The sequence below is a fragment of the Elephas maximus genome, chromosome 11 (genome assembly GCF_024166365.1).
Source record: "Elephas maximus indicus isolate mEleMax1 chromosome 11, mEleMax1 primary haplotype, whole genome shotgun sequence".
NCBI lineage: Eukaryota > Metazoa > Chordata > Mammalia > Proboscidea > Elephantidae > Elephas > Elephas maximus.
Window position 1 is genome coordinate 14,488,136 of NC_064829.1, and position 72,089 is coordinate 14,560,224.

Below are 72,089 nucleotides of genomic sequence, written 5' to 3' on the forward strand. Positions count from 1 at the left end.
ACTGAGTGCTCTGACAAGGATCACAATAGAGGGTCATGGACAGAGCTGGAGAAAAATGTAGAACAAAATTCCAACTCAAAAAGAGAGACCAGACTTGCTGGTCTGACAGGGACTGGAGAAACCCTGAGAGTATGGCCCTCAGACACCCTTTCAGCTCAGTAATGAAGTTACTCCTGAGGTTCACCCTTCGGCCAAAGACTGAACGGACCCATGGAACAAAACAAGAGTAAAGGGGGGCACTGGCCCTGGGGCAGGGACTAGAAGGCAGGAGGGAACGAGAGAGCTGGTAATAGGGAACTCAGGGTTGAGAAGTGAGAGTGTTGACATGTCTTGGAGTTGTTAACCAATGTCATACAATAATGTGTGTATTAACTGTTTGACGAGAAACTAGTTTGTTCTGTAAACCTTCATCTAAATTTCATTTTTTAAAAAAAGTATTTAATTTGTATGATGTCCCATTTATATATTTTGTCTTTGTTGCTCATGCTTTTCTTGTCATAGCTGATAGCCCATCGCCAAAAACTACGTCCCACAGCTTTGCCCCTTCATTTTCTTCTAAGAATTTTAGGATTTTAGTTTTCCCGTTTAGGCCCTTGAGCCATTTTGAATTGGTTTTTGTGTATGATGTGAAGGCTGGCTCCTGATTCATTTTTCTGCACATGGAAATCCAATTTTTCCAGCACCATTTATTGAAGACAATCTTCCCTTCCCATTGGGTAGACTTAGCACTCTTGTCAAAAATCAGTTGACTGTAGGTGCATGGATTTATTTCTGGATTCTCAATTCTACTCCATTGATCTATATGTCTATTATTATATCAGTACCATGCTGTTTTAACTACTGTAGCTTTATAGTATGTTTTGAAATCAAGAAGCATAAGTCCTCCTATTTTATTCTTCAAGATTGCTTTAGCTTTTCATGGGCACTTGTCCTTCCATATAAATTTGAGGTTTGGCTTTTCCATTTCTGTAAAGACAGCTGCTGGAATTTTGATGGGGATTGCATTGAGTGGTTAATTATTTTTAAATTAATCCTTTATAAAACTCTCTGCTCACATATTTGAATCAGATGCTAATTGTCAGTCTCTGAGTAATGAAGAACTGAGAGAAATTAAACTGGTTCAATAGTAACTGATTTTGGCCAAAATTAGTAAAAGATTGATGTTTCTATGTGGTTCAAAAACTACTTTTTAAGTTATTTTTAGTGAATGGCATTTAAAAACAAAATATTAAACCAGACGATAAGAAAATGCTATTTCTTAATTTCGACATCAATAAATGAATATTTGTGTGTCGAGACTGTTCTTATTTTTAATTGTTTTAAAATAGTGAAATAATTCTAAAGTTGCTTATCAAATTACTAATTCATAGATTGCAGCTGCTTTATGGTATGAACTAGCTAAAACAATTTTAAATTCAATTTGAATTCTTCATATTTAACTTAATAAATTTTAAATTTGGCATAGTTCTGTGGGGTACAGGTAGTATTTGAAATGTAAAAACCATAGGTAGGCTGTGGGTGCAGTGTGGTGTTGAAATCTGGGGACGGGGTGTGGCTGAGGCAGGTGGGATGGGAGGAGACACAGGGCAGACAGCAGAGGAGAGGACACTGACCTGGGTCCTGAAGAATGAACAGAATCCTTGCTTTTCTTTCCATCCCAGTGGAGGTAGGAAACCCCGGTGGTGTAGTGGTTAGGTGCTACAGCTGCTAACCAAGAGGCTGGCAGTTCAAATCCACCAGGTGCTCCTTGGAAGCTCTATGGGGCAGTTCCACTCTGTCCCGCAGGGTTGCTATGAGTCGGGATTGACTTGATGGCAGTGGGTTTTTTCAGTGGAGACAGTAGAGAATAAAATCCAGGATTTTGGCTTTTGGTCCCCTTTAAAAAAAAAAAAACCAAATCAGTTCGGATTCTGACTCATGGAACCACAGGGAACTCAAGAGTAGAACTGTGCTCCACAGGGTTTTTAATGGCTGACTGTTCAGAAGTAAATCACCTGGCCTTTATTCAGAGCTGCCTCTGGGTAGACTGGAACCTTCAACCCTTGGTTGGCAGCTAAGTGCATTAACCGTTCGCCCCACCCAGGAACTCCTGGTCCCTTTACTGACCTCCAAACTGAACAAGAAAAAGTGACTTATAAAACTGTAAAAGCACGCCTGGTATTCCTCTAAAAAATGTACTCTTTTCTAGATTTTTTTTTCCGTCTAAATAGGGCAGATCTGCAAAGATGGAAAGAGAAGGAGATTCTAAAAATAACTTTCCCCAGTTAGTGATAGCCAAACATACGGGAAGATGGAAATAGTTTTAAATGGCCCAAAGTAAAACTGTGATACAAAATGCCCTCCCTAAGTGCAGGGAATAATTAGAAACAGCCACACACACAAAAATAAAACGTACTGACGGTATTACGGCAACGACTGTTGGAGGTGATATTAAGGACATGTGAGGGCTCTGGAAACCCTGGTGTCGTAGTGGTTAAGTGCTACGGCTGCTAACCAAAGGGTCGGCAGTTCGAATCCGCCAGGTGCTCCTTGGAAACTCTATGGGGCAGTTCTACTGTGTCCTGTAGGGTCGCTATGAGTTGGAATCGACTCGACGGCCCTGGGTTTTTGGGTTTTGGGTGAGGGCTCTGAAGAGGTGATGATATTCGCTCAGCTTTCTGGAGCCTGTAGAAATTGAGAGACCCGCTCTTAAAACTTCCACATCTGTAATTTCTTACGAAGGTATCGGTGAGTGCCTTCTTGGAAAGTCAGAAATTCTGGCTTTTTTAGTAGAAATTTTAGGGAGGGGAGTGGGATCAGAACGCCATGTTTCGTGGAACCCAGAGGCTCAGCTGGTTCTCCTCGGCTGGCAGGGACTTTGTTTTTTACTCCGCCTTGTGAAGAACGACCTGTGGGCTTGTGGGGTGGTGAGAGGGCACAAGAGCCCGCCCGATCGGGTTGCGGGGTCTCACTAGCCCGGCTCGGGTCCCTCTGGCCCAAGAGCCAGGCCTGGAGCCACTCCATTACCGACTACTGGGGGCGCCAGACCGGTCCTCTCGTCGTCCGCCAGCCTCCGTGTCGTCTTCATCTCAAATAGCAAGCTTCTCTCCCCTGCGCTGTACACAGTGCTGATTCCCAGGGCGTAGGCACCCTTTGCAAAATAGTGTGTCATGCTGAGCCGCCCACCAGCTGCCACCGCCCCAGGCCCTGAGGAGGCTCAGAGGGAAGGCGGCAGGGACCACCGCCCCGCTGCCCGACTGCCTGCATCCTAGCTCCGCCTCACCTCTGCCTACGCCTGTTATCCTGTCTTTCCTTCCCTCCACTGAGCCTTACTGTCTTACCGCCTCACCCCACGTTCTGCTTTTGGCCTGTCCGTTTACCCCATACTCGCCTCAAGCAGCCTCCCGGCTAGGCCATCTCTCCCTCAGACCCCTGTGCAGGGGCTTCTCCTTTCGCACCCCTTCCCAGCCCTTCCCACCCTTTCCCACCCCTTCCCACCCCTTCCGAGTTAATCAAAGGGAGATTATCCAGGTAGACCTGACATAATCAGGTGAGCTCTTTGCCTTATTGTCTTACCTCCTCACCCCACATTCTGCTTTTGGCCTCTCCCTTTACCCCCTACTTGCCTCAAGCAGCCTCTGGGCTAGGCCGTCTCTTCCTCAGACCCCTGCACAGGGGCTTCTCCCTCCCAACCCCTTCCCTTTCCCTCAATCAGGCATCATGCTGTGGTCACACAGTGTCCTCTGCCCTGTAAGGAATTCTGGTGAGGAGGGGTAACCCTGGTAGACATCACGCAGAGACAGCCTGTCACACCTACGCCACTGCCGGGCTCCCAAGGTTGTCTGAGAATCAATAAACAAGTGACATCGTTTTCTCTGATTCCTCTGGTCAGCCTGCTCAAGGACGGAGCGCCCGGACTGACCTCTCTGGTCCCTGCCTGCTAACCAGTTTACCATAATACAATGTAAACCAAGACTCCCTGCTCTCAGATGCAGCTCTCAGACTGTCTACAGCTCTCTCCTCCCCCTCTTGCTTTGCCTTTGTTTCCTGCCTCCTACTCAGCCGCCTACCTCATCTGTGAGCACGGCTGTGTGCATGTAAGTAGATGAAGGTCAGTTATTCTGTGACACCAGGCATCCTCAGATTCCCACCTTGGTAGACACCAATTTAGAACCAAAAACGTTTTGGTAATTGAAGCAGTTGCCATTTGGTGACTTAAATGAATGGATGAACAAATCTTTATTGAGTGATCACCACATGTAGGATTGTGAGTATGCCAAGATACCACAGCCAAGGACAATGCCCCTCATGAAGTTTTTGGCTTACGGAAAGGCAAAGTAATCTGAGGGGGAAAGTGAAAAATGGGACTAATGGCATAGAAACAAAACGCTGGCAAAAGTTAGAGCTACCATTTCGCCTGGGGGAGTTGAGTGATGAGAAGCAGGTTTACAGTGCAGCCTTAGGTGCGGGGAGGAGGCCAAGCGGGGTTGAACCCCAGCCTTGTCAAGTACTAGTTGTGTGACCTCACTGTGCCTGGGCTCCTTAGCTGTAGAATGGAAACACTCATCCGTGCCCCATAGGGTTGTCATGAGAATTACATGCTCATGAAGCACCGGCATGTGATGAATGTGGACTAAACAGGGTGACCGTTTGGGAAGCCTCATGAAGGAGACACAGCACGCGACCTAGGCCTTACAGAAAGGTGGGAAATGGACATGCAGGTATGGAGAACACAGCCTAACTGAGAGATCATAAGGGTATTTTCTTACCCAAAAGGAGCTTCTAAAGTGACAAATCCCACTCTTTTGGGCTGAGAAGACTTGAGTGATATCAACCCTCTGTGATATCAAAATCTTATATTTCTCTTTACATACAGTAAACCTTGGAGACAACTACCAAAGAAAGCTGCTAATAGAAAAGACAAGCACACAGGCACGCCCTGTGGGAAACACTGCAGGGCCTCAAGGAATCCACCGGTCTCTGAGCAAATAGTACTCGGTGGACGAAGAGAGGCATTTCCACAGATGACCGCTAGGTGGCAATAGAAGCATGCTTAAAGCAGGGGGAACGTTCTGTCCACGACCTCTCTGTAGCAGAGCATCCTCATTCCACCAAACACCCCATGTGGCATCCTCTCTTCCCTTTCTGCCTTGCTCTCTTCAGACATTTCTTGGATATCTAATCACCTCTTAGGCCTATACAGGTACTTAAGAACAGAAATGTCATGTAAAATTCAGTACAAATAGCAAGTCACAAATAATATTAATCTGTTAGGTTGTCACTCTTGAGAAGTGCATATCTGTTAACAAGAAGTCCCCTGAAGGCTCCCTTACATCTCATACCTATCTAAACGCTGTCCAAAGTTTGAGACCATACTGGACTTGAGAGAGAAAAAAAATTCAATAATGCAATACAGAAATCAAATGGCTTTGCCATCAGACAGTTCTGGGTTCAAGTCCTGCAACACCTAATAGCTGCATGAGCTCAGGCATATTATCTAATCTCTCTGAGCCTCAGGCTGTACAACTATAAAGAAATATATATATATAAAGGGTGATAATTGTGTTTAGTAGGCGTTCAACAGGTGTTAGTTCCTTACACTTTGCTCTGCAGCATAGGAAGAGCATCTTGCTACCTGTGTAGAGAAGGGAGGTAAGTGCCTGAGCCTGTGTGTGGCAGCATGTTCTGAATGCTCTGCTGGGAGGTGACTAGTGGACTGAAAGCACTGTCTGCCTACGAGAGGGGCTCCCAGGGGAATCTTGAGCTGGATTTGTCAGCGAGCACTTTAGGCAGGTGTCCCTGATGAGCTCAGTGTTTTGGGACCCTGAGGTTTGTTGTGAAAACAGGGGTGTGGTGTGTGAGAAGCGGCTTGGGCTCAAAACTCTCACACACCTGATTGCAAGTCCGGCTTTACTTCTTACTGCCTGTGACCTAAGACTTCTAACACAGGCCTTACAGGAGGCAAAATTCTCAGATGGTCCCCAGGATCCCCACTCTCTAGGACACATGACCTATGTAATCATCTCTCCCTCTGAAGTGTGGGTGGGACCTACGGATAGGATAGGGTACCACCCCTGTTTATGTGGCGAAGGGGAAAACATTTTGCAGATGTAATTAAGGTACCAGGTCAGTTGATTCTGAGTTAATCAAAGGGAGATTATTCAGGTAGACCTGACATAATCAGGTGAGCCCTTTAAAAGAAGGTCTAGAGATCAGAGACAGCATCGGAAAGATTCTCCTGAAGGCCATGAAGAGCAAACCGCTACGCTGTGAAGAAGACCACAGGTTAGAGAACAATAGCTGGCCTCTAGGAGCTGATAACAGCCCCCAGCTGACAGCCAGCAAGAAGTAGTCCTGAGCCCAACCACCTTCTGCAAGGAGGGAACCCTTACTTTCGGGGATCAGGACACCTTAGGGGCCAATAACCAGTGAGCTTAGAAGACGTCAAGCCCGTCAAGCCTTAGATGAGATCGTAGCTCTGGCTGACACCTTGATTGCAGCTTTGGAGAATTTTTTATTTCACCTCCACCTCCACCTATTTCGTCTTGTCTTTCCTTCCATCCACTGAGCCTTACTGTCTTACCTCCTAACCTCACATTCTGTTTTTGGCCTCTCTGTTTACCCCCTACTTGCTTCAAGCAGCCTCTGGGCTAGGCCGTCTCTTCCTCAGACCCCTGCACAGGGGCTTCTCCCTCCCAACCCCTCCCCTCTCCCTCTATTGGGCATCGTCCTGTGGTCACACAGTGTCCTCTCCCCTGTAAGGAGTTCTGATGTCGAGGGGTGACCCTGGCAGACATCACTCAGAGACAGCCTGTCACACCTACGCCACCGCCGGGCTCCCGAAGTTGTCTGAGCAGAGGACCCAGCTAAGCTGTGCCAGACTCCTGACCACAGAAACTGAGATCATAAATGAGCGTTGCTTTGAGCCACTAAGTTGTGTTCATTTTGTATGCAGCAATGGAAAACGAATACTTATAATCATACTACCTACTTTGCTGGGTTGTGAGGATTAGGGAAAAAGTATGTAAAGTACCTGGTATGTAGGAGACCCCCAATACATGGTAGCTTTTAGTCATATAGTCATAGATCACGAGGATGGCGCAGGACCGGGCAGTGTATCGTTCTGTTGTACATGGGATTGCTCTGAGTGGGAACCAACTCGACAGCACCTAAAGACAATTTAGTAATAATCCTATCCTTTTTGGGGGGACTATAAATCTCTTTCTGAATGAATTCAGGGGAATGCTAAGACTTGTCAAAAGAACTGAATGAATGATGTGGATAACATGACCCAGTGCAGAGACTGGCACACAGCAAACAGTTAGAAAATAGTAGGACGAGGACGATGACGGTAATGGCGATGATGACTGGCAATGATGATGTTTTTTTTCCTCAGTGGAATGTAGACCTTTTTTTTTTCCTTAAAAGACTTTTGACTTGCAGGAGTACCAGAGACCATTATATAATCATACACTGAGTAGAAATGAACCATAGATGTATAGATGTAATCTGGTCCAACTTCAATTTACAAATGAAAAAAAAATTGACTCTAAAGTAGGCTTATTCAATGCTACCAGCAAATTAAAAGCAAAATCAGGACTAAAATTTAGGTGTGTTGATGCCCAGGTCATTTTCATGAGGTTTGATGTAGTACTTATTTCTCAACTACCAAAGGTGAATCACTAAACACTTGTGACTTTTTTCCTTTATTTCCATGAAGTATCAGGATTCTCTTGTTAAACTCACCCTGCACAACATTTATCAGTCATGAACATTTTTTTCCAGCTATCTCTCCAAAGAATTTATTAGTGGTGTTCATTCATGCAATTAATATTTGAGGGCCTGTTTTGTGCTACATTTGGGGCTTATTAAACTGAAGACCTGAATCACTCTAAAATAGTCCCCAAGTTCATTGCAGACCTATTTGTCATAATAAACAATAAGTAAGTGAGTATGACTACCACTACCAGACCTGTGTGCACATCCCAAATGGCTCACTTGCTTGTTTGATCCAGTAAGCCCCTGAGCCTCTTTATGTCCCAAGGAACCAAGTAACAGAAGCTGAAAAGAGACAAGGATCTTCCCCCAGAACCAACAGAGACGGCCTTCCCCTAGAGCCGGTACCTTGAATTCAGACTTCTAGCCTCCTTAACTGTGAGAAAATAAATTTCTGTTCATTAAAGCCACTCACTTGTGGTATTTCTGTTATAGCGGCATCAAGAAACTGAGACAGGGTCCATCCCAGGAAGGCATTCAGGAGCCATCTGAGGAGGGGTCTTGTGGGGGAGGCACCTCCTGCAAATCCTGGGTTCCTGGATCTGGACCAGTAGGAACAGGAAGAGAACAGTGAGAATGAGAGAAATGCTCTGTTAATTTGGGGTGGAAATCTGTGCTTTAAGAACTGAACTTCGAGAAATGCAAAAAGACTGAGTGTTCTCTGCAGTGAGCACATCAGCATTTATGTTCATTTGTGTGGTGCCATAAGAGACAGCAGGAGATGGTTCACATTAGAGACAAAAAGAAGCCAGAAATAGAAGGGAAGGCCCAGGTCAGTACCAGGACAAGGCTAGCGTCACAACCTAATCACAGCTGAATCTGATCTCAGTTTCCCATGTATACTGGTTTAAATTAATTGTTGGCAAATGGTAGTTCGTTCATGCCATTGACTCTTTCTAAATATTCCTCATGTTGTTCTAACAAGCTCTCCTTCTGAAGAACAAATTGAGGCTGTGCTTGTCCTGTTACGTGCTCACTGAGCACTGTCTATGGTCTGGGTTGTATGGAGTGTGGGTGGACGCGGCATGGCTGCTAATGTGAGCACAAAAGTAACTTTAAAATGTTACCAAATTTATTTGTTTAGGTTCTTGTAAATAGGTTTTTTTTTTTTTTTTTTTTTGATAAATGATGTAAGGACTATTAACATCTTAGGGTTCTCTAAAGAGAGAGGATAGATAGAGATTTACTTCAAGGGATTGGTTCATGTGATTGTGGGGGGCTGGCAATTCCAAAATCCATAGGTCAGTAAACAGACTGGAAACTCCTGCTGGCTCATGGGATTGTGGGGATACGAAAAGCCTAAAATCTGTAGGTCAGGTGACAACCCGAAGACTCTCTCCGGCTCATGGAGTTGTAAGGACTGCCAAGTTCAAAATCTATAAGTCAGGTGGCAGTCCAGAGACTTCTGTAGGCTTTTGTCCCATGATCTATAGGTGAGGTAATGGAAAAAGTGCCAAGCAGAGAGAGAATGAGTTCTGCCAAATATCTATTTATAGTCTGGAAGCATAACACATGATAAGGAAATTTCCTTTTCAATGGTTTGATTGATTATATTACACTGGATTACATTATGGCAAGTGATTACATTACATTATAGAACAGCAACTAGTCTAGTATTTAGCCAAACCACTGGGAACCATATCCTAGCCAAACTGACATATAAAATTAACTATCACAGGGACCTCTGAAGTTTTCTGATGTTTAATGGCATCCTTACACTCAAATTGGTTGGGAACCGTTGTCTTTAAAGGCCTAGTTGAGGAGGCAGCTCCACCTGAACTGGGTGAAGTTGCCCTGTAAGCAGTCACCATCACCAGAAACCTATTGTTAGGACAAGGCCAGCCACTTCCTGAATTTTCATGCATATCAAATAGTCCCTTAGCAACAAGCACAACCATAGAGTAGGCCTCTCACATGGTTTCTGATGTATCTGATCTCCTGCGCTGCCTCTGACCTAGGAGTTACCTGACCTAGGAGTTACCAATGCAAGCTAGAAAAAGTATAACTTTTAAAGACACAATTTGACTGGTTTTATAAAATTTATTATACAAATAAAGAGAAATATATTTCTATGCTAATGCTTGATTAATTAATTCCCTATGATACTTGTGAGAAGTAAACAGCTAGTAAAAACAAACAAACAAAAAATATTAACGTTGAACCTAAATAGCCACTGGAACTAAAACTAATACTAGCCTGCAGCAGGTGGAATTTTGTGAGGCATAAACTTGCCTGGATAGGAAATAGTTGAGGCCACTGATAAATCATGTTTCCTGCCACCACAGAGGAATTATGAATGATTGATTCCTTATTATTTCCGCTTCTTAGGCTGTAGCTGGAGACCCAGGGTGGTGCAAACGGTTGCATACTTGGCTACTAACAGAAAGGTTGGAGGCTTGAGTCCACGCAGAGGTTCCTTGGTGATCTACTTCCAAAAACTCAGTCACTGAAACTCTGTGGAGCACAGTTCTGCTCTGAAACACATGGCTTCACCATGAGTCGGAGTCGGCTTGATGGCAACTGGTGCTACTAGGCTGCGGCTCCTACCTGTAATGCCAGCTGTTTCTCTTACTCCCATATAGTCCATGAGATGAAGCAGGCCCTTAGCATAACTGAAGTCATCTCAGTTCCGCCCTGTCCTTGATGTATGTTTGTTGTGCGGACAATCCTGTGCTGAGCTCCTATTGGGCACGGCGCTGGGATATAAAGCCTGGAAGCCAGCTGATGCGTTGGGTCTTTTCTTTTCATCTTTCCTCTTCCTGTTAGTAACCTCCTCCTCTTGCCCTCAGGCCCCTATGCTCTCTCTGCTGCTTCTTATCTTGGCGTTAACCTCCTCCACCAACACAGTGTGACTACGGGTAAGAGAACTGAAAGTTAAATCACTATGCTTTCTATCTCAAGAGTATTTGCTTTTAAAACCTTTTCTATTGCTGTGGATCAAAATCACCTTAGGTCCTTGTTAAAGTGTGTTCAGGCTGAGTGGTGCTGGGGGAGAGATGGCGTCAGCTCCACAATCACGCTGCACTGAACTCTCTTTCTATGTGCACAGGGGTCTGGTGTACAAAACTCCAGTGAATGATCATGGTGATGATAACCTCTTGGTTATTACTCTGAACAGGCATTATACTGAGTACATGAAAAACTTTATCTTGATTTATCATGGCTGCGACCCTATTAGGCAGATGGAAGTTAAGGAACAAGCTCAAGATGACCGCAACGTTGAAGATTGCAGCTGCCCCACCCTGCACGTCTGACCCCTTCAAGTTGTTCTTTCCTCTTCTCTGTAGCATTCATCACTTTCTCATTTCTTCTCTAAGTTCCTTATTTATCAGGTTTGTTGCATATAGCCTGTCTCCAGCCTCTCCCACACCCGACAATGAGAATCTACCTGCTCTACAAAGGCAGAGATTTTTGTCAGCTATTTTTTTTTTTTTATGTTCACTGGAGCATTCCAATGGCATAGGACAGTGCCTGACACACAGTAGGTGCTGAATAAACATCTGTTAAATGAGTGAGCAAAAGTAGCCAAGGTAGGACTTTACATGAGGTATTTTATTCCTGCTTTAGCACCAACTTAGATACAAAGCCCGTATTTTATTATTATTATTATTAACAGACGCTCAGCACATCTCTTTTATGTCCTGTGAGGAAAGCTAGTAGTAGGTTTTATGCAGATGAGGCAAGCTGTGCGGCCTTTTTCGAACCCGCTCACGGGCAGCTCTGGATTCCTCGCCTTCTTAGCTCTAGGAGCTTCAATTGCTTACTGCTGCAGAGACCCATGTTCCCGGCAGGAGCCGAGCGGCTTGAACACCATTAGGGAACACATTAGTGCTACCTAGGGAATCACATCACTGTAATTTTCAAGATACACTTACAGACATTCCTCCTTACTGTCAGTGGGTTTTTCTGTATGAACAGAGACTTAAATACATTTCTGCTCCCAATCACAATTGTCAATAACAAATGCATCCTCTTCTCCAGCCATCCCTGACAACTGCCTTCCAAAATGAACTTGCCTGTGATTTGGACGTGTTGCAGGTGTGCCGGTCTTGTGCCATTTTTCTGGATGGCCTTTACATGCAGTCGTTCCAGATTTCTTCTAGATCTCTGTACGTGGGATTCTATATGTCTGCCTCAGCACTGCCTCACAGCATTATTCCCTATGTTCGCATAACAGTTGGTGGTTTCGAAAGATTCCACATGCATTCTTTCATACGATCCTTCCACCTGCCTGTGAGGTTGGCAAGACTAGCAGTGTTTTACTGATGAGCAGTCTAAGGCTCAGAGAGGCTACGTCTTTCTAAGGTCACAAAGCTAGTAGAGGGTATGGGGGCCAGAACACAGGTCTGCTGAGGCCCAACACCAGGGTTTTCCCACTCTGCCTCCTCAAAGGCCTGTCCTCCCCTTGGCTGTATTTCAAGTGTGCTGGCAAGTTTTAGGTACTTAATAAATGCTTTGTAGGGCTGCAGTTCCCTGAAGCTGAGGTAATGGTCTATGTGAACAATCCAAGGCAATCAGAGAGACTTGAGGGCCTCATGGAAGACAGGAGGAATAGACAGCAGGTTGAGGGAAGTGAAGATAAATTCAGGGACATTCTGAGCAGAAGACGGAAAGAAAAAGCCAGTATAGTGTTTCTCACTTTCAGATAAAGCATCTCCTTTATTCCTCAGACCAAACTTGCTGGATAAGTGTTATTAGAGTCTGAATTTAATCGGTGAAGATAGTGTAGATGAGAGAGTTTAGTGCTTTTTCACCCCAACATGCTCAACTAGTATTGGTCAAGCTGGGATTTAAACCAGCTCTTCTGGCTCTAAGGACTGAATTCTTTCAAGAGCAGAGTATAGATCAGTTTCCTGGGAGTACTAAGTAAGTCTGGGCCCTTGAGTCACATCAAAGTTGTTTTTCTATGGTGAAAATGGTCACTGTCTTGGTTTCTCCCTTTTTCTTGTCAGTTCTAGAGGGAGGTAGTGGTACGCAGGAGTTCACTTATGAGTTCAAATCCCTGCTCTGCCACTTACCAGCTGTGGGACTTCCAGCAAGTCCCTTCCCTTCTCTGAGCCTCAGCTTCACCGTCTGAGAAATGGGGTCAATAATGTTTCCAGTACATAGGATTGTTGGGAGGATCAAATGAGATGTAGCTAAAGTGCTTAACATGAAGCCTGGCCCATAGAAAACCCTCAGTAAGCGTCAGTTGTCATTGTTACCATCAGATGAGACATTGTCTGACTGGCACAAGAACTAGGCTTTTACAGAAAAAGAAACTTCCCCGAGGACCACGTTCTAGGTTGTTGGGGCAGGAAAAATAGGCCATGATTCACTCAGAAGCTCAAATGCCACAGCATCAAGTCCTCAGTCTTCTTTGAACTATAAAAGAGGGCCAATTTTGAATGTTTTCATGAATGGAGGTAAGAGGGTGGGAGAGAGGTAAGGACAATAAATTTAGAACTATATCCCAATTTAATTTTCCATCTTTGTATTTTGATCAAGGTAACGTTGACATATTCTGAGGACATTTCAGGTTTTTTCTATAATAATAATAATAAAGCATTCCAGATAATACGCAGGCACTCTCATCTCAAGGGCAGATCCTGCTATGACGACAACCTCCATCTCCTTGACCCCTCTGAGTGCTTTGCTTGTGTTTCCCAGTGCTGTAGAGACTTGCTCCTGCTCAAGTCCACGTGAATTTGTCTGACTCAGGAGGAACCGCACGCGGGCCCTGTCTTTCTCCTCACACGGTGTCCTTCTCCCTCCTTTTACAGAGGGTCAGACCTGCTGTCTGTAGGGTTCTGACATCCTTCACAGAGTTCCTCCATGTGGAAAAAGCCTTCCGCAGCTCCGTGCCAAGCGCTCTGCCTTTCCTCCAAATCCTGCCTAAACACGCACACCTCCTCTGAGGTCTTTTATGGAGATTTTCTCCCCAGAACGTTGGCATGATTTGTAGCAACTGAGCAGTTGTTTCCCCTTCCAGATTTATCTTTGGGGACAAGGAGCAGCGTATGAGCCTGTAAAGGAGCACAAATCACAGCCCAATGGTAGCATTTATCTTTGCAGCTCTCAAATAAAAACGAGGTGCTCCTCAAAGACAAGGTTGTTAAAAACTGACAAAATGCATATTCTGAAGCTGGTCCAAGTTCCCTAACGGGCTGTAGCCGAGGGGGGCTGGGCTGGGGCTGGTGGAGAAGAGAGCCACAGTGGAGCAAAGGGGCCAGACGGCCCGCGTGCTGGTCAAGAGCTTCCTACTCCCAGGTGCACACACTTCTGCCTGCTGTGTGGCCTGAGCCTGCTTAGCTTAGATTACCAAACCCCTTCTGACCTGTTTGAGAGCAGCAAAAACCAGAGGCATGGCCGAGTCTCAAGGGGACTTTACAGTCCTCTTGTCAAACAACCAATAATGCCTTCAGAATCCCACCTTATCTGAGCAAAGCCTTTTCTTTTAACTCTGCACCCAGCCTTTCACTCTAACTTTGGAGACTTGCTGACACACCTTTGAGTGGATGAAGCAGCTTTCCCTTGCCTGGCAAGCAATAAACTTGGCTTTAGTTTCCTGGCTCCGGCTGTCTTTGTACATTTTAGAATCTGTCTCGGCTACTGAACTAGGGACGTGACCCGAGGTAACCTCACCAAAACTCAGTTCTCTCAGGTGGGCGTAATAATAGCACTTTCCTCATGGAATGATTTGAGGGCTAAATGGGATGACCTGCATAAAGCACCTGCCACAGAGCCTGGCACACAGGCAGTGCTGTATAAATGTCAGGGAAAGTGGGATGGCAGCTACACAGGCAGAGGGCCCTGAAGGGTCTGTTTGGTCTCTGCACCTTTTTAGCCCTAATACTCTGTGTGGTTTGATCCTAATTATGCCTTTCAGGAAATTCAGAGTGGGTGGTACCGCCATCATCTTACAGATGAGGAAACAAGGGTACTGCACCTTAGAGGTCCTTGCCTGAGGTGGCATGACTAGTTAGGAACAGAGATGGGCTGGCCCTGGCCCCCTGGTTCCCTCCCAAGTGTTCCTCTGTCTAGACATAGGACTGCCCCTCAGACTCCATGTTGGACATGTGAGAAATTTGTGGGCTCACAGTGAATGGCTGACTCAGCAGGTCTGGGGTTCTCACACCCTGCACACGCCAAAGAAAGGCCCTTGACCACTCCTGGCAGGTAGCCTCTAAGCCCTTGGAGTGCCCTGCCTGAGAAGAGTGTTGTTGTTTATGTGTCACCTTGGGCCAGCCAGATAGCTATGGGAACAAGGTGGTTTATGGGAGAGGCCTTGGCTGCGCAGTATCGGTTTGATCTCTGGAGAGGCGGGAGTCTGAGCGACTAAGGTCGGCCACACAGGCACTCCATGCGTATATAACAACCCCCAATTTATAAAAACCATGGACACCAACGTTTGGGGGAGCTTCCCTGGTTGGCAATGCCCTGTGCATGTTGTCACACATCGATGCTGGAGGAATTAAGTTCTGTCAATACGAATCCACTGGGAGAGGACCACTGGAAGCTCACACCTGCACCTTTTTATTTGCTGATTTTAATCTATATCCTTTTGTTGTAATAAACCATAACTGTGAGTGTAAGAGCTTTTCACAGTTCTGTGAATGCTTCTAGCAAATCATTAAACCGTGGGTGGTCTTGGGGGCCCTAGTGACACAAGGATCTGCTGCTCATGGTGGGGAAGGAGGACCTGCCACCTGGGACTCAGTGTTTCTGTTTGGAGTCTCTGTCCCTTCCACAGCATAGGCCCCTTTCACTCCCCTCTTGCCACCATATGTAGGCTACCACTGCTGCCCATGTTGGCTGGAAGCAGCCAGTCTGAGGTGTAGCCCTGTTAGGGTGGCTTTCCTGAGAGGGATCACTTTTTCAAGAATGTTCTCTCTGGAGAAGCTGAGAAGCAGCAGCTTTTCTCAGGCTTTGCACTGGGTTGGGGGAGACATGAAGCTGCCTTTCTTCTAGTGGGTTTGATTTCACTTCAGGAAATGGACTAAATTGAATCTGGGGATGTGTTTTCTTCCCTGCTCTTTGCTGGGATGGGGCACCTGGCTCTGACTGCACGGATGTAAAAGGGGTTCGGGCTCTTCCTGTGATAATATAAGAACCTGCCTGCAGCCCCAAGCTGCAGGGTTTCTACCCTATGACTGACCTCACTCCTGGGTAAGGCCTAAGAAAACAAGCTGAGGTATCTGTGTGACTGGGATCTCAGCCTGCCATTTCCTTGCCAATGAGGAGAAGGGAAATGAGGTTTGGGAGGGTTTGGAAGGCAAGTAAGAAACATGGAAGGGAGGAAATTTGGAATCAAACAAACACTCAGGTTTGGAGAGTAGCTTTTGAACCAGTTTGTGACTTCAACTCACGTAAGTACTCAATAAATGGGCCATATTCTTGTTTCGGAACAACTTCCTTCTTTGGGGACACGACTTTTCCCTTTTTATTCCCATTTCCTTTTAAAAATACAAAGACTTTCCACACAGCAAACCATAGCTGCTGTGTTTTCCCGTGACACTGCCCTGGTGGGAAACCTTCCCTCACTTCTCCTGGGCCTCAGCTCACAGGTCACTTCCTCCTGGTTGCTTCTCTTAGCTCCCAGGCCCAGACCAGGTTGCTGTCCGTGGTGGCTTTAAGATGTGTTCATGAAGCTGGGTTGAACTACATTTCCTAGGACTCCCCTCCCTGTATGTTTCCAGTCAGGGTGAGCCACAGAGGAGACCCTGGTCAGAGGCCTAGAAGGTGGGAACAGAAGCGGCAGCTGTTGGCAGTTGACACACGCTGTCCCTCGTCTGCCGGCTCACCTCAGTGGCATGGGGCAGTGGCCGGCCCACCCTGCTCCCTGTCCCTGGATTCTCCTCTGACTTCTCCAGCCCTGGGCTGGGTGTGTGTGTTGAACTCCGTGATGGAGGGCCCTGGCTTCTGCAGGACTTCTATTCCACCAAGGACAGAGGCCACAAGGACTGACACAGGTTTCATTCCATCCTCTGGACTCCAGCTTGGTTTTTTTTTTTTTTAATTGTCGTAAACATGTATGTAACAAAACACTTGCCATTTCCACAACCTTCATGTGTACAATTTAGTGACATTAATTTTATTCATCGTGTTGTACAACCATCACCACCATCCTCTTCCAATTTACTTTTTCCATCGCCTTTAATGAAGCTCAGCATCTCCTAGGCAGTGAGTCCCTTTTTGCCCTCCCTACCACCTACCCATCCACCCTGGGTAGTCACTAATAACCTCAGGCCTGTATACATTTGCCTATTCCGAATATTTAATGTACGTGGAATCATACACTATTTGTCCTTTTGTGACTGACTTGCTTCACTCAGCATAATGTTTCCAAGGTTCCTCCGTGTTGTAGCGCGTGTCAGGACTTCACTTCTCTCTATGGCTGAGTAGAACTCCATTCTATGTATATACCACATTTTGTTTATCCACTTATCTCTTGCCAGACATTAGGGTTGTTTCTACCTTTTGGCTATTGTGAAGAGTGCTGCAATGAACATTGGTCCCAGCTTATTTTTGATCTCCCCACTTAAAAGCCATCTTCCCTTCCTAACTGCCTGCCCCGTGGCCTGAAGCTCCAGCATCAGAGATGAAAACAAGCTTCCAGAAACTGCTGGTGACACAGAGATTGCTGGCTACATGGAGACTGCTTAACTGGCTCTGGCAATTGCCTAAGTCCAAATCCTTGTAACAAATTCTCTCTCTCTCTCTCACACACACACCTACCTACCTGTCTACTTACCTACCTCTCTTTCTATCTCCTGTGGTTCTATTCTGTTTCTCTGATTGAGCCCTGATACACCATTCTAGGTGCTCCCTTAGCTATTCAGACTTCCCCACCACAGGCTTTATGACACTAGGATGTAATTTCCTGTGAGTCCCAAAGTATTCCCTTAGCCCACTAGATTGTGGGTCTCAGAAGGGCAGGGGCTATGGATGAACTGTTCTCAGCTACATTCCCTAGGCTAATATAGTGTCTTGCACATAACAGGAGCTCAACAAAGATTTGTTTGATGCATGAACAAATGAATGAGATTTGTTTCCACTAAATCTTTTTTCCCTGTTCAAGAGGAACAGCTATTTTCTAGTTTTTACACTGAACAACTAGGAAATAGGCTCATTCCTTGTGTGCACCATGGGAGTGAAATAGTCAATGGCAATGACTGTGGGAAGCAGTAAGCATTTAGTTGTGGGATCCTTTGGCAAATTGAAATGATTTAAGTAATTTTGTTGTACTAGAGTCTCTTTTTTTTTTTTTTTTTTTAGAGTCTCAGGCATATAGTCATTGCCATGCTCTTCTGGGTCAGTAAATGTGCACACACACTGTTCCATAAATGGTCATTTTCTCCAGTTCTCAAGTGTATTATAGAGAGAAATAAATCTAGGCAGAGAAGCCAAAGCCTAAGGAGGTGTCATGGGCCACTGAGAACGGACTTCCCTTCCTGTGAGATCTTGGCCAGGTTATTTCACATCTTTGGGGCTCTCAGTTTCCCCTTCTGTAAAATTATTAGGCAGAATCAGGAGATTTATAAAATGCCTTAACATTTTATAATTACAAACAAACCAACAAACTCTTCAACTTAGGTTCTAAAAGGGATCTTTCACCAGACCCCTCTCCCTGGGGTCTTCTATGAGAAAGTTTACGTTTCTTTCATCAGGCTGGCTAGCTGCTTCTACCTGCCAACCTTGCCATCTCATGACTACCTAGCAAAATAGTAAAATGTGGAAAAAATGCCTGTGACTTATGAATAAAAGAGGGTATTTAAGGACAAAGTCTAAATCCTGCCCATGTAAGGTTTTTTGTTTGTTTTTATCCTGCCCATGTAAGGTTTTTTGTTTGTTTTTATATATTCTGATATTCCTACATTTCCAGAGACACAAGCAAAGAAAGCTGGGGTTGGGCAAACCACCAGGTTAGACTCTCCTTACACTGATTTCTGAGTGCTGAACTGTCTGGTTTTCATCCTTGCTAGAACAGCTGTCTTAGTGACATTCGCCTGTTCCTGAACTGTTGATCATTGGTTCAGCCATAACTACTTTCAGCTGTTCACACAGCTGATCTCTGATAAAAGCTGGATGCTTTAATCTCTGAAAATGCATTTGGAAATTGAATTCACTTATATTCGTATTTCATTAGAACCAGTGGTAGCAACCCCACCACTTTGGAGACTTACGGTTGGTCTTTGTCCCCTTGACAAGAGTACATGCTTGCCCACCACCGTATCTTACTAGATTTGGTTTCAAATCTAAGACATGTGGAATGCCTACTTTGGGCCATGCACTATGCTTAATGCTGTCTTGTGTGTTATCTCAGTTAATTCTCCCAATAAAGAATGGTTATTCTCATTTATGAAGAAGGAGAATGAGATTCCAATTTCTTGTTTCTCAAAACAGAATCACACTTGTTTTGAAGATGTCAGCCCCAGGACCCCCTGCAGAGATTTTTTACAATTGCACCGGCTGATTCTTACATACTCTAGAGTTTAAGAACCACTGCTCAAGTGGCCAAGTGGGCTGCTGCAAGTCATGCAGCCAGCAGGTGGGGCCGGGTGGAGCCGTATTCCATTCCTGGTTCTTGCCTCCTGACTGGGGGCACTGTGAGCAGCACTTGATGGGAGAAGAGGCTGCTGGGAGGCTTTCAGGAAGGCGGAGCCTCTAGGAGGAAGGAGGATACTGTAGAGAGGGGAGGCAGCTAGGAGGAGGCCCTGAGCAGCCTGCTCTGGAAAAAGCAGCCTAGCTAGTAGGGCTGATATCTGAGATCAAGTATGGAGGGGAGATGTGTTGCCTGGGGCCCAGCTTTGTAACAGCTGTCACAGTCATGTTGAGGAACATCAACAGCTAGGTCTGGGGGTGAGTGTTCTAGTGGAGCTGCCCAGCCACACTGCTTTGGGCAAGTGGCCATCAGAGGACGCTGCTGTTCCAGCCATTACAAACCTCCATGCAGAGAGCGCTTATCTCCTACAGGCCGTAATTCACCCTCCATGGGTGAATGTGTGAGGACGTTTCTATTTCTAATTTAATGCTGCTTTGATACATAATGCTCAGGGTACTTGCCAGTGCTCAGTAGGGTACGCTTTTCAGGTTTCTGGGAAGAGTTTAACCCAAATAGGCTGGGCTGGCTCTTTACAAATCAATCTAGGCCCATGTGCCAGACTCTCCAAGAGCTGCATATGGTTCCATGATGACTGTCTGAAAACTCTGGGCCTGGAATTTACGACGACGCCAGAAGGAACTGTAGCATTGGCCATGATAGTCACAGAAGCTTACGATCTTAATGCTTTAAACTCCTCCATCTCACAGCCTGGACCAATAAAGCCTGGTCACAGAGGTTGTTAGGCTACCACTAAAATTGGCTTTGAGGCCCAGGGCAGTCTAGAGAGTGGGGCGAGTAAGTGCCTTAGAAGTAGACTCTCAGACTCAGGACACAGCTCCGTTCTATCCTGGCTGTATGATCCCGGGGAATCCATTAGCCACCTCAGATGGTGCTTTCCTCATCTGTAAATGAGCATAATGCCTTACTAACCAGGGTCGTTGAGAAAATTAAAGCCAATACTAATATACATAAAGCAATTGGCCTAGTCCCTGCCATAGAGTAAGGGCTCCACACACCCATTCCATTTGAAAGTCCTTTGTCCCTGCCCCACTCCGGCACCCCCACGACCTTGTCCTCCTCTACTCTCTTCTCTAGAAACCAATCCGCCTTGGCCCATCTCCATACTTCCTGGGCTCACTTTCAATAGATGCCCTTTGAAAGGAGCTCATGGACATGCTCAGGCAGAGGAGTTAGCAGCCCAACGTTTAAGGTACAGGGACCCCTGGGGTGCTGGTTTTGAACAGGACACAAACTTCCAACCTGAGGAAGTATCTTCAATGACTGTGCCTCAGACACTTGGGGCAGACCTGGGGGTGGTGGTTGAGGAGTTGACCTTCACAGTGCAATTTAGATCCTGCTGTGGGCCCCACCACCTACCCTTTCAGGCTGAGAGTGGGGCTGGAGTAGAGGGAACAATTAGCATGAGAAACTGAACACCCTGAGTCTGGTCAATTGGTGAAAACACAGATGTAGCACACATCGTGGATCAAACTTGTGCACAGAGGCTAAGTGACATATCCAGGCTTGAAACCTATGTCTCACAAAATACGTGGCATGTGTTCACTGGAGGCAGCTGGGCCACAACCTTTCTGCTAAAGAATGATGACACCACGGGTAAGCCAGTAAGATCATGTTCTGAGATCAATCCTTCGATCAATAGGACTCAATATGCTGCTACTTTGGCCAGAATTTTCTGGCAGCAATAAACCTTACCATCATAGAGTTTGTTGGTATCTGAAGCTGAAGGATACTTCTTTCAACCAAAAACTGAGCCACGTGCTGACAAGATGAAATTTTGTATTGCTTCCTAGTGTGACAAGTTGTCTGGTAGATGTAGTTTGTATATGAAAACATTGGAATCTGGGACATTTTGATGGATTACAGATAGAGGCAAAATATTAGAAACTGGGATGGTTTCAGAAACACTAGAACATATGGTACCCATCCTACTGAAAGTCACCGCCAACGCCAGAATGGAAAACAGTGGGAATTTTGGGGGAGGTGGATGTGGAGACACGGCCCACAAGTGGACTCTTCCTGCCCTGCCCTGCTGCCTGTAGCCTTGGGCCAAACACTACTCGCGGAGAAAAAGGGAAGTGTGCCAGGAGGTTGCTAAGTAGATGGCATCCTGTAACGTGGCTAGGTATGCCCACTGAGCAAGCTGCAGACTTGACAAGGCTCATATGGTACTCATTTCTGCAAATGTCAACCACTTGTTTATAAACCTAAAAATGAAATCAAGTGCATTTTAAACATTTATGCACAGATCAATCGAGAATATGGTTCTAAGGCTGTGCACATGATGCCGTGACGCTGTTTTTCATGGTGTGTCTTGCACATTCCCTTGATACTCTGTTTTAACCTGTAGGGCAGCAGAGGAATGAACTCACTGTTACTGAAGCTTTCAGTTCTCACGCAAATGAGTCTCTGCAGATCGGGTATCCTTCTTCAAGTGATGTTTAACCTTTAGATCCTGCCTGACTAATGAGAGTTAGGTCACACAATAACCGAAGTTTGGGCAAGAATCTATTCTCAGGAGCATTTACAAATTTTTTTTTGTTTTTTTTCTTTGCCTTAGCCTTTAAATGGTTACTAGTCAGGATAGGCTAGGTTATGCTGCAGAACAAAGAAGTCCTGGACCCTTCCACAGACGTATATATCCCACACAGTTCAGCAGGTGTGGGGAGTAATCTGCTCCACGCAGACACTCCAGAAACCACCTATTTTCTGGCAGCCTATGCAAGATAAGATCCTGCTTGGACAGGTCTCATCTACAGTTCAGACCAGGAGTAACACACATCACTTCTGCTTGCACTCCATTGGCCAGAACAAGTCACATGGCCCCATTTAATGGCAGGGAGGTTTGGCATATAGCCTCTTTTGTCCCCAGAGAGAACTGGAGGTAAGCATTAGTAATGTCTACCAGATTCTAAAATTCATTCATTCATTCAGTGAACCTGTACTAACTGTAATTCTAGGACCTTTGGGGGGTATAGACACATATACAGTATTCTTGTGCCCTAAAAATCAGGAGAGGCCATATCTCAGACTGGGAAAGGTGAGGCTGCAACTTTGACCACTCATGCTCAAATCACATCATTTAGAATTTCTCCCTCTTAAAGAATGGAGAAGAATTGCCCAGAGGAAGAGCAGCCAGATAGTCCCTGACATGCAAATGCCATCAAATGACATGACCCTACCATCAAAGGACCTAGAAGGAAAGGAAGAAGCTGAGCAAAGCAAAAATTCTCTGATAGCTGATTCCTAGCTGGCTCTGAGGCATGGCTGCCTCTGCCCATCATAATGGCTTGTCTTAACACTGCTTCCAACCTTTGTTTAGATTTTGTTATCTTGCCTTTAATATTTCAGATTCATCTGGGTTTTTGAGCACTTTTTAAAAAAGATATACATACTTCTTGGAGGATTCTGACACTATGAGCCATTGAACATGAACTCATTCAATCAGGTATTTTTCTTCTCTAACACCTAGCTCAACTAGGGGGTAGAGAATTGATTAAGGACCAGGGGATTGTAGCAGGACTAGTTGGGGTGACCCAGTGAAGGGCTTAGGACACCACTAGTATTGGGGACCTAGAGGAAAAACACACTGTTACAGGTTGAATTGTGTCCCCCCAAAAGACATGTCGAAGTCTTAACTCCTGGTACCTGTGAATGTGATACTGTTTGGAAATAGGGTCTTCGAAGATGTTATTAGTTAAGTTAGCATGAGGTCAGAATAGAGTAAGGTGGGTTCTAATCTTATATGACCACTGTCCTTACAAAAGAAGAGAAGATACACAAAGACAGGAAAACAGAGGAAGGATGTGATGTGATGTTACAGCTGTAAACCAAAGGACTGCTGGAGCTACCAGAAGCTAGGAGAATGGGATGGAACAGATTCCCCTCAAAGCCTCAGAGGTATCAATGCGGGGACACCCTGATCTCAGAGGCTCAGTCTCCACAACTGTGAGACAGTAAATTTCTGTTTTTATAAGCCACCCAATTTGTGGTTGCTCTAGGAAACTAACACACACCCTGATAGAGGGAAAAAAGCGACAGAATCTTTACCTAGGGCTGACTCTACACCTAGGAAGGTAAGGTCAGAGAACAAATTCATGGAATACCTGCTAAGGGCAGAAACAAAGCTGGGAGATTCACAGACTCTTAGTTCATCTTTTCCTTACAACAGCCTGTGGGTCGGTTCTTATTATCTCTATTCTATGGGAGAAGAAACTGAGTTTCAAAGGCAATAAGGAAATTGTTCAAAGGTCATGGGGCTGGTAAGGGTTAGAGTAGGAATGGAAGTCTCTTTCCTTCCTGTCAGTGACCTCCTCGCTCCTACAGTCATGGCTTCCTGCAATGCAGAAAGGATTCAGGACAGGCCTATAAGGACTAGAGCATGCCAACTTTGTAGTCAAATAGGCCTTGATCGGCTAATTCGGAAACTCTCCCTCCCACAGTCAATACTTCTCCTATGGCAAAAGGCACACTGAGCTCCAAATTAGCTTACTTACCAATGCATTTGGGGAAAAAAATCTAATTGATCATGCAAGGCTGCTTGTATAGTTAACCTCTTTTAAGACAGGGAACAGAGGGGCCCCCAAATATGCAATTCACATAAACAAATTAAAGTAACAAAGTAACAGGAAATGGGCCAGGGTGCAGAAACAAAGCCATTCCCCAGAACAATGGGGCAGGGTATCAGAAAACAGCCCCGAAACTTCCTTAAAGTTGTCTTTCAGAAGCAGCTGGATGAAACTAGCCCCAGGGACATGTGTGGAACATCCACCTGTGACCGCTGTGTGATCTTCCACCAGGGGTAGTGAGGGGCTGCAGCCTCAGCTGTGGAATCGAACTTGGGGAGTGGGCTCCTGCGCAGGTGTGACACCCCATAATAAGCCCTACTACAGGTCCCAGAAGCCTCCGGGATAGAAACCGTCTTAAAACCTTCTTTAAAAGCTGCTGTGCACACACCTTAGTTAACCTATCCCCACCCAAAATGGGCCACTTGCTGGAAAACCCCACCCACGCCTCTGAATAAACATGAATCTCCCCCCCCCCGCAAGAATTTTTAAAAACCTGTGCAAGTCCTTTGTTCTGGGAGATGAGAGTAAGCATTGCCTAGGCCCTCCTCATCTCTGCTTGCAAACCTCTTTTAATAAAGCTTTGCTCATGTGGAAAATTCTCCATGCCTTACCTGTTCATTCTTCACCAGTGAAAGGCAAGAATCTTACTTAATTAAAGGTGTCGAGGCACTGGCAACACTTTGAAGATTCCAAATAGTCTTTAGTGTTATTTTAGTAGACAGTTCTGTAAAGTGTGAATGTCAAAAATATGACTCTATTCTCTAACAACTTTTCGGAGTGAAAAATTTGGAGTCTGACTTGATGATGAGTAGTCAAACCCTTAATGTTTCCAAAATTGAGAAGTACCTGTGCTTTTCTATAATGGATTTAGCTGGTTCAAGTCCTCTCTATCTTATCTATTGAAATCTGACTGGGAGTGATCATGGTTTCTGAAATGAAATATCTTATTCTACAGTGTGAAATAACATATTATAATGAGTAAAAAGATCACTTGATAGCCCAGACCTTTCTATAGTCACAGTTTGCAACTAGAACACCTGGATCCACCTGGGATCCTTCTAGACCTGGATTTGCCACTAGTCAGCTATGGGGATATCATTTAACCTGTCTGGGTCTTAGCTTGAAAAATGGGTGCAAAGAACTACGGGATTTCTGAGTTACTCACTATGCTAGGGATTCTGCAGTCTGTGAGTAGCGGGAGTGAGAAGACCAGTTCAGGACTGATGTGAGCTTTGGGGTCTTTTAAATTTGGGCATGAAGTGGTCTAGTCAGCTTTCTGCTGCCTGGATAGACATCTGGAATACTGTTTCCCATCTGGTGCCTGCTCTGGTGTGTGATCATATTTTCTAGACAGAGTAATTTCTCAGATAAGCAGAAAGACTGCCCGTTCTCCAGGGCCTTGGAAAATGACAAAACCGGTAAAGGAAGTAAATAAGCCATTAATGTTGTCACGGCCTATTCTTTGGAAGGACTCAGCCATCATTATGTGGCCTACTAATGCATTCTTTTGAGGGCAAAGGAGTCACAAGAAGGTGACATGTTTATACTTGCCTGCACACAGAAGAGGCTGAGCAAAGGGCTCCTTTTACCAAGGCCAGTGAATTCAGTTTTAGGATAAGGATAAGAATTTTCTACTGCTGACATTTCTACACCTACACTTCAGTGCTTTTGCTGTGAAACTTTGGACACTTTTCTACTCAAAGATAAAACCTCAGATTCATGCCGTTGTGAACTACCCAAGCTATTGTTTGCTTATGTCAACTCAATAATTTAAAAAAGCAATTCAATTCGATTATTTGGGACTATGCAGACAAAAAACCAATTGTTTGCATGAGAAACCACTTCTCCCACTTCCTAGAGGAGAGGCACCCAAAGTGGACACTTAGCTCTGCAAACAGAAACTTGTTCAACAGTGTTCATTACAGCAGTATTCACATTAGCCAAAAATGTGGAAACAACCTAAATGTCTATCAACAGATGAATGGATAAACAAAATGTGGTATACCCATACAATGGAATATTACATGCTACAACATGGATGAATCTTGAAAACATTATGTTGAGTGTGAAATAAGTCAGTCACAAAAGTGTATGATCCCACTTATATGAAATAGGCAAATATATAGAAAACCAAGTTTATTAGTGGCTAGCAGGGATGGAAAGCAGGGGGAAAGGGAGTCATTGCTTAGGGGGCATTGAGTTTCTGTTAGTGATGGATGAGTAAATTGGAAAAGGATGGTGGTAATGGTTGTATAACATTGTGATGGTTAAGACTGTGTGTCAACTTGATTGGGCCATGATTCTCAGTGTTTTGGCAGTCATATAAGGTTGTGACCACTTTCCTTTTGAAATTTGGTATGTGATCACTCCCATGATGGAATCTGCTGAGTGGTACAGGCGGGGGTGGGTCCTGTGGCAGCTCACCAGCCCCTCAGCCTTCATCTCTCAGCCTTCATCTCTCCGCCTTCCACCACCTACTTCCTTCCTGCTCGCTTTGCAAAGGTGATTGGCTTGTTCTGGATCCAGTGCCTGTCGCTTGTCTGACCTCTGGTTCTTGGGATTTGAGCTAGCAGCTTACCTGTCCATCTTGGGATTTGCCGATCTTCATGGCCTGCGAGCAAGAGTCCTGCTCCCTGTCCTGCCTATCTTGGGTTCACCAGCCCCTGCAGCTAAGTGACTCAGGAGAAACCTTGTGGTCTTGCCTCCCAACCTCCCGAGGGGATTCCTTGACCTTCACAGCCTGTGAGCAGGAGTTCTGCTTCCCAACCTGCTCATCTTGGGTTTACCAGCTTCTGTGGCTCTGTGAATTGGGAAAGGACTCTATCCTCATCCAAGGACTTGGGATGTTCCAACCCCTACAATCACGTGAGCTGTTTTCCTTAATATAAATCTCTCTCTCTATATGTATATGTATTACTGGTTTCGCTTCTCTAGAGAACCCAGCCTAAGACAAACATGATGAATGTAATCAATGTCACTGAATTCTACTTGTAAAAATTGGCAGATGCTTTGTTAAATATATTTTTAACCACAATTAAGCAGATGAGAGAGGTACACAAATACCAGCAGAATATTTGTATTTGTGAAGAACCATATTACTGGTTGCAAAGAAAGCCCATGGGAATCCAATGAGGGGGAGCTAGGGTGAAGGAGGGTGGTCAGTTAATGGGCAGAGATAGAGCTGGGCTGAACACACCAGGTGGTGTTTGCAGGAGGGGAGCAAGAGTAGTGGTCATTTCCCCTATGTACACTTACACTGTTTTTAAGGGATGTTCACACAACCATTGCTACAGAGCAAGAAAGCAGGACGATGAACAAGTAGAGAAAGAGGTCTTCAAGAGTGTCGAGATTTTATGTGTTAACTACCCCACCCCAACCCAAGTGCAGGTCCTATCCCTTCCCTTTCCTTTCCTCACTTCATTTTGGCTCCTTCTAACCCTAAAACTTGGCTAAGCCTCTGGGACCAGAGAGGGCAAGCCTGAAACACTTAAAAAAATAAGCGAAGGCCTGGAGACAGAAAAGTACTGGGCACGTACCAGGAATCCTGAATAATTCCTTTTGGCTGGAGCCTCTGGACTGCAGAAGGGTATAGCAGAAGACAAGGCCGGAAGGATAAATAGGGATCAGATTTTAGAAAACTCTAAATTTCAGCACTAGAACTTTGAACTTTTACCAGTAGGCAGTGGGGAGACCTGGAAATTCTAATCAGGGGACTAGTGCAATTAAGATAGTGTTTTAAGAATAGGAATACTCTGAGTATAGTTAAGAGTTTATTTACAGATTAACTATTTGGTATAAAAAGTCTTTGCTGTGGAAAACAGTTTGGCAGTTCCTCAAAAAGTTAAACACAGAATTACTATATGATCTAGGAATCCCAATTCTAGGTATATACCCAAAAGCATCACCAGGGATTCTTGTTTTATCTTTGTTGTTGTTGTTGTTAGGTGTTGTTGTTAGGTGTCAATGAGTTGGTTCTGACTCATAGTGACCTTATGAACGACAGGATAAAACACTGCCCAGTCCTGAGCCAACCTCATGATTGTTGCTATGCTTGAGCCCGTTGTGGCAGCCACTGTGTCAGTCCATCTCATTGAGGGTCTTTCTCTTTTTCAATGACCCTCTACTTTACCAAGCATGATGTCCTTCTCCAGGGACTGATCCCTCCTGATAAAAAAAATAACATGTCCAAAATATGTGAGACAAAGTCTCGCCATCCTCGCTGCCAAGGAGCATTCCGGCTGTACTTCCTCCAAGACAGATTTTTCGTTCTTTTGGCAGTCAATGGTATATTCAACATTCTTCACCAACATCATAACTCAAAGATATCAATTCTTTTTCTATCTTCCTTATTCATTGTCCAGCTTTCACATGCATATAAGATGAATGAAAACACCATGCCTTGGACCAGGCACATCTTAGTCCTTAAAGTGACATCTTTGCTTTTTAACACTTCAAAGGGGCCTTTTGCAGCAGATTTGTCCAGGTCAATGTGTCATTTGATTTCTTGACTGCTGCTTCCATGGGCATTGATTTTGGATCCAAGTAGAATGAAACCCTTGACAACTTCAACCTTTTCTGTTTATCATGATGTTGCTTACTGGTCCGTTGTATTTTTGTTTTCTTTATGTTGTGGTGTAATCCATGCTGAAGGAAGGCTGTGGTCTTTGATCTTCACCAGTAAGTGCTTGACAACTTCAATCTTTTCTCCATTTGTCATGATGTTGCTTACTGATCCAGTTGTGAGGATTTTTGTTTTCTTTATGTTGAGGTGTAATCCATACTGAAGGCTGTAGTCTTTGATCTTCAACTATAAGTACTTCAAGTCCTCTTCACTTACAACAAGCAAGGTTGTATCATCTGCACAACGCAGGTTGTTAACGAGTCTTCCTCCAATCCTGATGCCCCATTCTTCTTCATAGTCCAGCTTCTCAGATTATTTGCTCAGCATACAGATTGAATAAATATGGTGAAGGGACACAACCCTGACTCATACCTTTCTTGACTTTAAATCACGTAGTATCATCTTGTTCTATTCAAATGACTACCTTTTGGTCTATGTAAAGATTCCTCATGAGCACAATTAAATGTTCTGGGATTCCCATTCTTGCAATGTTATCCATAATTTTGTTATTATTCACACCGTCAAATGCCTTTGCATAGTCAATAAAACATAGGTAAACATCTTTCTGGTATTTTCTGCTCTCAGCCAGAATCCATCTGACATCAGCAATGATATCCTTAGTTCCACATCCCCTTTTGAACCTGGTTTGAATTTCTGGCAGTTTCCTGTTGATGTACTGCTACAACCGCTTTTGAATGATCTTCAGAAAAATTTTACTTGTGTGTGATATTAACAATATTGTTCGATAATTTCCGCATTAGTTTGGATCATCTTTCTTTGGAATAGGCATAAATATGGATCTCTTCCAGTTGGTTGACCAGGTAGCTGTCCTCCAAATTTATTGATATAGACAAGTGAGCACTTCCAGCACTGCACCCTTTGTTAAAACATCTCAGTTAGTATTCTGTCAATTCCTGGAACCTCATTTTTTTTTTTGTATAATAATTTTTATTGAGCTTTAAGTGAACGTTTACAAATCACGTCAGTCTGTCACATATAAGCTTATATACACCTTACTCCTTACTCCCACTTACTTTCCCCCTAATGAGTCAGCCCTTCCAGTCTCTCCTTTCGTGACAATTTTGCCAGTTTCTAACCCTCTCTACCCTCCCATCTCCCCTCCAGACAGGAGATGCAAACACAGTCTCAAGTGTTCACCTGATACAAGTAGCTCACTCTTCATCATCATCTCTCCTACCCAATGTCCAGTCCCTTCCATGTCTGATGAGTTGTCTTCGGGAATGGTTCCTGTCCTGGGCCAACAGAAGGTTTGGGGACCATGACCGCCAGGATTCCTCTAGTCTCAGTCAAACCATTAAGTCTGGTCTTTTTATGAGAATTTGGGGTCTGCATCCCACTGATCTCCTGCTCCCTCAGGGGTTCTCTGTTGTGCTCCCTGTCAGGGCAGTCATCGGTTGTGGCCGGGCACCATCTAGTTCTTCTGGTCTCAGGATGATGTAAGTCTCTGGTTCATGTGGCCCTTTCTGTCTCTTGGGCTCATAGTTATCGTGTGACCTTGGTGTTCTTCATTCTCCTTTGATCCAGGTGGGTTGAGACCAATTGATGCATCTTAGATGGCTGCTTGTTAGCTTTTAAGACCCCAGACGTCACGTTTCAAAGTGGGATGCAGAATGCTTTCATAATAGAATTATTTTGCCAATTGACTTAGAAGTCCCCTTAAGCCATAGTCCCCAAACCCCCGCCCTTGCTCCGCTGACCTTTGAAGCATTCAGTTTATCCCAGAAACTTCTTTGCTTTTGGTCCAGTCCAGTTGAGTTGACCTTCCATGTATTAAGTATTGTCCTTCTCTTCACCTAAAGTAGTTCTTATCTACTAACTAATCAGTAAATAACCCTCTCCCACCTTCTCTCCCTTCCCCCCTCGTAACCACAAAAGTATGTGTTCTTCTCAGTTTATACTATTTCTCAAGAACTTATAATAGTGGTCTTATACAATATTTGTCCTTTTGCCTCTGACTAATTTCACTCAGCATAATGCCTTCCAGGTTCCTCCATGTTATGAAATGTTTCACAGATTCCTCACTGTTCTTTATCGATGCTTAGTATTCCATTGTGTGAATATACCACAATTTATTTAACCATTCATCCGTTGATGGACACCTTGGTTGCTTCCAGCTTTTTGCTATTGTAAACAGAGCTGCAATAAACATGGGTGTGCATATATCTGTTCGTGGGAAGGCTCTTATTTCTCTAGGGTATATTCCGAGGAGTGGGATTTCTGGGTTGTATGGTAGTTCTATTTCTAACTTTTTAAGAAAACGCCAGATAGATTTCCAAAGTGGTTGTACCATTTGACATTCCCACCAGCAGTGTACAAGAGTTCCAATCTCTCCGCAGCCTCTCCAACATTTATTATTTTGTGTTTTTTGGATTAATGCCAGCTTTGTTGGAGTGAGATGGAATCTCATCGTAGTTTTAATTTGCATTTCTCTAATGGCTAATGATCGAGAGCATTTTCTCATGTATCTGTTGGCTGCCTGAATATCTTCTTTAGAGAAGTGCGTGTTCATATCCTTTGCCCACTTCTTGATTGGGTTGTTTGTCTTTTTGTGGTTGAGTTTTAACAAAATCCTATAGATTTTAGAGATCAGGCGCTGGTCGGAGATGTCATAGCTGAAAATTCTTTCCCAATCTGTAGGTGGTCTTTTTACTCTTCTGGTGAAGTCTTTAGATGAGCATAGGTGTTTGATTTTTAGGAGCTCCCAGTTATCTGGTTTCTCTTCATCATTTTTGGTAATGTTTTGTATTCTGTTTATGCCTTGTATTAGGGCTCCTAACGTTGTCCCTATTTTTTCTTCCATGATCTTTAGTGTTTCAGTCTTTATGTTTAGGTCTTTGATCCACTTGGAGTTAGTTAATGTGCATGGTGTGAGGTATGGGTCCTGTTTCATTTTTTAGCAAATGGATATCCAGTTATGCCAGCACCATTTGTTAAAAAGACTATCTTTTCCCCAATTCACTGACACTGGGCCTTTGTCAAATATCAGCTGCTCATATATGGATGGATTTGTATCTGGGGAACCTTGTTTTTTGCCAATGTCTTCAGTATTAGCTTGGACTTCTAACTTCAGTGCCATTGGTTCTTGATCATATGCTACTTCCTGAAATGATGGAACATTGATGAATTCTTTTGGGTCCAGTAACTCTGCGTATTCCTTCCATCTTCTTTTGACGCTTTCTGCATCATTCAGTATTTTGCCCATAGAATCCTTCAGTATTGCAACTCGAGGCTTGAATCTTTTCTTCAGTTCTTTCAGCTTGAAAGATCCCAAGTGTGTTCTTTCCTTTTGGCTTTCTAACCCCAGGTTTTTGCATATGTCATTATAATACTTTATTTTGTCTTCTGGAGCTGCCTTTGAAATTTTCTGTTCAGCTCTTTTACTTCATCATTTCTTGCATTTGCCTTAGTTACTCAATATTCTAGAGCAAGTTTCAGAGTCTCTTCTGACATCCATTTTGGTCTTTTCTTTTTTTCTTGTCTTTTTAATGACCTCTTGCCTTCTTCAGGTATGATGTCCTTGATGTTGTTCCACAACTCATCTGGTCTTCGGCCATTAGTGTTGAATGTGTCAAATCTGTTCTTGAAATGGTCTCTACACTCAGGCAGAATATACTCAAGGTCATACTTTGGCTCTTGTGGACTTGTTCTAATTTTCTTTAGCTTCAACTTGAACTTGCATATGATCTATTGAAGGCCTGTTCCACGATCGGCCCCTGGTCTTGTTCTGACTGATGATATCGAGCTTTTCCATCATCTCTTTCCACAGATGTAGTCGATTTGATTCCTGTATATTCCAACTGGCGAGCTTCGTGTGTATAGTTGCTGTTTATGTTGTTGAAAAAAGTATTTGCAATGAAAAAGTCACCAAAAATAGTATGGCAAGATTCTATCACGCGATCTCCAGCAAAGTTTCTGTGACCAAGGCCATACTTTCCAATTACCGATCTTTCTTCTTTGTTTCCAACTTTTACATTCCAATTGCCAGTATTTATCAATGCATCTTGATTTTATGTTCGATCAATTTCAGACTGGATAAGCTGGTAAAAGTCTTCAGTTTTTTTGTCTTTGGTCTTAGTGGTTGGTGCATAAATTTGAATAATAGTGGTATTAATTGGTGTATGGGTATTATCCTATCACTGACAGTGTTGTACTTCAAGATAGATCTTGAAATGTTCTTTTCCATGATGAATGCAATGCCATTCCTCTTCAAGTTGTCATTCCCAGCATAGTAGAACATATGATTGTCCGATTCCAAGTACCAGTCCATTTCAGCTCACTAATGCCCAGGATATTGGTGTTTATGTATTCCATTCCATTTTGACGATTTCCAATTTTCCTAGATTCATATTTTGTACATTCTACTATATACCTTCCACTACATTCCAATTAGTAATGGATGTTTGCAGCTGTTTCTTCTCATTTTGAGTTGTGCACATCAGCAAATGAAGGTCCTAAAAGCTTGACTCCATGCGCATCATTAAGGTCAACTCTACTTTGAGGAGGCATCTCTTCCCCAGTTGTATTTTGAGTGCCTTCCAAACTGTGGCTCATTTTCCAGTGCTATATCAGACAATGTTCTGCTGCTATTCAGAAGCTTTTCACTGGCTAACTTTCTTCAGAAGTAGACTGCCAGGTCCTTCTTCCTAGTCTGTCTTAGTCTGGAAGATCAGCTGAAGCCTGTCCACTGTGGATGACCCTGCTAGTATTTGAATACCGGCAGCATAGCTTCTAGCATCACGGTAACATGCATGCCCTCACAGTATGACAAACTGACAGACACATGTTTTAACTCTAGGAGCAAGTATTTCATGGAACAAGTAGCTAATATAGTTTTGTCTGCTCCCAGTATTGTCCAACACAGGGGCAGTTCTCACTGTTGTTCTCCATTCTGCCATTTTTCTTTTCCACAGGGAGTCTCTGGCATTACACTCCCCTGAGGGCAGGAGATGAGGTGGGGGAATCTCCTCAAGGTAGCATTGCTGTGTGGGGGAGGGGCCTCTGCAACACCACTGGAAGTACTGGACCTTACTAGGGGAGGGTGGATCGCCTCTGCCGGGGCAGAGAATCAACATCCTCAGAGGCATCCAGCCAGATATCCCTATTGCACATTTGAAGGCCCCCAGTTTTCCACACCAGGGCCCTGGCCTTTGCATAACAGACCTCCTCGGATGAGCATGGAAGCCTCTCTGGGCTCTGTGGCTCTAACAATTACATCATCACCCTGCCTTGCAGCTGTGCCTGGTCTTCCACTGCAAACACTCATTAGTCTTCTGTTGGGCATCAAAATAACATAGCAGCATCCAAGCAACTCTGCTACTTCCTGCAGGCATCTTTCCACCCATATTTCCTTTGTCATGGTACCTGCCACTGCATTCCCTTCCACCACAACATTTGCCAAGTCTCCAGTGGGGAAATCATTCGCAACTGAGCCACCACATTACGCCAGAGACTAGTGGTGCCCCACCTGCCACCAGGACGACACCCTCTTCACCTGCTGGGTGGTAGATGGACCAAGTTCCAAATGCCCATCTTACAACCCCATTTCAAATCATTCTTGCCACAACTCATATTATTCTGGGTCCTCCAAGAGGCAGATGCCAAGACAGGATTAAACCTGCAGGTTGTTTATTAGGGGCAACATCTGTGAGAGGTAATGAGGAGGGAGCTAGGGAGAAAAGACAGTCAGCAGACTGAAATGCTAGATGAGCCCAAGGGAAAAAAGGAGAGAAGGTAGCTGGAAGCCTCCAGACTGCACACAATTCTAAGGCAAGCTCAGAATAGTTGAGCCAATGCTGCCTGCCAGACTCTGGGAAAGTCCTGCCTTGGAATCCTGCTGTACTTGGTCATTGGCAGGGAGTAGATCTTAAACAGTATAGCCCTGATGTAACTACAGGGATGGGTTTCCAACAGGGCTTCTAACTGGTTCATTTCAGCTTGAACTTCTGCTGAGAATTTGCATTCCCACCCCAGGTATACCAAATCATAATCTACGTTTTGATAAGATCCCCTGGTGATTCTTAAGAATCACCTGATCTTTGAGTTGGAATGGATCACTTCTCACCTGGGATGTAAGATTCCCTGGAAGGACAGAGGGAAAGATCTTCCTGGGTGCCAGGATTGTGTTGGCTATGCTCATGTATTTTGTATAATCCTAACATCAACCAGCAAAGCAAATGTTATCATCCTTATGTTTACATATTGTATTCATCTTTTGTACTGCATAACAAGTTACCGCAACCCTAGTGGCTTAAAACAACACCCATTTATGATCTGTTTCTGTGGGTGAAGAGCCCAAGCACAGCTTACCTGGATCTTCAGCCAGACTACAGTTGAAATACAATCTTTCCTTGCCTTCAGTGGAAGATACCGTGGGTTGGCTCATTCAACATTCATTCCATTCCCCTGTTTGCATGCCTTCTTGGTAGGGGTAGAAACCTTAAAACAACATTTTCCATAGCCCATTGCCACCAGGTTTCAGATGAGACATAGGTTTCACCAGTCAGAAGCCTCTCATAAGACTTTGACTTGAAACTGAGGACAAATGGACAGAGAGGCAGGACTTTCAGCATCGGTGTGCCTTGTTGGGGAGGCAGGAAGGTTCTTAAACCAAAAGCAGAGTAGTAGCTTCCTGATGTTGGCAGAGGCTGCAGCTCCTGTGAAGGACCAAGACCACAGTGTAGTTTTAGGAGTTATTCCTGGAAGTTCAGTCTAGAGTCAATTTCTCTGACTTCTCAACAATTCTATAAGTTGTTTTTGACTAGTAATAAATCTCTTTTACTTCAATTACCCAGTGTGGATTCTGTTTTCTGAGACAGAGACCACTGACCAAAAATGCAAAAATAACACGTATCATCCTCACTCTCCTTGCGCCCCTTTGGCTCCTCCTCTTCTGTGTCATTTGGTGACTCTATCAGGCCACTAAATGAAGCAATTCTTGAGACTCATCTTAGTCTCCTTCACCTTCAAGCCCTTTTCCCTCCCTTGGCATTCTTAACCATTTCCATGGCTGCACAAACTATATGTCCAGTCAAAACACTTGTCTGTATATAACCAATGTATGCGTTTTTCATTGCTACTCTAACAAATTTCCACAAATTTAGTAGCTTAGAACAACATCCAGTACTTATCTCACAGTTTTGTAGGTGAGAAACCCAGGAAGAGTAAGTTTCAGCCGAGTCTGCTGCTGAGTCTCACAAGGCTCTGGGGCAGAAGCCACTTCCAAGCTCATTCAGGTTGTTGGCAGAATTCAGTTCCTTGTGGTTGTAGGACTAAGGTCTCTGCGTCCTTGCTGGTTGTCAGCACAAGCCCCATTCTGATTCCCAATGTATTCCTGGTCACATTGCCCCTACCACCTCAAACCAGCAACTATGTGCCAGGTTCTTCTCAAGCTTCAGGTCTCTCTGACTCTCTTCTTCAGCCTCATTTTCTCTGAATGCAGTTAGAGAAAGTTCTCTGCTTTTATTTTTCTTCCCTTTTTTACAATTTTAAGAATTGAGAAAAAATTACATGACATAAAATTCACCATTTTAAAGTTCACAATTCAGTGGTTTTTAGTATATTTACAATGTCGTCCAACTATCACCATTATATCATTGCAGAACATTTCCATCACCCCAAAAAGAAACCACGGATCATCCCCTGGCAACCACTAGTCTACTTGCTGTCTCTCTAAATTTGCCTATTCTGGGTATTTCATATAAATGGAATAATACAATGTGTGGTTTTTTTGTGACTGGCTTCTTTCACCTACCATAAAGTTTTCAAGGTTCATCAATGTTGTAGCCTATATCAGTACTTCATTCCTTTTTATGGTTTCATTCCATTTTATGGATAAACTATATTTTGTTTACCCATTAATCAGTTGATGGACATTGAATTGTTTCCATTTTTGGCTATTATGAATAATGCTGTTATGAACATTCATAAACACATTTTTGTGTAAACATACGCTTTTAGTTCTTTACGTGTACCTAGGAGTGGAATTGCTAGGTCATGTGGTAATTCTTTGTGAAGACAGGCCAAACTGTTTTCCACAGTGCCTTCAGCATTTTACATTCCCACCAGCAATGGATAAGGGTTCCAATTTCTCTACATCTTTGCAATACTTTTTATTTTCTTTTTCATTATAGCCACCCTAGTTGGTGTGAAGTGGTAGCTCGTAATTGTGGTTTGGATTTGCATTTTCCTAACGAAAAGATACGTTGAGCATCACTTAATGTGCTTAATGGCCACTAATACATCTTCTTTGGAGAACTTTCTATTCAAGTCCTTTACCCATTTTTTTTTATTGGGTTTTTTGTCTTTTTATTGCTGAGTTATAAGACCTCTTAATATATTCAAGATACTAGACCTTTATCAGATTTATGATTTTCAAATATTTTCACCCATTCTGTGGGTCTTTTCATTTTTTTCTTTTAATTGTATTTTAAGTGAAAGTTTACAATTCAAGTCAGTCTCTCATACAAAAACTTATACACACCTTGCTATGTAACCCTAGCTGCTCTCCCCCTCATGTGACAGCACACTCCTCCTATCCACCCTGTATTCCCCAGGTCCATTCCACAAGCCCCTGTCCCCCTCTGCCTTCTCATCTTGCCTCCAGGCAGGAGCTGCCCACATACTTGAGTCAAGAAGCTCACTCCTCAACAGTATCATTTTCTGTCTTACAGTCCAGTCCAAATCCTGTCTGAAGGGCTGGCTTTGGGAATGGTTCCAGTCTTGGGCTAACAGAGGGTCCAGGGGCCATGACCTCTGGGGTCCCTCCAGTCTCAGTCAGACCATTAAGTCTGGCCTTTTTACAAGAATTTGAGGTCTGCATTCCACTGGTCTCCTGCTCCATCAGGGATTCTCTGTTGTGTTCCCTGTCATGGCAGTCATCAGTGGTAGCCAGGCACCGTCTAGTTCTTCCAGTTTCAGGCCGATGTAGTCTCTGGTTTATGTGGCCCTTTCTGTTTCTTGGGCTCGTATTTACCTGTGTCTTTGATGTTCTTCATTCTGCTTTGCTTTGGGTAGGTTGAGACCAATTGATGCATCTTAGATGGCCACTTGCTAGCATTTAAGACCCCAGAAGCCACTCATCAAAGTGGGATGCAGAATGTTTTCTTAATACATTTTGTTATGCCAATTGACATATATGTCCCCTGAAACCATGGTCCCCAAACCCTCATCCCTCTACTCTGGCCTTCGAAGCATTTGGTTATATTTGGGAAATTTCTTTGCTATTGATTTAGTCCAGTTGTGCTCACCTCCCCTGTATTGTGTGCCGTCTTTCCCTTAGCCTAAAATATTTCTTGTCTACTATCTAATCAGTGAATACCCATCTCCCTCCCTCCCCACCTTCATAACCATCAAAGAATATTTTCTTCTATGTTTAAACTTTGAGTTCTTACAATAGTGGTCTCATACAGTATTGTCCTTATGTAACCGACTAACGTCAGTCAACATAATGCCTTCCAGATTCCTCCATGTTATGAGATGTTTCACAGATTCATTGTGTTCTTAATCATTGCATAGTACTCCATTATGTCTTTTCACTTTCTTGGTAGTGTCTTTTGATGCACAAAAGTTTTTAATTTTGATGAAGTTCATTTTCTCTCTTTTCTTGGCTGCTTATGCTTTTGGTGTCATATTTAAGAAAAGCTCTCTGAGTTTAAGAGTTCATGTGATTAGTTTGGACTCACCCAAATAATTCAGGATTATCCGTTAATGATCATAACCTTAATTACATCTGCAAAGTCCCTTTTGTCATGTAATGTAACATGGTCCCAGGATCCAGAGATTAGTACATGTACTAATTTGGGGGGCCATGCTGCCTACTGCAGCCAGCTTCCTCCTTGACATTTCCTCTCGGGTATCTCAAAAGCGTTTCTGATTCGACACATCCCCAATATGTCCTCTTCTGGTGTTCATTGTTCCAGTGAAGAGTATCATCATCTATTCATTTCAAAACCCAAAAATTCCAAATTATTTTTGAAATCTCCTCTTCTCACTTTCCACATCCTATTCATTGCCAAGTTCTCTGATTTTTACCTCCTTAATTTCTCACATACCTATCCACTTCCTTCCACTTTCAGCAGTGGGTAACACTTCTTACTAGTGTTACTAGTTACTAGCAAATGTTACTATAACTACAGCATGTTTCTAGAGCCCTCAGAGACATAGTAATCAATAAAATCCATTGCTGTTGAGTCGATTCCAACTCATAGCAACCCTGTAGAATGGAGTAGAATGCCCCATAGGGTTTCCAAGGCTGTAGTCTTTACAGAAGCAGACTGCCACATATTTCTCATGTGGAGTGGCTGGTGGGTTCAAACTGTCCACCTATTGGTTATCAGCTGATCATTTAACCACTGTGCCACCAGGGTTCCCTCAGCAATCAATAAATGTTAACTATTATATTGTTGGAAACCCTGGTGGCATAGTGGTGAACTAAAAGGTCGGGAGTTTATATCAACCAGGCGCTCCTTGGAAACCCTATAGGGCAGTTCTACTCTGTCCTATGGGGTCGCTATGAGTCAGAATCAATGCGAAGGCAACAGGTTTGGTTTTTTTTGGTTTTATTTTATTCTTGCTATTGTTAGTTTTGGATAGACAAAATTCCTTAACAATGCCTTGAGACTTTTTGTGGTCTGGCACCTCCCTCTCTCTAACTTCATCTGGCCTGTGCTCTGCTGCTCTCCATGCCCCTCACCCATGCAAGGTGTCCCTTGTACTCTCTGTGCTTCCACCCCCCACATAACCTTTGCCTGAGACTTTCCTCTTTTTCACCTGATAAAGGGCACATCAATCTCCAAATCTTAGGTTAACTGCCGCTTCCTCAAAGAAACCCTCCCTGACCTCCTTGGCAGGCCAAATACTTCAGGATCTCCCAGCACCTTGTTGGTCTCTTTGTCACAGTGCAGTTTCACATGAGTTTATGTCACTTCTGATTTATGTCATTCTCCCTCACTAGACTGGAAGCTAACCAAATATCTGTAGCATCCAGCACAGTGCCTGGCATGAATTAGCTACTCAATAAATATTTGTTGAATAAGTGTAAGTTCTTGTAAACTCCAAAAGCATCAGAGCCATAGGCAATCTACCCTTCCCCCTGTGCACAGGAAAGGGAATCCGGGAGTGTGAAGAGGCTGGCCAAGTTCACACAGCTTGCTAGGACTAGCCTGGGATGTCCCTCTAGTAGTGTATTTTGCTTACTCTTCCTCCTGTATACAGGAAAGGGAATGCAGGAGTGTGAAGAGGCTTGCCAAGTTCACACAGCTTGCTAGGACTAGCCTGGGATGTCTCTCTAGTAGTGTATTTTCCTTACCCTACTACCTCCTCCCTCCCTTTTACCTGGGAGGCCCTTGTTCCTATGATGCAAATGATACCTTTCTGTACAGTAATATAAGAACTAAGGGCTGCGAGTCTCTTACAGTATTTGCAAGATTTAGGAGAGACTATGGAATAGGAGGAAACCCTGGTGGCATAATGGTTAAGTGCTACAGCTGCTAACCAAAGGGTCGGTAGTTCAAATCTGCCAGGCACTCTTTGGAAACTCTATGGGGCAGTTCTGCTCTACCCTATAGGGTCGCTATGAGTCAGAATTGACTCGACAGTGCTGGGTTTGGTGTGGTTTTGGTTTATGCAACAGGAAGTTTTGAGTTGAGGTTGATGATATGCCGTTTAGTCCTATCTGAAGAAAAGCTCCATCTCTTCATTTCCCCTGGTGTGGGAGGTGATGGCAGACTGACTCTTCTAAGTGTACATTTCCCCCTGAAGCATTTAGGACTTTGAACTGACTGGTGCAAAGGGAAGTGTTGAGTATATGTGGCTCCAAAGGATGCAATTGTGTCAGACATGGAATAAAGAACTGTGATTTGTGGACTGAGGAAAGGATCCTTTTATAGCTTCAGGGAATTTCCCAAGGAAGCTCTTGTCTAGAATTAGGCTGGCTGGAAGATAATATATTGAAAATCTAAGTTCCTGTGATTATCACCGAAGTGGAAGTTGCTTTTTGGTACTCCCTGTGGAGTGGGTGCCTTGTGATCCACAGCACTGATGCATCGGCAGGCTATTATCGCGCTCTGTGAGAAGGACTAAAGTGTGGGGGGAAGAGGTCCTCACATTGCTGTTGTTAGGTGCCGGTGAGTTGGTTCTGACTCATAGCAACCCTACAGGACAGAGCAGAACTGCCCAATAGGGTTTCCAAAGAGTGGCTGATGGCTTTAAACTGCTGACCTTTTGGTTAGCATCTGAGCTCTTAACTACTATGCCACCAGGGCTCGGGAGAAGAGGTCCTCAGGCCCAGGACATAGTCAGCCCAATTTGCTGTACTAAGGCCTGATGGAGATAAAACACCCCCAGAACTATCAACACCTTGAGGCAGGCAGCGTCAGAGCCCAACACTTCTAAGAGACACCTGCTCTGACTTATCTTCCTATACTGAGCAAAATAAGCTGCTCTTTCTTCTGAAATTGTCCTTGACAAGGTATCTGCAGAATGGGCCATAGATGGCCTCAACCCACCTCTGGTTGGAGACTTAAGATCCATCCTAATGAAAGAAAATCAACCTCTTCTTCCATCCTGGGGTTCGAACCCTTGTGTGAAGATCAGTCCTGAATATTGATGATGAATGTGCATTGCCTTGTCCGCTCTCTGTAAAAGCCCACCTCCCCAAGCTGCCTGCAAGGAGGCAGCAGCCCCTGTTGCTCCTTTCCCATTGCAATGAAATAAAGGTGTCTTTTTGATCTCCTTCCTCAGCCTCTTGTTTATTGGCTATAACAAGTCATGCCAAGAAAAACCTGGGGTTTTCACCCAGCAACAACCTCATTTTTAAACAGTAGTAAAGTGAGAAGACCACCATTTGTCAGTTTGTCGTACTGTGGTGGCTTGTGCGTTGCTGTGATGCTGAAAGCTATACCACCAATATTTCAAATACCATCAGGGTCACCCATGGGGGACAGGTTTTAGTGAAGCTTCCAGGCTAAGACAGGCTCGGAAGAAAGGCCTGGTGATCTCCTTCCAAAAAGTAGCCAATGAATAACTTACGGATGACAACAAAACACTGTCTGACTTGCTTGCTTTGGACACATCGTCAAGAGAAACCACAACAGAAAACATCATATTTGGTGATCCATAAGGCCAGTGAGGGCAAGGGAGCCCCTCAGTGAGATGGGTTGGCATAGTAGCTGCAACAATGGGCTAGAATATGCCAGTAATAGTGAGGATGATGCAGGTCTGGTGTTGGGGAAAAGTTAACTAAAAATAAAATCTACTCCCAACCCAGAAGACCTCTCTGCAAATATAGAAGAGAAACAAATTTTTTATTATTGGATAAGCATTAAATCAGAACATGACGCATTATAGTAATCTGACCCTTTACATAGCTAGGTGGACAGGATCTATTACATTCAAGTGTTCAAGATAAAATTGCTAATTTTCTCGTATCTTTATGGCAGGATCCCTGAAGTTATGTTAAGCTCCTTTCAGGAAACTGGGAGGTAGCGGTGTGATATTCCTTGATGGTTACATTTAAAAAAATGTGGCTCCCAGGTCCTTAAGGAAACATTTTTTATTTATGTATTTTTCAAAGAGACAGAGACAGAACTTACAATTACAAGTTATCTAAAGTGAACTTGGAGACCTGGTGGCACAGTGGTTAAGAGCTCGGCTGCTAACCAAAATGTTGACAGTTGGAATCCATGAGCAGCACCTTGGAAACTCTATGGGGCAGCTCTACTCTGTCCTTATATGGTCACTGTGAGTTGGAATCGACTTGATGGCAACGGGTTAAAGTGAATTTGTAAAGAACAAGGGAGAAGGGAACCCTTTTCCATTACTTTCAATAGGGAGAATTAGAATCTCTTATTTTCAGTTTGTATTTGTCCTTATGCCAGGTAATGTTTGTTCTGTCGTACATAAGGTCACCATCAGTCGGAGTTATGCCACAGCAGCTATCTATCTCTATCTGAAGCGCGAAGATTTCTATGTGATAAAACCCAGTGCCGTAGATACTTTCCCTAAAAAATACTATCAGCACTTGTATTAAAATATTTGAATGAATTGTGCTGTACAGGAGAATTTTTCCAGCATAATGAAAGAAGTTAGTAATATTGCAATAGGGTTGGGCTGCGTCAGTTTTGGGGGCGAACACAGAGCACAAAGGGTGAGAAGAAACTAAATGTCACCTGGCGCGATAAGGGGCTCGCGGTCTCCTCGGCAGGTGGGGGGGGGGTAGACACTGTGTTATAAACCATTTACTACGGAAACATTTCAAATGTGCACATTTCCTGTAATATTTTAGAGCAAGCAAATCCTAGACATCATGTCTTTTTACTTGTAAATACTTCATTGAGTACCTTTAACAGATAAAAATATTTTAAACATAACAAAATAACAGTCACACTAAAAGTAACCAACAATAATTAATTATCATCTAAGCCTCAGTCTATGTTTAAACTATACTGATTGTTTCAAAACTGTTTTATTAGGGTTGGTTTTGTCATAAACACCTGTACTCGGATTAGTGTAAAATTGAGTAATTTATTGAAAGAAAAGAGACAGCTCTAACTGGGAATAAACTGAAGGCCACCTGGTGGAATCCAGAAATTCAAAATGGCAACTCAGTTGTGATGTTTTCTAGGAGAACAACGAATATGAAACATGTTACTTGATTGGTATTTATGCAATTAAATCATTGAAAGACATTGCTTGATTGGTAATCACAGGCTTAGATCATCAAAAGGCATTACTTGATTGGTAGCTGATCATTTTAAGGCAGGGCTTCCTGTGCCCAGTCCTGAAAGGCGACTGGCTTAAAAGGGTATACGTCTGTTTCTTAGATTGGTTACAGTGCAGCAGTTATGCCTGTATGTGACAGGGAGGGGTAGCAATGTAGTTACATCTTCATTACTGGACATTCCTCTTTGAGAAACAGTAAGAAAGATCGCTGCCTCTAGGGTGAAAATGGAACCGAAAACAGGAATCACTCCCAATCCTCAAACTGGCCATTTCAGATTGTACCAGGTACCTCAAATTTTTCTTTAATTCTCTTTCACAGTTGTTTGAATCATGAACCAAACAAGAACCACATATTGTGTTTAGCTGACATGTCAGGAGGCTCTTCTGAATTAAGGAAAATATTTTCCAATATTGGGTTTATATCGGGAATAGAAGCTCAAATGCCTGTAACAGCCAGGCCAGTAACTGTAAATGAGTGAAGAATATGTATATTCTTTCATTATAGACACACTTTGCATATTAAACCTCTAGTAATAGACTTCATTTCTGTTAAGTAAATCTTGTTAGCCCCTAAAAGGAGTCACCCATGCTAAGCCCTACATCAGTTAGTACAAACTTATCTAAGTTTCTATTTTTTCAAATTGTTCGATTCAGAAACAGAAGCCTAATCACTTAGGATTTGCCTGCTCAGTTTAACCCAGTTCAAAATTTCCCTTTAATCCCAAATAAGGAAAGAAAATGCCTGCCAGCCAATCCAAAATTGCCCAGTAGTTTCCTTGTTCCTGTGCATCTGTGCCCATGAAATCCTTCTGCTTTGTTCCGCTCTTCGAAGCTCTTCTCTGACATCCAGACCAGATGCTTTCCAACTCATGAATTGCAAATAAGGCTTACGAGTTTGTACACAAATTTAATCTTGCAGAAATTTTATTTTTAACAGCTTCAAAGAAATATGTTCCCGCACCCCCTACCCCCACCTTTTGAAACAAAGTCATGTTGGTCTATTTTAGTTTTTGATGTGGGTACAAGTTTTGATGCAGGTATAGGAATTACTTCATTTTTCTGATAACTTTATCAATGAGAAAAAGCATAATGATTGATGGTGTTGGGGAGACTATGGAGCAGTTGGCTCTGTGATGAGAGTGTGCATAGGTACCACTTCAGGGGGTGGCTGTCCTCATGGCAGCAGCCGTAGCCCTCAGGAGTGCCAGCAGTGTGGCCAGGCCTTTCCAGTCTTCAGGGGAAGCTGGAAACCCAGGTATTTAGGTGAAAGCTCCTGAGTTTAAACCCTGGCAACTGATCAAAATCAAAAGCAACGGGTTTTTGTGGAATTTCAAAGGCTTGTTTCTCCACCCAGGAGACTGGAGAGCTCTGTAACCACACCCTTTTTAGAGTGCGTGTTTTGATTCTCGCCTTGTAATAAAGAGATTTCTTGAAATCTGACCCTTTCTACGCTAAGCGTGTCCATAAACTAGCACTTTTGGCCAGCCTAACTTCAGAGCTTGTTAGAAAGGCCAACTGTCAAATCCACTTCGGACTTGTAAATCTGTAATACCTCTTTCTATGTGATTCTGGTTGTGTGGGAGCTCTTTCCCAACCCTGTGAAATGTAGGTAATAGAGAGAGATGCAAATTAGGCCCTATCAAGTAGAGGTTCAATTTACGCCCTTCCACCACTGCGGAGGAAATCAGTTTGGCTTCAATTTGCATATTAATTTCAATATTCCTGGTGTATAAATTTGTCTATTCTTCGGATTCTCTGTTGAACTGGTTACAATATATGTCTGGTTCCCTCATGAATTAAATAAAACCTTTATCATGTGTTCATTTTTATATCTGTCTGAGAGTCATGATTTTATCTTTTTCTAAAAATTATTTTTTAAAAGAAGACTACCTTTCTCCTCTTGTTTTGAGGCAGGCAGCCTCAGAGCCCAACCCTTCTAAGAGACGCCTGCTCTGACTTATCCTCCTACACTGAGCAGAACAAGCTGCCCTTCTGAAATTGTCCTTGACAAGATAACCACAAAATGGGCCATAGATGGCCTCAACCTGCCTCTGGGTGGAGACTTACCGTCTTAATGAAAGAAAATCAACCTCTTCCTCCATCCTGGGGATTGAACCTTTGTCTAATGAAATTGCATAGTCATCCCCAAGTTCTTAGCTCCTGCATGGAGGTCAGTCCTGAATATTCATGATGAATTTGCATTTCCTTGTCTGCTCTCTGTAAAAGCCCACCTACCCAAGCTGCCTGAGAGCAGTCTTGGAGGTAACAGCCCTGATTGCTCCTTTCCTTGTACAATGAAATAAGGCATCTTTCTGATCTCCCACCTCGATCTCTTGTTTATTGGCTGTTATAAGTCAGGCCTACAAGACCTGGGGTTTTCACCTGGTGACATTTCTGGCGAGCCGCCCAGGAGTCATCGTTCGGTTCCTGAGATGGGTTGTGCTGGGGACCCCACCTGACGTCTGGCACCATCAAAAGAGTTCTCTAGGAGACCTAAGGGTGATTCTAAAGACTGTCCTGCCTTGGACTCACAGTGACTGTGGGAGACATGAAACGTGCCTGGTACCTATGTAAGGCCTTAGAAGAGTCCCAAGAAGGGGGAGTGTTGACCGTTGAGGGTGTAACAGGTTCTAGGTGTCTGAGGTTATTTGGTAAGCACCTAGGTAAGCCCTTAGAAGAGTCCCAAGAAGGGGGAGTATTGACCATTGAGGGCATAAAAGGCTTTAGGGCTGGTAAGTAGCAGGGTAATTCCTAGGTAAGGCCTTACGAGAGTCCCAGGAAGCCATAGTATTGACTACTGAGGGCATAAAAGGCTCTAGATTCCTGTTGGTGCACTCAATTAGGTTGTGTGCATGTGTACCTGTGTGTGTCCGGAAAGTGAAGAAGGTTCAAGGGACCCTAAAATACAGCCCACTAAAATGCATCTTTAAGAACTGGGAATATTTCAGGTCAGACCCTGCAAAGAAGAAAAAGGTGATTTTTGTAACACCACGTGGCCTCGATATGAACTGGCAGATGAAGAAAAGTAGCCAGCAAATTGGTCTCTAAATTATATTATCCTCCAAACTGATCTTTTCTGTACTCATGAGGGTAAATGAGATGAAAAGTATTGTGTGAAAGCTTTCAAGACTCTGTATCGGAACAAAGAGTTACAGAAAAAAAGTACATCTTAGTTCAGAAGGGACTGATAAATCACTTCTGCCAGTCCTCCCTCTTGACCCTGAGGAAGATCTCCTAGCTCCCTTTGCTTCGACACACACACTGCCCCCTCCCTACCCTCTGCCTCCACCCAATGGAGCCACCGTGCCAGTGACACCCCTGCTGTTAAGAAAACCCCCTCAACCTTTGTATCCACCCCTCCTGGGTCCTTCTGTCCTGCCAGTTAGCTCACCACCCCCACATATGGAACAGAACAACTTTTGGGTGTCTTGATTGAGCTGTTAGGGAAAGTGAAAATACCCCAGGTGAGATCAGTTCTCAAGAGAGCCATAGTATCTTAGGACCATGTTCACAAGTTTACTGATCTGGATCCTGAGAGCCCTGAAAATGCCTGAATGGTCAATATAATCTTTACAGGGCAAAGTACTCCCCACATTAAAAGAAAGCTTCAGAAAGTAGAAGGTATAGGGTTGAAAAAAACCTCTCAGCTACTGGAACTGGGCTGCCAAGTTTATTCTAACGGAGATAAGGAGCAATAAAGAAAGTTGCAGACCAAAAGCACCAGGCAGCCTTCCTGGCTGCCACCTTGCAGGCTGAAGGCCATCCCCCAAGAGAACAAAGAAAAGAAGGGAGACCAAGGCCGCAGGAGCCAAAAGCCCCAACACCCCTTTGGAAAGAGACCAGTGCACCTGGTGTAAAGAGAAAAGACATTGAAAGTGAGTGTACAAAATACCAAGCAAAAGAACTAAAAAAAGAGAGAGGTGGCCCAGTGCCTGGTCATGCCACTATAAGACGAGTCAGATTGAGGGAGACTGGAGGCAAATCGTCCACCTGAGCATCTAGTCATAATAAAGGTGGAGAGAGAACCTGTAAAGTTTCTGGTAGGCTCTGGAGCAACTCACTCCCTTCTGATCTCCCCCCTCCCCCCCCCAACACACACAAAAAGCTACCTGGACAAGGCAGACAGTGTCTGTTGTAAGAGTATCAAAAAACAAAAACAACACCCTCCCTTTCTACAACCTCTAACTTGTTCTACAAAAGAAAAATCTTTAACACACCCTTTCCTTTATGAAAAACAGGTGGCAGTTACAAATGGCCCTCACTACTGGGCCGCCAACTAACTATGGGAAAGAAAGATATTACTGAGGGTTAGCTGATCCAGGTATCAGAGATGCAGTAGTGCCATAAGTGAGGGCCAAAAAAATACTGGAGAAAACAAAAAAATGTCCTTCTTGTTGTCATTGAATTGTTACCTCGTATAGTTCCTCTAAAGCTTAAACAGTATCCCATCTGAGCTGAAGCCCAACAGGCACCGGGCAAAATCATCACCAGACACCTGAAACATGGACTGCTCAGACCGTGTCAGTCACAGTTCAACAACCCCGTCCTGCCGGTAAAGAAGTAAAACGGAGAATAAGGTTAGTTCAGGACCTGCAAGCTGTCAACCAGGTAACCATCACAGTCCTCCCTGTAGTTAAACTTGTTGCCCACCTTTTCCAGGTTTACTGTGCTAGACCTGAAGGATGCCTTCTTTTGCTTCTGAGTGGAAGAAAAAAGTCAAGAAATCTTCGCCTTTGAGTGGGAAGACCCAAGAACAAGACAAACAGCAGTTGTATTGGCAAGTCTTCCCAGGGGGCTTTAAAAACAGCCCTACTCTTTTTGGATCAGCTTTGGCCCAAGAGCTGAGACAACTGACCCTAACCAGTGATGTCCTCCTCCAATATGTGGATGAACTACTCATCGCCAGTCTCAGCCTTGAACTGTTCATTGACGGAAGCAGTTACATGGAACAAGGGAAAAGAAAAGCTAGATCATGCAGTGGTCTCATTAGAAGAGGTTCCAGGGACTAATATACATCCACCAGGTACGTCCACCCAGAAGGCCGAGCTCATTGCCGTGTTGCAGGCCCTTAGAATTGCCAAAGGTAAGCGAGCAACTATTTATATTAATTCCAAATACATATTTGAGGTCTTGCATGCACATGGGGCAATCTAAAAGGAAAGAGGGCTCCTAACAGCAGGAGGTAAGGACATTAAATATTCGCAAAGGATCTTACAACTTTTATGAGTCATTCTCCTGCCCACCCAAGTAGCAGTAGTACACTGCAAAGAGCATCAGAAAAGAGACACCACGGTGGTGAAGAGTAATTACAAAGCAGATGCAGCAGCAAAAAAAAAAAAAAAAGGCTACAATCCAACAGAAACCTATTGTAGTAGCCCCACCAATTCCCCATTTAGAGTTACCGCCACCTAACCTCCACCTGGAGTATTACCAACAAGATAAAAACATTGCCAAGACCTGAGGGTCCACTCTAAACAAAGACAGATGGCTGTACACCCCCGATGGAAAGATTTCATTCCATCAAAACTCGTGCACCCTATCCTACAGACAGCCCACCAGTCTACCGATTATAGATGATGCAATGGACTACAGGACTGGCTTAAGAGTCATTTAATTGGACCAAATGTCCATGCCACTATTTTGGCATTGGTAAAGAGCTGCCCACCTGTGCAAAAAAAAAAAAAAAATCCCAATAACACTGCTGAAGTGCCTCCAGGAGTCCAGTGAACTGGGGCAATGCCTGGAGATGACTGGCAGGTAGATTTCACTGAGATGTCTCGAATTCCCTGGAATTACAAATATCTGCTAGTTTTTATTGACACCTTTACTAACTGGGTTGAAGGTTTTCCTGAACGAATTCATCCCCTGATTCAGGATTCCCATCTCCACTGGTAGCGACAACGGGCCCCATTTTGTGGCCTTAGTGGTGCAATCGGTGGCAACCGCCCTGGACATTAATTGGAACTTACACGGCCTGGAGACCCTAGTCTAGCCGTAAAGTAGAGCAGGTTAACCATGCTCTAAAGAGACACTTAGCAAAGCTGTGCCAAAAGACCAAATTTGTATGGACAAAGGTACTTGCCTATGGCCCTCTTGAGAGTTCTCTCTGCCCCTAGAGGCAAACCAGAACTTAGCCCATACAGGCGCTCTTTATTAGAAAACTATAATCTGAACAACATAACCTGCCTTAATAGTGACCAACCTCCCTCTCTCCATGAGGTTGGAAATGTTCAAGTTACTAAATACTTGCAATCTCTTTGGGTGACTCAGTCTTTTCTCCATACGTATGTACACCTAAGGATCCCACCTGAACCAGAAATACGCCTGCACCCATTCCAGCCTGGTGATTAGGTCTTCGTAAAAGCCTAGAAGTCGGAGCCTCTCCAGCAAAAGTGGACTGGTCATTTTGAGGTGTTGCTAGCAACTCTGACCTCCATCAGCCTCAGGGTCTCAAAGCTTAGATTCAACAGCACTCAAGTAAAAAAAAAAATGTTCCACTAGACATCGAGGGACAAACTCATCAAAACTGTGAGAACTGGGCTTGCAAACCTATTAAAGACCTAAATATTTGTCTACAAAACACCTCCTGCATAGATCGAATCCCAAACTTTTTATCTTGTTCTTTGTATTATATATACTCTTTGCCTTTTTGTTTCTTTATGCTGTGTTTAAACAAGTCAGATTAATAAAGAGGCTGGGAGCCCTTTACCACCATAAAAAATAGTAATGATTGTTTCTATCCTTCTCCAAAAAAATTCTTATAGCCCAAGCTCAGTGAGGAAACAACCGATTTATCTGTTTCCCAGAGAGATACTCTGAAAAATCGTTAGATCTGCCATCCGTTCCCCACCTCCTTGTGAATTTAAAAGTTCCCTAAAGAAGCTCTATCCCCTTATAAGACCACCAGACTTGGTTCACAACTGCCCAATAGTTTAAAACAGGCATCGGTCGTGAGTAAGCAACACCCAAAGAAAAGGAGGGAATGAGGCAGGCAGCCTCAGAGCCCAACTCTTCTAAGAGACACCTGCTCTGGCTTACCCTCCTACACTGAGCAGAAGAAGCCACACATTCTTCTGAAATTGTCCTTGACAAGATAACCACAGAATGGGCCATAGATGGCCTCAACCAGCCTCTGGGTAGAGACTTAACATCCTAATGAAAGAAAATCAACCTTTTCCTCCATCCTGGGGATCAAACCATAGTCATCCTCAAGCTCTGAGCACCTGCATGAAGGTCAGTCCTGAATATTGATGATGAATTTACATTTCTTTGTCTGCTCTCCAGAAAAGGCCACCTCCCCAAGCTACCTGTGAGCCATCTTGGAGGCAGCAGCCCCGATTGCTCCTTTCCTCCTACAACAAAATATAGGCATCTTTTTGATCTCCCTCATTGGCCTTTTGTTTACTGGCAGTAACAAGTCACACGGAGCAAAACCTAGGGTTTTCACCCAGCAACAGTTTTAGTTTATTGCAGGGTCTCTCAACCTCAGCACTATTGACATTTTGGCCAAGTAATCCCTTGTTGTGGGGGCTAACCTGTGCATTGTAGGAGGTTTAGCAGCACCCCTCCTCTACTCCCAGTCATGACAACCAGAGATATCTCCAGGCATTGTCAAATGTCCCCTTGAGGGGGGCAAGTCAATGCCCCCGCCCCCGACACACACACTGCCTGTTGAGAACTACTGGCTTATAGTTAATAAACCTGAGAACACGTCTCATCACTACTGTACTGACAGGGAAAGTGCAGTTACAGTAGAAGTAGCACGTTTATTCTTCTGGTATTTCCTAAAAGTAGGAGGGATGAGCAAGCAAGCTGGGGATATCATGTTTCAGACATTATAAAAGGTCATGAGAAGTTTAGAGAAGAACACACACCACAGAAATCCAAAACAGAAGCCAAGAGATGCTTTTTTTTTTTTTTTTAGCAGATCTTTGGTTTAAGGGCAACTTGAGGAAAATGAGACTGAGTATATCCTGAGGTTCAGAGGGACCAGCTGAGGAAAGCTTTGGGTTGCCAAGAGAAGGTAAGTGTTTGTTTTGAGTTTACTCAGGATTAAAGAGTCTGAGCCTGAGGTGATGCAGTGAGCAGTTACCAAGCTGTTCTGTCTCTGGCCATTCCTGCCCTAGGAGGGCCCCCTGGACAATAGGTCAATCCAACATTGCTCTCACTGACCATCCACTATGGGCCAAGAACTGTGTGTTCTGGGTGAGGGGAGAGAGAGGTAGAGATGGCAATACACATTCTTTCCCAGGAGGACTCACAGTCTCACAGTCTACTGTCAAACAGACAACCATGAGGATAATATATATATATATATATATATATATATATATATATATATATATATATATATATATATATATATATATATATACACACCATGAGGATTGCTTCTATTTATTGAGTGCTTGGTGCTCATTGTATACATTTTTGTTATGTATACATTTGGTAAGCTTTCATATCATATCTGATTCTACAATGTTCTTAAAACACACATGTGTAAGTCACTATTATGTATGCTTCTATAATGCTTTTTACATGTTGTGATGTTTCTATAATGTTTTTAAACACTTATGTATAAGTCATTTATAATGTGAAATTAAAAATGGGGAATTTTTGAACTTAGAAATATATATACTCTTGTGATGCTCTTTAACCATTAACTGTACGTCGTTAAAAAGTTGTTCTAACCTGGGAAATGGATAAAATATGTCATAAAGAACTTTCTGAAGTTGGGCTGTATACCTGCACTCTGTGAATGTAACATTAATCAAGTCTCTATAAATTAGCAAAACATAAGTATATCACTAAACAAATACTGTAATTTTTAATTAATTAACTCAGCATTGAAACGTGTAGTAAACAAGAACATAAATATGTCATGCCTCACTTGGCAACAATTCAAATCTCTATAAATTAACAGAACATAAATATGTCATACAACAATGCCCTTATTTGGTAATAAAGTATACCAATTATAGTTGAACATGACAGCATGCATGGTATATAAACCTGTGGATTTCTGCTCATTTTTGGAGAAGACAGAAGCAAAAGATTTCTTTCATCCTCTGTCTGAAGACTGGGAGCCTGCTGAGGCTCTGCTTACCACAACTGACTATGAGGGACCTCCTCTGAGTTCGAGGGGCAATCAAGCCTCCTCCTGAGACCACTCCTTAAAAGTAAAACCCTGAAGTCTAAGGATTTGGACTCTAACATCTAAACTAACATTGTACTTGTTAATTCTGATTCTTCAATGTTAAATGAATGTCTTGAGGTCTTACTTGCACGCCTTGCTATGACTACCTTACAATAAAGTAAGCAAGTTTATTCATGACAGACTGAGGATTTCTTTATTTATTCTTAAAATAGAAGCCCTCCAGGACAATTTTAGATAATGCTTACAATAACTCTGCTGTTGTGTGCTATCTAGCTGATCTGACTCATAGCGATGCTGTAAGACTGAGTAGAGCTGCCCCATAGGGTTTACTAGGCTATAATCTTTACAGGAGCAGATAGCCAGGTCTTGTCTCCCTCAGAGTGGCTGGTAGGTTCAAACCTCTGACCTTTTTGGTTAGCAGCAAGCACTTAACCATTGCACCACCAGGGCTCTTTATGATAATTCGAGGAGATGAGAATGATTGTTCCATTTTTCCAAATAAGGAAATGGAGGCTCAGGAAGGCTAAGTAAATTGCCGATGGTCGCACAGCTTGTGAAGGCACAGGGCCTGGAATCCAGGGCTCTCTGGTGTTATGGACTGTACTGGTCCACTATATAGACCACACTGCCCCTGCCTCCTGCTGAGAGAAATATCAGGCCCAGTGAACACACCAGGAGAGCACAGACGAGGCAGGGGTAAGAAAGCATGGCTGGGCCTTGAGGATATTTCTTCTTTCAGGTGCTTAAAGAAACCAGATATTCACAGGACGCTGGCCCTGTCATGAAGCTGGCTCTTGCATTCATTCATCCAACACTTGTGGGGCATGTACACACACTCAAGAGCTCTGCACAGTGTGAATTTAAAACTAGGGTTCACCTCATTCAGGACTTGGTCCCCTAACCTTCTGGAATCAGCTGCACAACTGTAGGAGCCCAAGGCTGCTCAGGTACTCATCTGTCCTGGCTGCCCTAGCTCCCTCCTCTACCACTTCTGGGTCTTGTCTTCACATCTCTGGCTCCTCAGCTGTCTCCAACCAGCCTCTCCTGACAACATGGACATAGATCCCTCTGTTCCCAAGGCAGCATAGATACAGGCTGAGAACAAGACTTTGTAGAATGTTAGGACAGGAGGAGAAGGGAGAAGAATTTGTGCACAGCACAAGAAACAACTTGAGGTGGATTTGCAAAATTATCGCCATATACATACAAAAACAAGCCATATATACATACTCCCCACTAAATTATTGAATTTCATCATCACTGTTCCTTCTGCTTTCTGTGGTTAGCCAGGATTGGGCTAAGAAAAAGAAAAATTGAAAATTGCTTTTAACCATATGAAAGCTACTTGCTGTGATGCTGGAAGCTATGCCACTGGTATTTCAAATACCAGCAGGGTTACCCGTGGTAGGTGGGTTTCAGCTGAGCTTCCAGACTAAGACAGACAAGGAAAAGGACCTGGTGGTCTACTTCTGAAAAAAATTAGCCACTGAAAACCTTATGGATAGCAACAGAACATTGATGTATTGCCAGAAGATGAGCCTCTTTCGTTGGAAGGCACTCAAAATATGACTGGGGAAGAACTGCCTCCTCAAAGTAGAATTGACCTTAATGACGTGGAGTCAAACTTTGAAGACCTTCATTTGTTGACGTGGCATGACTCAAAATGAGAAGAAACAGCTGCAAACATCCATTACTAATTGGAATGTGGAATGTATGAAGTATGAATCTAGGAAAATTAGAAATTGTCAAAAATGAAATGGAACACATAAACAATAATATCCTAGGCATTAGTAAGCTGAAATGGACTGGTATTGGCCATTTTGAATTGGACAATTGTATGGTCTACCATACAATTTTTTTTGTTTGTTTTTTATGGCCTACCATGCCAGGAATGACAAATTGAAGAGGGATGGCTTTGCCTTTATCATCAAAAGGAACATTTCAAGATCTATCCTGAAATACAACACTGTCAGTGACAGGATAATATCCATACCTCTACAAGGAAGACCAGTTAATACGACTGTTGTTCAAATTTATACACTAACTACTAAGGCCAAAGGTGAAGAAATTAAAGATTTTTACCAACTTCTGCAGTCTGTAACTGATCAAACATGCAATCGAGGTGCATTGATAATTACTGGTGATTGGAATGTGAAAGTCGGAAACAAGGAAGATCGGTAGTTGGAAAATATGCCCTTGGTGATAGAAATGATGCTGGATATTGCATGATAGAATTTTGTTAAGACCAATGACATCTTCATTGCAAATACCATTTTCAGCAACATAAACAGTGACTATATATGTGGACCTTGCCAAATCAACTACATCTGTGGAAAGAGATGATGGAAAAGCTCAATATATCATCAGTGAGAACAATATGTGGACCTTGCCAAATCAACTACATCTGTGGAAAGAGATGATGGAAAAGCTCAATATATCATCAGTGAGAACAAGGCCAGGGGCCGACTGCAGAAGAGACCATCATTTGCTCATATGCAAGCTCAAGTTGAAGCTGAAAAAAGTTAGAACAAGCCCATAAGAGGCAAAATATGACCTTGAATATATACTGCCTGAATTTAGAGAACATCTCAAGAATAGGTTAGATGCATTAGACACTAATGACCAAAAAAACCGGAAGAGTTGTGGAATGACATCAAGAAAGAACATAATACATGAAGGCAGCAAGAGGTCATTAAAAAGACAGGAAAGAAAGAAAAGACCAAAATGGATGTCAGAAGAGACTCTGAAACTTGCTGTTGAACATTGAGTAGCTAAAGTGAATGGAAAAAATGATGAAGTAAAAGAGGTGAACAGAAGACTTCAAAGGGTGGCTTGAGAAGACCGTGAAGTATTATAATGACATGTTTGAAAACCTGGAGTTAGAAAACCAAAAGGGAATAACACGCTCAGCATTTCTCAATATAGTGATTCTCTACACTTCCCCTATTTGGAATCAGTGACACTTAGTGAAAAAAAATTACCCCGTGTGGACAGCTCTTCTTGTTAGAAAATTCTTCCTAATGTTTGACCATCCGATAGCTATGTACTTGAATTATATTTCATTTTTTTATTGTGGTAAAATATTGTCTTCTCTATCTAGAGCTGCTATAACAGAAATACCACAAAAGGATGGCTTTAACAGACAGAATTTTATTCTCTCACAGTCTAGTAGGCTAGAAGTCCAAATTCAGGGCACCAGTTCTGGGGAATGCTTTCTCTCTGTTTTATGAGGAAAGGCCCTTGTCATCAATCTTCCTCTGGTCTCAGCCCAAGGACCCTGGGTCCAAAGGACACGCTCACTTTCAGCTCTTCTTTCTTGGTAGTATGAGGTCCTTCTGTTTCTCTGCTTAATTCTTTCTTTTATATCACAAAAGAAATTCACTCAAGATATAACCCAATCTTGTAGATTGAGTCCTGCCTCATTAACATAACTCTCTAATTCTGTCTCATTAACATCATACAAGTAGGGCTTACAACACATAGGAAAATCACGTCAGATGACAAAATGGTGGACAATCACACAATACTGGGAATCGCAGCCTAGACAAGTTGACACACATTTTTGAGGGATACGATTCAATCCATAAAAAATACTTAACATAAAGTTTTCCATTTTAGCTATTTTTTAAATGTACACATCAGTGACATTTATTATATTCACAATGTTTTGCAATCATCACCATTATCTATTTTTAAAACTTTTTCATCACCACAAACACTCTGTACCCACCAAGGATGAACTCCCCATTCTCCCTTCCCCTTGGCCCATGGTAACCACTGATACAGGGTTAACCTAACCACAGTAGGCCATAAGCACAAAAGTAAACTTTTTTTGTCTGGATCTATAGAACTTCAAACAATAAAAAAAACTACATCAAAGGACAGAACAGAATGCTCTAACTGGTTCAATGGACCAAAAACTAAATAACAATTTACTTCAGAAAGTAAGTCAAAAAAAAAAGAAGGTCTACTCAATTCCATACATAGACCACATAACAAAAAAACATCATATGACAGACCCAGGACCCCTGAGCCAAGAGACCAAGTCTAGGGAAAAACAACAACAAAAAAAAGTAACCCAATTATAATCTTAGTTCTTTGCCTTTACTTTAAGCAATTATAGCATGTAAGTAACAGTAACTTACTATTAGGTACATGTTTCAGTGATTGTAAAGGGCATGTTGAAAGACCCTTACAATTAATCAGCACCTGCCAAAATAGTATAAAAAGCACCTAAAAATTACACTTCTTTGGATTTTGTTGTGTTCATAGCCTGAGTACTTGCAGCCATTTTCTCTCTCCCCCCCCTTTTTTTTTTTTAACTTTCTGATGTGTCACAATAAAGATTTTGTTGCAGAGGCTTTGGTGAAAGTTGTTACTCTGCAACAGATTGGCAAGATCTTCACTAGCAAATTCCTCGTCAGATCTCCAGGGGTGGACTGCTTGTTGGCATCACAGGGGATCCATTGTATTCTGCCTCTTGCACTCTGAGCCCCCTTCAGAATCTGTCTGAAGTAAGTGCTGTTGGAGTTAGAACTTTGTTGCCTTTCTGCATAATAGGAGATGTTATTGTAACATTCTGTTGAACTATCTTGGAATCTTCTGTTTGAAGCTTCATTTTGAGAATTCTTGTTTAAGAGCTCTATCTGGAGGTCTTTTGGCAAAACTGCAGTTCTTAATTTTACGGCTTTTTCTTTTTCCTCCTGTTCTTTTCTGTGTTAGCTAATGAAAGAAAATGAGAAATAATAATAGAGTGACAAAAGCCCCCCATCTGGAACCTTTGCAGCCTACGTAGTTCAAAACTTCTGTGCCACTGCTGACCAGTATTTAGAAAAGTGTCACATTCTCCCTAAGGACCATGAGGGTGAACAATGGCCTCTAGGGGAGGTTATGATTTGGCTAAATTATTATATTTGAAATGTAAACTAGAAAATCAACTATCTTGTGTAAAGCAACCACAGTGGAAGTTTATTATAATTGGTACTTTGAGGCATCCTGATGGCAGCATCATGACAAATTTGCCTCACTACAGAAAGTAGTGTCTAAGCAAGCCAAACAAATTCAAACATTGCAAAAAGGGCTGGTAGGCAGTACAGAATTGGACTGAGCCAAATCATTGCTTTTCCAATCTCTATCCAAACTTAGAGAATTTGGCTTTATCTGAAATGCCATTTCCTAGGTCAAAAGATATTGAACCCACCATGCCCTTGGTAGTTAAACAAAGGGCCAAAGGTGGGAACCCTGAGGTCTCCCTCCACCCATGGTCTAAGGCCCAATTTAGGGCCATTGTAAAAGAATTCCCTGATCCAAGGGAAAATCTCCACAAATTTATTCATGAATTTAGGATATTAGCTGAAACATATAAGCCTGGTTTCATTGATATCTATAATTTAATAAATGTGTTATTATATCCCAGTGATGCCCATAGGTGGATGGAAGCAGCAAAATGGGTAAATCCTGAAAAATCTTTAAGTGCCCCTATAGATGCTTCAGGTGCAACTGTTAGAACAGATAACCAAGAAAATAATAAGACAGCTTATAGACTGTTTCTTCAAAGTTTTCCTTCCAAAAATCAATTGGGCAAGATTGCAAGCTTGCAATCAAGAAAAAGATGAATCTATCTATAATTACAGAGATAGGTTAACTAAAAGTTTATAGAACATTCAGGGTTAAAATTACTGATGAAGGGGCAAAGGTCACTTTTTATTCACTATTTGTAGGAGGATTGAATTCTGAATTAGCCCAAATGGTAAAAAGGCATCAGTTGAATTTGGAAAGTATTGATACTTCTGAATTAGCCATAGTATCCTATAAATTAAACCAAACTATGAAACAGCAAAAGAAAGAGGCTGAGCAAAAAACCAAAGAAAAGAAAGAAAAACTAATGGCTCTCCAATTGCAATAGTTAAAGAAATCTATGGGAGCAAAGCAAAGAAATTCTCCCACCTGTAATACTGCTCTCATGATTTCTAACTATTGAAGGAAACCTGGTCACTTAAAAATAGAGTGATTTAAACTTAAAACTAAACAAAAGATGACACTTTCAGCACCACTTTTAGAAAAGTCTGTGTGATGATGCTCTGGGGAGTTTATAGAGGCTTTGGCAGTAGTCCCCTTGACCCAACAGGGAGAAAGAATGCTCCAAGTAAATGAGGAGCCTTGTACCTTTCTTGTGGACACAGGTGTGATACTGTCAGCAATCAATCCTTCCTTAGAGTACTCAGACATCTTGTGCCATAGGAGTTTCCAATGAGGAATAAATTTTAACCCATTCTTTAGCCATACCAGTTTCTTTAGGGCTAATAGAAGACTTCCACACATTTTTACTAAGTGATAGTGCTCCTGTAGATTTGTTAGGGTTTGACTTTCTTTCCAAATGGAATGCCATATTCAGTTACAGACGCAGGGAATATATTATGTAATTTCCCTGAAGTTTAAAATAAAGATAAGATTCAGATGCCTGGAACAGAAGAAAACTTTTATTTATTACAAGGTCTTTTGGTATAGAGGATGAGGATTCCCTGTCCTTAGAAAAAGAGGCTCATGTTCTTAATCAAATACCATCTCAATTATGGGCTTACTGGTCTACCAATGTCAGCCACATCCTGTCAGCTGAACCTATTAAAATCCAAATAGACCCTATTAAGCTCTTACCTAAAGTAGCTCAAATACTCTTTAAAACCTAAACCAAAGGAAGGACTGAAACCTTTCATCCAAGATTTTTTAGAAAAAGTATTAACTGTTCCATGTACTAACCCTTGTAATACCCTGTCAGGAAACCTAATACACAGTTGGCTATTTGTATAAGATCTTATCCCTCAAGTACCTATTGTTCCAAATTTACATTTGCTATTAGCCCAAATTCCATTAGATGCTGCATGATTTACAGTCATTGACCTCTACAGAGCTTTTTTCAGTATTCTGGTTGCCATGGATTTAATTATGCCCCCCCCCCAAAATGTGTGTATCAACTCGGTTAGTCCATGATCCCCAGTATTCTGTAGTTGTCCTCCATTTTGTGGTTGTAATTTTATGTTGAAGAGGATTAGGATGTGATTGGAACACCCTTACCAGGTCACATCCCTGATCCAGTGTAAAGGGAGTTTTCCTCAAGAGATAAAAGGAAAGGGAAGCTAGCAGAGAGGGGAGGCCTCATACCACCAAGAAAGCAGCACCAGGAGCATAGTGCATCCTTTGGACCCAGGGTTCCTGCACCTGAGAAGCTACTCAACCTGGAGAAGATTGAGGACAAAGACCTTCCTCCAGAGCCAACAGAGAGAGAAAGGCTTGCCCTGGAGCTGATGCCCTAATTTGGACTTGTAGCCTACTGTACTGTGAGGAAATAAATTTCTCTTTGTTAAAGCCATCCACTTGTGGTATTTCTGTTATAGAAGCACTAGATAACTAAGGCACTGGTTCATCCAGACAGCCAATTTTTATTTGCTTTTATGTGAGATAATCAACAATATTCTTGGACTGTCATGCCCTAAGGATTCATGGAGAGCCCCTCCAATTTTTCCCAGATTTTACATACTGACTTGTTGCCTTTTAGTTTGAACATAAATCTATGTTACTCTAGTATGTTGATGATCTCTTAGTCTGTTATAACACCAAGGGGAAACCCTGGTGGTGTAGTGATTAAGTGCTACGGCTGCTAACCAAAGTGTCGGCAGTTCGAATGAGCCAGGCACTCCTTGGAAACTGTATGGGGGCAGTTCTACTCTGTCCTATAGGGTCACTATGAGTCAGAATAGACTCGATGGCACTGGGTCTGGGGTGGGTTATAATACCCAGGAAGCAAACATGCAGGATAGTCTTCTGTTACATCTACTAGCCCTTAGAGGGCATAAAGCATCCAGAGAAAAATTACAGTTTGTCCTTCCACAGGTAAAATATCTTGGTCATTTAATATCAGCAGAAGGACTCTCAATTGACCCAAAATGAAAACAGGCTATGTTTTCCTACCCTATACCTACAACAAAGAAATAGTTAAAGGGATTTTTAGGATTGTGTGGATATTGTAGAGCTTGGATTCAAAATTTCGCTTTGAAGGCACAATCTCTTTATATCCTAAGGGTAATATCTCTGAAACTTTCAAGCTGTCTATGGAAGCTGTGGAAGCCATAACCAAATTATAAGAATCCCTAACTCACACTCCAGCTCTTGGATTCCCTAACTATTCTTTAGTTTTATCTCTCATCCTTTTTGAAAGACAAGGGAATGCCTCAGGAGTCTTAACTCAGAAGTATGGAGATAGAGACTTGTAAGGTACTACAGTATACAATTAGATCCAGTAGACAGAACTTATCCTCCATGTCTTTGAGCGGTTGCAGCCACCGCCAGATTGGTAGAAACAACATCTGATATGTTGTTGCTAGGTGACATTGAGTCGGTTTTGAGTCATAGCAACCCTATCTACAGCAGAACAAAACACTGCCCAGTCCTGCACCATCCTCACAATCGTTGTTATGCTAAGCCTATCGTTGCAGCCATTGTGTCAATCTATCTCACTGAGGGCTTTCCTCTTTTTTGCTGACCCTCTACCAAGCATGATGTCCTTCTCCAGGAACTGATCCCTCCTGAAAACATGTCCAAAATATTTGAGACATAGTCTTGCCATCCTTGCTTCTGGGAGCATTCTGGTTGAACTTCTTCCAAGACAGACATCTGGTATAGTATTGAGAAATAATGTAGATGTATATGTTCCACATGCAGTTTCTGAGATCTTAAATTCTACTGTAACCCAACATCTTCCTGCTAGCCCACTAACTTTATATGAAGTTCTTCTTCTAGTTGCCTCCAACCTTGTATTATACATCATAAAAAAAAAAAAAAAAAAATTTGGGGGGGGGCCTTAAATTCCTGATTCCGAGGATGATGACATTGATTATGACTGTTTTGATTTAACTCATCAGCTTTTATCTCCTAGAATAGATCTGCAAGAAACTCTGCTCTCCAACCCTTCACTTGTGCTGTTTGTAGATGCCCCCGACCTAAAACCTTAAGCTTCTAGTTCTATGTATCAAAGAGGATACACTGTCACTACCACAGTAGAGGTATTGGAAAGGGGACTCTTGTCTGAGGTAAACTTGGCCCAAGGAACCAACTTTATAGCTTGACAAGAGTGTGTAAGTTGGCACAAAGCCAGGCAGTTAACATATATAGTGATTCTCATTATTGGTATGGAGCAGTCCATGACTTTGGAATGTTATCGAAATAGAGGAGATTTTTAACTTCCTCAGGACAACCCATGAAGAATGGTACTTTAGTGGTCGACTTGCTGGAAGCTCTCTTATTACCTTCTGAAATAGCAGTAATAAAAATATAAGCTCGTCAACTCAAACGGGGCCCCCAAACAGAAGAAATAAAAGGAAATAGGTTGACCAATGAAGCTGCTAAACTGGCTGCTCAGATCTGCATTTAGGGATATTTAGTCTCAACAACTGAGCAAAACAGGAGGTCAAGTCATTTTAAGGGAATTATCATAGGCTCTCCACAAATTCCAAATCAAAGTATTAGAAGTCTTCCCTCCTCTTGTTAACTCCCAATCACCATTCATAACTTGCCCATGTTTTCAGATAATAAAACAACATTAGCAGTTAACTCCAGAAGAAGAGTTAGTGGAGTCTCAAAACAATGTTATCTAGATGTCACCACCCAATTATGAATAAGGCCTGGAAACAGACCAGTAATACCTCAAGGTCTCCACCTTACATTATTATTAACTTGTCTATTTGAAATCAAATCTATATGGGAGGAAGATCTAATTGCCTTTTTAGATCAAAGTTTTTGGGAAAATTTTAAGGCAGCAGCCAGCCCATTATCTATATGAGGTAGGAAGTGGATTAGTTTCAGAATTTAGACTAATGCTAATGGTCGAGAAATTGAAAATAAAAGGTATCACCCCCGTATAGGTTTTTTGGATGGGACCGATGCCAGATCTGTTATAATGAAAAAAAAAAAAAAAAAAAAAAAACCCTTACCTGAACCTTGGATCAAGGATCCAGGGAAGGGGGGAGGGGAGAAAAATGTCATAGCCTGACATTACATCAAGAAGCTGCCCTTTCCTCTGAACAAAATCAATGGAAAGCTGAAGGATGTCAGATAAACTAGCAAACAGGATTGTGGATGGGACCAAACAATCCGTGTGTACTCCTCAAGGATTTACACATCCCGGTGGCTACTAGTTTTCATTAAAAGATCATTTAGGATGGGATAAGACAGTACAAAGGATGAAGAAATACAATTGAGGTTACTCTTTTAGGGCTGCAGGTAAGGTAGTCAGACAATGCCTGACGTATGGTGAATTTAATCTAGCAAAAGCACTGAAACCCCCTGTTGGCAGGTACCCTTTTCCTACCAGACCTATGGCAAATGGATTTTATTCAGTTAACTCCTTGACAGGGGTACAAATATGTATTGGTCGTGATTTGTAGATGTTCTTGTTGGGTAGAGGCTTTTCCTTGTCCTTGTAGGAACGCCACTGCCACATTCGTGGCAAAGAAGCTTTTAGAAAATATAGTTCCTACTTGGGGTACTCCAGGAATTCTTTGTAGTGATTGAGAAACTCATTTTACTCAGCAAGTAGAAAACACTATGTGCAAAATTTTTCCCAGCCTACAGTTCTTGCACTATCTGTATCATCCCCAATCTGCAGGACTGGTAGAAAGAACCAACGGTATTATAAAGAACCAATCAGCTAGATTAACCTCTTCACTGGGACTGGCTTGGCTCTTCCCCTGTTGTGTTGATGAATTTAAGATCAACTCCCTTTGGTCCTTACAAGTTAACCCCTTTTTAAATTGTAACTGGCCACCCTATAACTTTACCTTATGGGGTTAACAATATTGAATCAAATCTCCTTTCTACTAATCTACCAAAATATTGTTTCAGCTGGTAAGCAGAAACATGCATAGCAAATAAAAACACCTGTTTCCAATTCTTCAGATTACAAATCTGAACTAGGAGATGATATGTATTGGAAATGTCACAACTAAGGATTCCCTCAAACCTCAATGGAAAGGACTTTATTTGGTGCTATTAACTACGATTGTGCTGCAAAGTACAAGGAGTAAAACTGTGGCTACATCCATCCCAGCTGAAGAAAAACAAAGTTCTTAAGTGGGTTGTTGAACCAGCCCCAAGCCCATTGCCGTCAAGTCGATTCTGACTCATAGCCACTCTATAGGACGGAGTAGAACTCCCTATAAAGTTTTCAAGGAATGCCTGGTGGATTCGAACTGCTGACCGTTTGGTTAGCAGCCTAGTTCTCTGCTGCTGCTGGTCCTCTATCCATTCACAGTTTCAAAACTGCTTCCCCATTTTAGGTAACTGTTAGAGCAGCACCCCACTCCCAGTTCCAAATTCTGTCTTAGTCATCTAGTGCTGCTATAATGGAAATACCACAAGTGGATGGCTTTAACAAAGAGAAGCTTATTCTCTTACAGTTGAGTAGGCTACAAATTCAAATTCAGGCCGTCAGCTCTCACAATTCAATCCATGACAGGTTCATCTAACCACAGCAGGACATAAGCTCAAAGGCCAATTTTTTTGTCAGGACCTACAGAACTTCAAACAATGAAAATCTACATCAAAGGGCAGAACAGAGCACTCTGTCCAGGTCAAATGGACTGTGAACTTGTATACTAAAAACTAAATGGCAGTTTACCTCAGGAAGCAAGATAAAGTTCTACTGAATGTCACATGTAGCCCACATAACAAAAAAACAACCATCATATATATGACAGACACAGGACCCCTGAGTGAAGAGATCAAGTCTAGGAAAAACAAAAACCCAAAAAGGGTCACCTGATCATAATCTTAGTTCTTTGTCTTTACTTTAACCAATCATAGCATGTAAGTAACTTACTCACGGGTACATGTTCCACTGACTGTAAAGGGTACGTTGAAAGACCCTTACAATTAATCAGCACCTGTCAAAATAGTATAAAAAGCACATGAAAATTGTACTTTGGATTTTGTTCTGTTTATAGTCCCGTGACTTGGAGCCAATTTTTTGTTTTCTGTCACAATAAAGGTTTCTCTGTTGCAAAAGGCTTTGGTGACATTTGTTACTCTATAACACCACTAATGTACTTTCTGTCTGTATGCATTTGCCTATTCTAGATATCTCATACAAGTGGGATCATGCAATATTTGTCCTTTTGTATCTGGCTTGTTTCACTTAGCATAGTGTTTTCAAGGTTCATCCATGTCATACCATGTATCAGGACTTCATGGCTCTTTAAGGCTGAGTAATATTCCATTGTATAGATATACGACTTTTGTTTATCCATTCATCTGTTGATGGACGTTTGAGTTTTTTCACTTTTGGCTATTGTAAGTAATGCTGCAATGAGCATTGGTGTATATGTATCTGTTTGAGTTCTTGTTTTCACGTCTTTTGTGTGTATGCCCAGGAGTGGATGGAATTGCCTGGTCAAATGTTAATTCTATGTTTAACTTTTTGAGGAACCACCACACTGTTTTCCACAGCAGCTGCACCATTGTACAATGCCATCAGGGATGCACTGGGGTTTCCTATTTCTCCACATCCTTGCCAACACTTGTTATTTTGTTATTCTGGTAGTAACCATCCTAGTGGGTGTGAGGTAGTATCTCATTGTGGCTTTGATTTGCATTTCCCTAATGACTAATAGGAGCCCTGGTGGCACAGTGGTTAACATGGCTGCTAACCAAAATTTCGTTAGTTCGAATCTACCAGCCACTCCTTGAAAACCCTATGGGGCAGTTCTACTCTGTCCTATAGGGTCACTATGAGTCGGAATAGGCTTGACAGCAATGGGTTTGGTTTTTTTTTTTTTTTTTTTTTTGGTAATGTTGAGCGTATTTTTATGTGCTAGTTGGTCATTTGTATATCTTCCTTGGGAATGTCTGTACAAGTCCTTTCCCAGTTTTTGACTGGGTTGTGAATCACAATGCTTTGTCTTCTTGGAAAAAGAGCTTACAATGAGACCTTCCTAAGAAGCACTCTGTGGAATGCACAAAAAGACTGCACTGTTGGGGGTTGGGAACTGGGCCTTCATGGGAAGGCAGAGAAGTATTTCCCTCAGGCTACAGCAGCAGGAAAAGTTGGGCTTCTTGTGAATATTTGGTTTGTTTTAGCTTCTGCAAGAAATAAGTATCTTCCAATATGGTATTTGTTTCCTCTAAAAATGTGCAGGATTCTGTGGTGTGAATTTCTTTCTTTTAATTTCACCCCAGTTTTATTTTTTTCTGGCTCATTGTTTTTCTGATATCAACTCCCTCAAATAAGTATCTTTATATATGTATTTTTTTATAAACTCCCTCAAATTTATATGGAACATAAAAAAACCAAACCCACTGCTGTCGAGTTGATTCCGATAATATAAAAAGACTTAGAAAAGTAGATTGAGTTGTTGCCATCCTGATGAAACTTGGCTTCTCTTCTGCCTCCAGAACCACTCCCAACACATCTCAACCTGTGCTGGTTTGGGGGTTGGCTACACGCCAACCCCAAGCCTTCTCTTTTTCTGGGATGCACTTTAGCTAGTAACACTTTTAATCTATGAATAGGGAAAGTGTAACTTGCACAAATAACCTCATATTGATCTACTTGTCAGAGGAGACAACAGAGAGAACTGTTAAGTATTTCTAATTTTAAGTGGGCTTTTATCCCCCTGTACATGTATTTACTCACTAAATTAGTTTACACTCCTGGATCTGCTTTTTATTTCCACTGAATAATATTTGTTTGGAGAATATCTAGAGGCATCTGAGCTCTTACCATAAACGTAAAAACAAAGCATCCTTGAGCCTGTCAGTGTTTTAAAAAAGAATTAAACCGCCAAACACAATTGAGGTCTTTGGCTAACTTTCTAGAGGGAGAAAAAAAGAAGCCATCTGCCAGTAGCCGGCTGCTTCAGGGACTCTGGATCACAGGGTAGAATAAAAAATTCATGGTAATTAGTGGCGGCACCAAAATAGAAACTTCAGCAATGCTTTTGCTGTTGTTATGGTGATAGCTCCCCAAATACCCCACCCCCTGCCCCTTCCAAAGGCACTTTCAGCAGCCTCCATCTGGTGCTTGCTTTCTTGCCGAGTGCAGGAAGAGGAAATGGATTGCTCACTTGTCACCTTGGGCATGTGTATGTGTGTGTGTGTGTGTGTGTGTGTGTGTGTGTGTGTTGGATCACCAGACAAATGTCATCAAAGGGCCAAAAATTTGTTTGGGATGGTGTTTGTTCCACAGGGAGGTAGCACCTGGGAGATGATGAATCAAAGCCAGGCTTGGTGATGAGCATGGGGTCTTAGCCAGGCAGGAGGAAAGCAATTCCGTCCCTGATTTGGTTAAACACCTTCCACACTTACCCTCTATTCTAGGTCGTTGAAGAATTTTTATGGGTCCTTTACAAGTAGTTAAGAGTCAAAAATTATTGTTGCTCTGCTAAAAATCTAAGCATTCGGCTGGAAAGTCTGGTTTGCTCCCTTTCAAGAGTGTGAAACTAGAAATTGGGTTGGTTGTTTTTCCTTAGGTCTTGTTCGTATTAGAGCTAGATGTTAAAGACATTGATTTGAGCACTAACTGTGTGTACTGTAGTCAAAAACACCTTTTCTCCAGAAACCCCAGTGCTACAAAGTTAGGAATCTCATAGGGTGTAGCTTCTCCACTGTGGCATCAGGAACTAGAGAGATGGCACATGGATGTGCTTTGGAAAGAAATGTGTGCTGTACTTGTGACAAAGCTATTATTTGCTTGTGACATAAGAGCTATATTTTTGCATGTTTTAGTCCCTAAATAAATCTTCTCTATAACTTGCTGCCCAGTGGACTGGAGTGTTCTTTTAACAGACTGAATTGATATCACTTGCCTGAGTGGCTTAGTGAAGAGATTTCCTTTGATTTCTGGGTGGAGATGTGAGCCCACAAGAGCTTGAGGCTACTGATAGGTAAGATGTGTTTTTAAGCCACACCTGTCCTGGTTGCATGGTTGCATAGTGGTTAAGTGCTACAGCTGCTAACTAAAAGGTTGGCAGTTTGAATCCACCAGGCGCTCCTTGGAAACTCTGTGGGGCAGTTCTACCGCGTCCTATAGGGTCACTATGAGTTGGAATTGACTTGACAGCAGTGGGTTTGGTTTGCTTTTTGGTTCCTGTTTGTATAAATTAGAGCCTTCAGATCTGCCAGCGAGATGACTAGTGTCTTCCTTTCTGAAGCTTTTGTGATATTAGTAGCTAACTTTGAGGTCTCTGCAGTCAATGTGTCCATGTTTATTTTAGTAGTTCCATACTTGGAAGCCAGATTCTGCCATTCACCACACACACTTACTTCTAGGACACGTTTCTAGTGTGATTATTTCCCCCCCAGGGATGGGGAAATTTGTGACAAAGTCATAGTTTTTTTTTTTTTTTAATTGTGTTTATGTGTATATATAAAACTTTTCCCATTTCAATGATTTTTACATGTGCATTCCAGGTGACATGGACATTATTTATATTTACCATGTTGTGCAACCATCACCACTATCCATTTCCAAATTTTTCATCTTCTTTAAATGTAACCAAATTCCTCGGGTTCTTGTCCTGTCCTATTAGCCGACTGAAATAAGACAGCTGCCAATTGCAAGAGAAACAGAAAGTGGCGATTTATTGTCTGCATATTCAAGGAGCAACATGGGGCTTAGTGGCCAAAAGACCATGCACTCCCTGCCTGAGGAGATCAGGGATATTTTATGTCCTTGAGTCCTCAGTGGGCAGGGACTGGCATCTGAAACCCTACATCCTGAGTCCTCCCATGCCCAGATTTGGAGATCCGGGTGCTGAGTCATGCTGCATAGGGAGTCTGTGTTGTGGGACCTCTTGCTTTGCGAAGGGGCTCAGGCAGTACTGTATGCCAGAGAATATCTTCCCCTCCGATGATGCTCAGGTCCGGGGTCAGGTAAGGACACGATTCTTTAGATCTGCACATGTGCCAAGATCCTGGCCCACGTGTGCGCAAAGATCTGGCACCAAATACAAACTGTGGTTAGAGGCCATGGCTTGCAAGCAAAGGGGGGAAGGGGAAGCTGAATCAGAGCAGGGTTTCATTAATAGAAACTCAGTGTCCCTTAAACAATGACACCCATTCCTCGCTGACATCTAACCCCAGTAACCACTAATGAACTTTGGGCTGTAACAGTTTGCCTACCTTAGATATTTCAAATAATATTTGTCCTTTTGTGTCTGGCTTATTTCACTCAATATGATGTTTTTAAGGTTCATCCATATTGTACATGTATCAAAATTTCATTTCTCTTTATGACTGAGTAATATTCTATTGTATGTATACATCACACTTTGTTTATTCATTCATCTATTGATGGACACGGGTTGTTTTCAACTTTTGGTTGCAATGAACATTAGTATAAATGTATTCGTTTGAGTTTTTGCTTTTAAGCCTTTTGAGTATATACCTAGGAGTGGAATTGCTACGTCATGCAGTAGTTCACTGTTTAACTTTTTGAGGAGGCACCAAACTGTAGTGTGAGATCTTTAATCACACCCTGGTTGGAGTTGGTAATCCCCATAAAGACAGGACACAGTCCTGTGAAATGGACTAATTTGGGTAGCTCTTCACTGAACCTCCACGTGTCTGTCAGTTTGTTGTACTGTGGGGGCTTGTGTGTTGCTGTGATGCTGGAAGCTATGCCACCAGTATTCAGATACCAACAGGGTCACCTATGGGGGGGCAGGTTTCAGCTGAGCTTCCAGACTAAGACAGACTAGGAAGAAGGACCCGACAGTCTATTTCTGAAAAGCATTAGCCAGCGAAAACCTTATGAATAGCAGCAGAACATTGTCTGATATAGTGCTGGAAGATGAGCCCCCCAGGTTGGAAGGCACTCAAAAGATGACTGCAGAAGAGCTGCCTCCTCAAAGTAGAGTCGGCCTTAATGATGTGGATGGAGTAAAGCTTTCAGGAACTTCATTTGCTGATGTGGCATGACTCAAAATGAGAAGAAACAGCTGCAAACATCCATTAATAATCAGAACCTAGAATGTATGAAGTATGAATCTAGGAAAATTGGAAATTGTCAAAAATGAAAAGGAACGCATAAACATCGATATCCTAGGCATTAGTGAGCTGAAATGGACTGGTATTGGCCATTTCGAATCGGACAATCATATAGTCTACTTTGCTGGGAATGACAACTCGAAGAGGAATGGTGTTGCGTTCATTGTCAAAAAGAATGTTTCAAGATCTATCCTGAAGTACAACGCTGTCAGTGATAGGATAATATCCATACACCTACAAGGAAGACAAGTTAATACGACTATTATTCATATTTACGCACCAACCACTAGGGCCAAAGATGAAGAAATAGAAGATTTTTGTCAGCTGCTGCAGTCTGAAATTGATCAAACATGCAATCAAGATGCATTGATAATTACTGGTGATTGGAATGCCAAAGTTGGAAACAAAGAAGAAGGACTAGTAGTTGGAAAATATGGCCTTGGTGATAGAAACAATGCCGGAGATCAAATGATAGAATTTTGCAAGACCAACGACATCTTCATTGCAAATACCTTCTTTCACCACCATAAATGGCGACTATACACATGGACCTCGCCAGATGGAACACACAGAAATCAAATTGACTACATCTGTGGAAAGAGACGATGGAAAAGCTCAATATCATCAGTCAGAACAAGGCCAGGGGCCGACTGTGGAACAGACCATCAATTGCTTATATGCAAGTTCAAGCTGAAACTGAAGAAAATCAGAGCAAGTCCACGAGAGCCAAAATATGACCTTGAGTATATCCCACCTGAATTTAGAGACCATCTCAAGAATAGACTTGACGCATTGAGCGCTAGTGACCGCAGACTAGACGAGTTGTGAAAAGACAGGAAAGAAAGAAAAGACCAAGATGGATGTCAGAGGAGCCTCTGAAAATTGCTCGTGAGTGTCGAGCAGCTAAAGCAAAAGGAAGAATTGACAAAGTAAAAGAACTGAACAGAAGATTTCAAAGGGCCTCTCGAGAAGACAAAGTAAAGTGTTATAATGATATGTGCAAAGAGCTGGAGATGGAAATCCAAAAGGGAAGAACATGCTTGGCGTTTCTCAAGCTGAAAGAACTGAAGAAAAAATTCAAGCCTAGAGTTGCAATAGTGAAGGATTCCATGGGGAAAATATTAAACGATGCAGGAAGCATCAAAAGCAGATGGAAGGAATACACAGAGTCATTATACCAAAAGGAATCAGTCGATATTCAACAATTTCAAGAGGTGGCATATGATCAGAAACTGATGGTACTGAAGGAAGAAGTCCAAGCTGCTCTGAAGGCACTGGCGAAAAACAAGGCTCCAGGAATTGATGGAATATCAATTGAGATGTTTCAACAAACAGATGCAGCGCTGGAGGTGCTCACTCGTCTATGTCAAGAAATATGGAAGACAGCTTCCTGGCCAACTGACTGGAAGAGATCCATATTTATGCCTATTCCCAAGAAAGGTGATCCATCTGAATGTGGAAATTATAGAACAATATCATTAATATCACATGCAAGCAAAATTTTGCTGAAGATCATTCAAAAATGGCTGCAGCAGTTTATCGACAGGGAACTGCCAGAAATTCAGGCTGGATTCAGAACAGGACGTGGAACCAGGGTTATTGTTGGTGATGTCAGATGGATCCTGGCTGAAAGCAGAGAATACCAGAAGGGTGTTTACCTGTGTTTTATTGACTATGCAAAGGCATTCAACTGTCTGGATCATAACAAACTATGGATAACAATGTGAAGAATGGGAATTCCAGAACACTTAATTGTGCTCATGAGGAACCTTTACATAGATCAAGAGGCAGTTGTTCAGACAGAACAAGGAGATACTGATTGGTTTAAAGTCAGGAAAGGTGTGAGTCAGGGTTGTATTCTTTCACCATACCTATTTAATCTGTATGCTGAACAAATAATCCAAGAAGCTGGACTATATGAAGAAGAACGGGGTATCAGGATTGGAGGAAGACTCATTAACAACCTGCGTTATGCAGATGACCTTGCTTGCTGAAAATGAAGAGGACTTGAACCACTTAGTGAAGAAGATCAAAGACCACAGCCTTCAGTATGGATTGCACCTCAACATAAAGAAAACAAAAATCCTCACAACTGAACCAATGAGCACCATCATGATAAATGGAGAAAAGATCGAAGTTGTCAAGGATTTCACTTTACTTGAATCCGCAATCAACAGCCATGGAAGCAGCAGTCAAGAAATCAAAAGACGCATTGCATTGGGTAATTCTGCTGCAAAGGACCTCTTCAAAGTGTTGAAGAGCAAAGATGTCACCTTGAAGACTAAGGTGTGCCTGACCCAAGCCATGGTATTTCCAATCACATCATATGCATTTGAAAGCTGGACCGAAGAAGAGTTGACGCCTTTGAATTGTGGTGTTGGCAAAGAACATTGAATATACCACGGATTGCCAAAAGAACGAACAAATCTGTCTTGGAAGAAGTACAACCAGAATGCTCCTTAGAGGCAAAGATGGTGAGACTGCATCTTACATACTTTGGACATGTTGTCAGGAGGGATCAGTCCCTGGAGAAGGACATCATGCTTGGCAAAATACAGGGTCAGCGGAAAAGAGGAAGACCCTCAACGAGGTGGATTGACACAGTGGCTGCAA